Source organism: Sycon ciliatum, chromosome 3 (assembly GCF_964019385.1).
Source record: "Sycon ciliatum chromosome 3, ocSycCili1.1, whole genome shotgun sequence".
Lineage (NCBI taxonomy): Eukaryota > Metazoa > Porifera > Calcarea > Leucosolenida > Sycettidae > Sycon > Sycon ciliatum.
In genome coordinates, this window is record NC_088645.1 from 13,594,051 (window position 1) to 13,647,277 (window position 53,227).

General features: G+C 46.6%; 1 protein-coding gene and 2 long non-coding RNA genes across 3 annotated transcripts; 2 read left to right on the plus strand and 1 right to left on the minus strand.

The window, feature by feature from the left end:
• Positions 1–833: 833 nt before the first annotated feature.
• Positions 834–17,680, minus strand: LOC135811483 (cytochrome P450 20A1-like). Its single transcript, XM_065324723.1, has 12 exons — positions 17,366–17,680; positions 15,855–15,928; positions 14,417–14,589; positions 13,885–14,030; positions 13,196–13,372; positions 12,736–12,808; positions 12,154–12,275; positions 11,694–11,748; positions 10,985–11,108; positions 3,752–3,863; positions 2,165–2,229; positions 834–1,850 (listed from the first exon to the last, which is right to left on the minus strand). The coding sequence occupies exons 1-12, from the start codon at positions 17,456–17,458 to the stop codon at positions 1,604–1,606; spliced, it is 1,461 nt and encodes a 486-aa protein (XP_065180795.1). The 5' UTR covers positions 17,459–17,680; the 3' UTR covers positions 834–1,603.
• A 1,679-nt stretch (positions 17,681–19,359) lies between these two features.
• Positions 19,360–25,064, plus strand: LOC135811484 (uncharacterized). The gene is made up of 2 exons (XR_010552607.1): positions 19,360–19,758; positions 24,222–25,064. It is a non-coding gene; the product is annotated as an uncharacterized LOC135811484 (long non-coding RNA).
• Positions 25,065–36,341: 11,277 nt separating this feature from the next.
• Positions 36,342–36,758, plus strand: LOC135812488 (uncharacterized). Its single transcript, XR_010552818.1, has 2 exons — positions 36,342–36,498; positions 36,581–36,758. It is a non-coding gene; the product is annotated as an uncharacterized LOC135812488 (long non-coding RNA).
• Positions 36,759–53,227: the final 16,469 nt, after the last annotated feature.

Below are 53,227 nucleotides of genomic sequence, written 5' to 3' on the forward strand. Positions count from 1 at the left end.
GAACTGTTCGTGCTGTGATCTACAAGCGTCGTATGGTCTCGTCGGGTCAAAATGAAAAACCTACTACTACTGTATTTGACGGACCTATTGAAGATGGCACAAAGAATTATTGTTATTTTGAGTGCTTTGTATATGTGACTCCTTTTTAGGCTGTCCCCGGGGAAAATTGCGATTCCGCGGCCGCGTTTTTTTCCGCGTTTTTTGCGATTTTTTAAAAGACCGCGTTTTCCGCGATTTTCCCGCGTTTTTTGAACTTTTTGTTGCACTACACGTACACACAGTGCACTTTTCGGTCAGCAACGTCTCATCGTGGCGGCTTTTTACTCAAATAATGGGTGCTTTATACACCAGAGACTTGTAACTGATTGATTTCACTACATACTCACTGAAAATTGCCGCATTCACCGCATATTTACCGCATATTTACCGCAAATTCACCGCAAATTATGCCGCGTTTTTCCCCGCGTTTTTTGCGATTTTTTTCCGCAATTTTCCCCGGGGACAGTTTAGGGATTGAATGTCATGCTTTGGCTAGTCGTGATAAATCCAATATTGACTTCGCACTAGGTCAATATAGAAAATAAAACTTCGTAAAAGACCCCGCAAGCTCGGCCTTTCCTCGGCTCTTATTTCCTATATTGACATCGTACTCCGTCAATATTCACGATATGATGATATGATATTAGAATACATATCACTGGCTGCCCGAGATCGTGACTACAGTCGGTCTCCTGATAGTAGATCTACTGGGAGGCTGCACTACTGTGGCTACTGGTCACATGATAGTGCCCCCGGTGCAGGTACAGCATAATTAATAGTAATACGAAGCAAAGGAGAAGGCAGAGTAAAACTTACTTTGAAGCATCATGAAGAACGTTTAGAAAAATATCGAGTTGTAATAGGAAATAGAATAGAAGGGTGAGATCATAGCAGCTGCTTATAAAACTTCAACAAAATCAGTCAATTTTCATTAGTTCAAAAAAAAAAAAGAGTAAATTATCGTGTCCGTTCCCGAAGGGCCAAGGGAACCATTAGTTTGAGGGATGTGAAAAGGGAATTCATCTGCAGAAAACAATTGACTGTAATCGCATCACCGGGGGGGGGGGGGGGGCATCGTCAATTTTCAAATACAGGACATGTACCCTGCCTACCTTTCTAAGATACCCGGCTGATTATGATTGTACATGTACATGTTTTGTGTGTGTGTGTGTGTGTGTGTGCGCGCACGCACGCGCGCGCGTGTGTATGTGTGTGTGTGTGTGTGTGTGTGTGTATGTGTGTGTGTGCGCGTGTGTGTGTGTGTGTGTATGTGTGTGCGTGTGTGCGAGCATACTGAGTTTGTGATACTTGTACAATGTAATAGCACCAGTGCTTACACTGGGGGGAAAGAGTCAATATCGAGATGAGTAAATGGCACATAAGCCACCATACATATAGTCCAGGGCTTGAAAGATAGTATAACAGAGCAAGACAAACTCATCAGTTCAAATTCCAGACTATTCTAAGCCGCCGCAGAATGAACTGACGTGAATAGTGGGTGTGAATGAACTGCGGTCTTGGAGCAGTTTGACGGCATCTTGGCGTACAGCTCTTTTGAAATGACTTAGCGAGGTGTAAGGGTAATCTCAATATCTCTGCTTGGATGAGTGACCAGACCATATTCTTTCTGAATATCATCAACACCTGCTAGCTGGAACCTGAAGCGTCGACACAGCATGCTAATCACAATCTGAACTTCGGCAATGGCAAACTGATAGCCAGGGCACCTACGGCCAGACAGGCCGAACGGCTCAAACGATCGGGCAGGTCGTGCGGCAACATTCTCTGGAGTGAAGCGGTCAGGGTCAAACCTTTGCAAACACAACAGAAGACCACAACACAGCACTCTAAATCACACCATATCTTATGGTTTGTAGAGTTAAAACGAACAAACAAGCTTGATGGAGAAATGCCAGTAATACAGAACATGACATGATCGTATGAGCAAGAAGTGAGGGGAGATAAGCACCGTCAACATGTCCATCAACACCCAATACTCTCAGGCCCAGAGCCAGCTGCTCATGACAGTACGTGAAGTGCAACACTTACAAGATGTCCTCTCCGGGACGGGAAATGATAAATTAGAATATGTAGTGACTTGAGCCTGAGGAGACTGACAACTCACCTGTCAGGGTCGGGCCAGATTGTAGGATCATTCAGGACAACTCCCAGTGCAATCACAATCGAAGACTGGACCGGGAAATTCAGAACAACAACAAATGACAGGCTCAAATGACACAGGTTCAAGGGACGTGCAGAAAAGCAACCTCTCCATCAAATAGTATAGTTTTATTTAGTTGGATTGGTCGGCATACAACACATATGTTTCCTTCCAAGCTTGCATGTGTAGTTGCTGAACAGGCATTCATGACCCCCAATTGATTGTTTCCCCAAGGTAAGCGGCTGTACGTGTATCTATGCGTGCATGTGTGTATGTGTCCATGTGTGTATGTGTCCATGTGTGTATATTATACGTGTGTGTGTGTGTGTGTGTGTGTGTGTGTGTGTGTGTGTGTGTGTAGTGTGTGTGTGTGTGTGTGTGTGTGTGTGTGTGTGTGTGTGTGTGTGTGTGTGTGTGTGTGTGTGAGAGAGAGAGAGAGAGAGAGAGAGAGAGTGAGTGAGTGAGTGAGTGAGTGAGTTCCGGGTTTTGTAGTGGTGTTGAGTTCGAAACAGGACGACTGACGACACATTATCCAGACATTACAACGGGAACAGGTAGGTTGGGGGAACGACATTTATTAGAGACGACGAGACAAGAGACCAAGACGAACGAAACGACTACATTGTAGAGTGAGAAAGAGATCAAGTCTGAACGGCAAAAATAAAGGGCCTGGGTAGCTATGGCAAATATGGGCGCGCAAGTAGCTACCCAGGCCAACGGAACAAAAGGAGACAAACGGTGAGTACGCAAGTGCATGCAGGCCAGCTAGAAAAGGTACGGGAGGAGGTACCTAACAGTGGAGTAGCTCACTCTCCCAGTAGCGTTCCTACTGGACAATCTGACAGTGTCCACATTCAAGACTGACAGTAGCCTCACTACCTCTCCCTCTTCCCTCACTGGATATCCAGTCACTGAGTGCTTTCTTGAGTTACTAGTGCAAGCTATGCTATCAGAAGTATGCAGAGGAATGTACCTCCGCCCCGTGCTATTAATGGAGACGTTCCTTTATTGGAGACTGTTCCCTTATTATTTCAACCTCATTTCAGAGGCGTTGCCATGCCAAATTCATGTCAGACACACACATTTCAGGGGTTTTTCGCCGGTACAGATCATGAATTTACACAGTGTGCTTATAATGGAGATTGAGCACTTTATTTTTTGAATGCCGCCCCAAGGTGTTCTATTATTGGAGACATGCTATTATTAGAGACTGTGCTTATATTAGAGATAATACGGTAATCGACTGTGCACTGCATGCAACGACTTACGTTCTATAGGCGCCGAGGGCGCCGGCCCCGGTCAATCGACTGGATTTCCATGTCCGCGACAGTACATTGTATTGCATTCGGTATTATTTTACTTGGGCATTCCCAACAGACCCTCTAAGACGTCTTCTTACAGGGTGCCCAAGATGAATGAGTGTGTTTTAAAGTTCCTGGTGAAATGAAATGGGGATATGATTAGTGCGGAAGGATTCGGGAAGGGCATTAAAAAGCGGTCAGCACCAAGGGATGAAATAGATTTGTACGTGACTGTACACAAAATACTTACTCCGGCAGGGATAGTGTAGCCGTTAAGTTCAATGTCTTCATCGAAGACGCGCGCAGCCCAAGGCGCCAGAACTGAACACCGCAGCGATTCATCGACAACCCGACGCGAGACCCTACATTGGAGCAGATCATATTCATTGCATGTGATAATGTCACGCTTCTGGATAGGCTGGGGTGGCACATATAATTGCATGAAACTGGAAGGAAAAACACCAGACAGACCCGTGCCTGTCCTATATACTCCAACAGTCGAACAGCATCTAAAACTCAACCTCTACAACCGTGCACAGTACTGCCGCCGTCAGCCTGGAAGATAATGACCTTCGGACGGCGAAAAGTGTTGTGTTTTGCAAGTTGTTGTTATTTGTGCTGTTGAAAGTATGCAATGAAAATTAATGGTCACCAGTTCCGAAGACAGTTTCCTTATATTCATGAATTATTCCGAGGGTGTCATTCGCGAGGTTGATTGCACTACTGTAACTCTGCTGCACCACAAATAGACAGCTTACACCCCAAGGCTAGACTGGGTGGAGCAACATCAGAGTACAGCTTACACCCCAAGACTAGACTGGGTGGAAGGTGTGACTAGGACCCAGCCAATACATGTGTCATGGCCGCGCTTGGCGGGTTTGTGACTTGGCTTAGATCAGTCTAGTGGCTACCCAGGTAGACGACCAATATAGTCGCCATCCAAGTTGCTAGCTCACATAGAACGACAGGTTTCTAATTCCACTTGAACAGTGTTTATTTGAACCATTGCAGTACTAGATCGAAAGATCAAGTGTGTAGAGTCAAAAGACCAAAGCAGGAGAGAGTCGGAGTGACTCTCTCAGAATCGAGAGGAGTAGTGAGCTCCCCGAGAATCGAGGATGAATGTTAGCAAAACAGCTCCTTATATATGCTACATTATGTGATCAAAAGTATACAGTGGCAAGAATGCGTAAGGATTATTTCTATATTACAAACAGTGGTGCAATATGTGCAATCAGCCAAACTAGAATATAGTACAAAGAATGATCAATCAATACGGGGAGCTCGCTCACCCACATTACATGAAAGGACTCTGAGGCTCTTCGTGCGACGGGGGCCTGGAGTATGCTGTCGGAAGTTGCTGCAGCTAGAGCACGCCGCCTCCGTACGCTGCCTTGGTCGTTGGTCACCCTTCATCTCCTGCCCGTAGGCTCTTCCCTCTCATTACCCCGTAGGGTGCTTCACGGTCAAGCCGTGACCTCTCCCAAAAAGGGGATAACGGAGTCCGCAGTGCGCGAAGCACTTGCAGGACCCTTTACGTCGTACGACGCGAGAAGAGGTGCCATGCTTGCTCGACTAACAAAGGTATCAGCTCCCTTGCAGGACTAAGCAGGGTCCCCTCAAGCTCAACAGTGTAGTGAGTACAATGCTGACGACTTGTACTGAAGGTGTAGCCGCCGTACAACAACACTTGTGACTCGAGGCCACGAGTTGTAAGCCATGATTGCTCAACTAACGAAAGTGCCAAATCCTTCGCGGGACTAATCATGGTTCTTACAGAACTCTAGAATATTTCGGAGCCCAGCTTTTGGCTGCTGAACTCAATGCATGGTCGCTTTCATGACGAGTCTGATCCGGGTCATGACAATTCCCCGGCCTCTCAAGAATCACGTCCCCGTGATCTCAACTAACATTAAAGTCAGCGAGTCGTGACGGTAACCGCCTAGCTCTCGTTGGCCAAGCCAACGGGTTCTGCACCGCAACAGGTACGGGCATAGAGTACGAAATGTGGCTCCACAGGAGGGACATTTCCATCAAAAAAATTTCCAACTTCAAATGAAACTGGTACTGCTCCACTATCGTAGAGATGAGCCTGGTGCTGATGATCAACACGCAGCTTGTCATGTACAACTAAATGCACGTTGCACATCTTCACGCAAGCGTATACGTATGACAGTTCGCCATTTCGTGTCATCTCAGATGAATGTAGACCATAGGCCATAACGTGTGGTCGACACACCCTTCTACCACGTTGGTATCCGGTTCAGTACAAAAACTGCTGCAGAGCTCCAGGAGCCATTTCATAGATTTGGTGGTATCCAACGAATCGGTTCCACCCATTACAAAAGACCTTGGCGACCTCGCCAAGACTTCCACGGTAGGTTCATTGCTGCCAGCAAGGACAGACACAATGGCATACGCCTAGTAGCCTGTGCAACAGGACCACGATCACGTGTCTCAATTTTGTAGTGTAGCACCGAAGTGCGATCAAACTCAGATGGGTTCAAAGCGAACGCATCTCGATACCGAAGCACTAAGGCTTGCAAGCAGTGGATCTCCTCGCAGGAGATACCAGATTGTCCCAGAGATGTCTCATTACCATCTCTTCCGACCCCCACTTCCGTGTGTTCCAGGTCCGAGTCCCAGCTCGTCCACACACCTAGGCTCCAGGATCGAGTCCAGCTCGTCCAACCTACAGGCTCCAGGGTCGAGTTCGTCCTCGCCCAACCTCAAAGGTTCCATGGATGAGTTCGTCCTCTTCCAACCTTTCCGGGGGTCCACAACCGGACATCTTGCGCCAATGCGCAACTGCTTCCAGACCCCGAGAGAGTCCTCCGTCTCAGCTATTTGAACTGATTCCTCTCCCTGGCCATCAGCCAGAGTGTCTTCGGTCACGATACTCACGACCTCAGATATTGGTTCTAACCGACCAATCTGCATTGCCCTCTCTAGAGCCACTGCCTCGTCAGAGTAATTCAACACCCGTACGGGAACACCATCCACCGTAGGGCTCACTAGCGCATGCGCCATCATGACATCATTCATTCCTTGAAAACACCCATCAGGTATCGTCAAGGCACAGGTCGGCAACCCTTCCGACGTGTCTAGCACGGCGTTAACCGTCACCTCCGACAGGGGAGTATCACTTCACGCCTCCGCAAGCGAAGAACGTGCTCTCGTTTGCCATCACCATCATGGCTCGGCGGAACGACATCAGCTTTAGAAGCTTTTAAAAATGCACTCCTCCATCACCCGAAGTGATCTCGCAAGGAATTGGGACAGCACATCGCGTCCAATGTCAGAACCAGTAACCAACATCATACTCAGTACGTGACGAAACACCACAGGGTGCGGACGTCGCGACATATCCGACACCAAACAGGCATCGTCCAACACAGAAATGCTGGTTTCAGGTGGGCATCAGCTCACTAGTGATTTCCATCACACTCCAATCAAAACATTCGAGATCCGCATCAACGAACTCAAATCAGCAGTTGTTCAAGCTCTCTGCAGAACTTGTTACTGTATCATCGTTTCAGCCAGCATCTCAACTGGTGCGCCCAGTTTCGAAATCTGGCTTCGTGACTCCGTCACACGACAAGGACATAGTCCTCTTGACTGTTTTTGAACCGTCAAAGTTCAAAAAGAACAGCAACACTCCTCAACTGCAGCTGAGGGCAACGTAGAAGCTAAGCTTCATGCAGTCATCGATCCTGCCACTGCAAGACGACTCAAAAAGCCTAAAAGCATTTCGCTTCTCGAGCAGTTTCTGTGCAAGCGCTGACAAAACAGCAGAGTTTCCTCATTGCACGTCCTTGCAAGAACCTCCGTGGGTTCGAACAATGCGCCGTCTACACCGCAAATCGAGTGCAGCTGACACATATCTCAGACCAACAAGTGGTGCGGGAGTCGAAACTCTCGTCAGCGGCATGACCGACTTTCGCCAGGTCTTCCGGAACAAGTTGGCACGCCAACTGGTAAAGGTAGCAACAGCTACAAAACAGAACGAGTTCACGTTCCATGTGCACGCACTCAGACAGAGTGTTCAACTGAACGGACCAAGGCCAGAACAGAACAAAACAGTTCGCTTCCGAATCCACTTGAGAACTGCATGCAGCCTCGTGAAATCGACATCAAATTCACACCTCTGCGTGCTCGAGTAAACAAGAGCTCAGAGTTCAGCATGGACCAGTGCACACCGAGTTACCATGGTTACGACTACTCTGCCGGAGCAACAGCAAGACGCAACTTGGATCCTGGTCACAGCACCAAATGTCATGGCCGCGCTTGGCGGGTTTGTGACTTGGCTTAGATCAGTCTAGTGGCTACCCAGGTAGACGACCAATATAGTCGCCATCCAAGTTGCTAGCTCACATAGAACGACAGGTTTCTTGAACAGTGTTTATTTGAACCATTGCAGTACTAGATCGAAAGATCAAGTGTGTAGGGTCAAAAGACCAAAGCAGGAGAGAGTCGGAGTGACTCTCTCAGAATCGAGAGGAGTAGTGAGCTCCCCGAGAATCGAGGATGAATGTTAGCAAAACAGCTCCTTATATATGCTACATTATGTGATCAAAAGTATACAGTGGCAAGAATGCGTAAGGATTATTTCTATATTACAAACAGTGGTGCAATATGTGCAATCAGCCAAACTAGAATATAGTACAAAGAATGATCAATCAATACGGGGAGCTCGCTCACCCACATTACATGAAAGGACTCCGAGGCTCTTCGTGCGACGGGGCCTGGAGTATGCTGTCGGAAGTTGCTGCAGCTAGAGCACGCCGCCTCCGTACGCTGCCTTGGTCGTTGGTCACCCTTCATCTCCTGCCCGTAGGCTCTTCCCTCTCATTACCCCGTAGGGTGCTTCACGGTCAAGCCGTGACCTCTCCCAAAAAGGGATAACGGAGTCCGCAGTGCGCGAAGCACTTGCAGGACCCTTTACGTCGTACGACGCGAGAAGAGGGGCCTTGCTTGCTCGACTAACAAAGGTATCAGCTCCCTTGCAGGACTAAGCAGGGTCCCCTCAAGCTCAACAGTGTAGTGAGTACAATGCTGACGACTTGTACTGAAGGTGTAGCCGCCGTACGACAACACTGTGACCATCTAGAGAGGGCAATGCAGATTGGTCGGTTGGAACCAATATCTGAAGTCATGAGTATCATGACCGAAGACACTATGGCCGATGGCCAGAGAGAGGAATCAGCTCAAATAGCTGAGACAGAGGACTCCCTCGGGGTCTGGAAGCAGTTGCGCATTGGCGCAGATTGTCCCGCTCTAACTCCCCGCTGTGGAAGGGACGAGCTGGTCTCAGTCCAGGTACCCACTGGTAGTGGAAGGGATGAGCTGGGCTTAGTCCAAGTGCCCACTGTTGGTGGAAGGGATGAGCTGGGCTCAGTCCAAGTACCCACTGTGGGTGGAAGGGATGAGCTGGGCTCAGTCCAAGTACCCACTGCTGGTGGAAGGGATGAGCTGGGCTTAGTCCAAGTACCCACTGCTGGTGGAAGGGATGAGCTGGGCTTAGTCCAAGTACCCACTGTTGGTGGAAGGGATGAGCTGGGCTTAGTCCAAGTGCCCACCACTGTTGGTGGAAGGGATGAGCCGGACTCAATCCAGCCCACAGCGGCGGGCGGAGGAAGAGATGGACAATCTGGTATCTCCTGCGAGGAGATCCACTGCTTGCAAGCCTTAGTGCTTCGGTATCGAGATGCGTTCGCTTTGAACCCATCTGAGCTTGGTCGCACTTCGGTGCTACACCACACAATTGAGACACGTGATCGTGGTCCTGTTGCACAGGCTACTAGGCGTATGCCATTGTGTCTGTCCTTGCTGGCAGCAATGAACCTACCGTGGAAGTCTTGGCGAGGTCGCCAAGGTCTTTTGTAATGGGTGGAGGGTGAGTGGAACCGATTCGTTGGATACCACCAAATCTATGAAATGGCTCCTGGAGCTCTGCAGCAGTTTTTGTACTGAACCGGATACCTACGTGGAAGAAGGGTGTGTCGACCACACGTTATGGCCTATGGTCTACATTCATCTGAGATGACACGAACTGGCGAACTGTCATACGTATACGCTTTGCGTGAAGATTTGCAACGTGCATTTAGTTGTGCATGACAAGCTGCGTGTTGATCATCAGCACCAGGCTCATCTCTACGATAGTGGAGCAGTACCAGTTTCAGTTTGAAGTTGGAAATTTTTGATGGAAATGTCCCGCCTGTGGAGCCACATTTCGTACTCTATGCCCGTACCTGTTACGGTGCAGAACCAGTTGGCTTGGCCAACGAGAGCTAGGCGGTTACCGTCACGACTCGCCGACTTCCAAGTTGGGTAACATCACGGGGACGTGATTCTTGAGAGGCCGGGGAATTGTCATGACCCGGACTCGACTCGTCGTGAAAGCGACCACGCAATGAGATTCAGCAGCCAAAAGCTGGGCTCCGAAATATTCTAGAGTTCTGTAAGAACCATGATTAGTCCCGCGAAGGATTTGGCACTTTCGTTAGTTGAGCAATCATGGCTTACAACTCGTGGCCTCGAGTCACAGTGTTGTCGTACGGCGGCTACACCTTCAGTACAAGTCGTCAGCATTGTACTCACTACACTGTTGAGCTTGAGGGGACCCTGCTTAGTCCTGCAAGGGAGCTGATACCTTTGTTAGTCGAGCAAGCAAGGCCCCTCTTCTCGCGTCGTACGACGTAAAGGGTCCTGCAAGTGCTTCGCGCACTGCGGACTCCGTTATCCCTTTTTGGGAGAGGTCACGGCTTGACCGTGAAGCACCCTACGGGGTAATGAGAGGGAAGAGCCTACGGGCAGGAGATGAAGGGTGACCAACGACCAAGGCAGCGTACGGAGGCGGCGTGCTCTAGCTGCAGCAACTTCCGACAGCATACTCCAGGCCCCGTCGCACGAAGAGCCTCGGAGTCCTTTCATGTAATGTGGGTGAGCGAGCTCCCCGTATTGATTGATCATTCTTTGTACTATATTCTAGTTTGGCTGATTGCACATATTGCACCACTGTTTGTAATATAGAAATAATCCTTACGCATTCTTGCCACTGTATACTTTTGATCACATAATGTAGCATATATAAGGAGCTGTTTTGCTAACATTCATCCTCGATTCTCGGGGAGCTCACTACTCCTCTCGATTCTGAGAGAGTCACTCCGACTCTCTCCTGCTTTGGTCTTTTGACCCTACACACTTGATCTTTCGATCTAGTACTGCAATGGTTCAAATAAACACTGTTCAAGAAACCTGTCGTTCTATGTGAGCTAGCAACTTGGATGGCGACTATATTGGTCGTCTACCTGGGTAGCCACTAGACTGATCTAAGCCAAGTCACAAACCCGCCAAGCGCGGCCATGACACATGCAGTGTACTTATCAAGCCACACAAGACAGCGAATCAGACACAAGGACACGCCGGGAATATGATATCAGCATTCGGAATTAGGATTAGAAATGGCGAGAGCGTGACTCACACAAGCGAGGAGATATTCTGTGGAGTAGGCACATGATCATCACCAAGAAACTCCTGAGCCTCCTCAGCAACTTGATCTTGTACAGCCATGTTGATCGAAAGGAAATAGATGGCCCAGGACAGAACTAGAACAAAGCACAGTGAAGCGTACAACACACAGAGAAGAAGCGGCCATCATAACCATGCATGCGTATGATCAGAACACAGCAACACAATCATACTACGGACTGTTTTCAGCCAGGGATATACTTACCACATACCCCAAGAAGATGGGTAGGATGGCGTTTTGACAAATGAGCATGCTGCATAGTTGACAGTGCCCGCATTTCCATAAAAAATTCTGTTGTGTACATGTACATGTATCACTATAAAAATAAGCAACGTGAAGAAAGTAAAAAAATAGGGCCTTTGATATTATTGCTACATGTATTTTAAAGTTATCACTATAGCCGATAATAATATAGTGTGTTACGCATGTGTTGATTCTTTGTTGCCATCATAATATCCGATATATCATTACATTCGATAATATTGGTTATAGTGATATTTTTACTGGATAAAATACGTTTTGCTTCACTGTAGCCGATATATTCTTATATCCGGTCACTCTATAGCCGATACAGACTGTACAGTCCTTTACTGGCAGTGAGTCGCCTGACCAAATGGCAGGCCTGATTCTACTGACATGTGAGTTCATGCGAGAGACTTACGATGACCAGTTGTATGAAAGCCACCAACTAGAAACGTCATTGCATCGCCATGAGTCTGCAGTCAGGCAAAGCGAAAATGAGTCCATTGATACAGCGTGTCACAGATTCATTACAAAAAAAAGGCACACATGACTATGATGAACTGCAGCCAGTACAATCTTGTTTGGGGCACACACACAAGTCAGCAAACGCTGCATCTGATGCTCTACGGGCAGTGAGAAACAGCCAGAGGTCCTTGAAAACGATGCAGGAAGGCAGCAACTCCAAACTTCCCGTAGCACCCTCGAAACAACTTCATTGTAAGGGCAAGCGGTGTGGCAACGTGATGTGGACGCTTGGGCCACCTGTGGTGGCAAGATGATTATGGTGAGCATGATAGACAGTCAAACTAGAATAACAGGAATATACAGGAATATAGGATGGAGGCTCTAGTCTTGGTGTGTGGTAAAGCGGCACTGACCTCTTCCTGTGAACGATCCATAGATAGAAGTCGGTCAATGAAGATGGTCTCGTCAACAGGGGTAGTGCCGTCCTGCCTCTCCTGAATGCAACGCTGCACTAGCGCATACATCGCATCACGACCTAGGAACACAACCAGATTAGACAACCCTGACTCACTACCAGACTTATCGGCATCGGTTGACACACCACCATGGATTATAGTACATCCCTCCACATCTTCTAAATCAACCCATTGATGACACTTTAAAAAAAGCGACAGGCACTCCCCCCCCCACCACCATCTTTTCTACTGGTAGTCTAACTAACATAACCGTGTAAAACTGACAAAATGACATCACACCTTTCTTGTCAACAATATGGGCAATGAGGTAATGCACACCACGCGCACTTTGAACACTCACAGTTCACCCAAAACAATGGGGGGGGGGGGGGGTGCGGCTTATACACCAGTGTGGCTTATACTCTGGAAAATGCAGTACCATTTTTGATTGGTTAACCAGTGCATGTACCGAACAAAGTAAACTGTATTTAGAATGAGTTCGTTGTGGTCAGTGTCCGCTGTGCCGAGCCTGTGACTTACATGTATTGAATCTTGCAATTCGTTCTTCTGATGGTGGCCTCATGTCCATACGCTGCTCCATCTCTGACCAGCACTAACAGATACCGGTGCATTCAAGAAGTCATTGCAAAAGAAGAACGTCAGCTACTGCATGGTTGCATAACTTATTTTTTATTTATTTTTGATATGCCAGAAGCGCATGCAAAGAATACCCATGAGACATCATAACAGCACAACACTGAGCATGAGTAGACAAATACATGTAGCATGAATGCCTACCAAATGCAAAGCTGTAGGCTGAATCCTGCGGCATGCATGGGTGTGCACGTCAGTATGAATATTATTTTTAAAGAAAAGAGAACTGGATCACGTAGCATGGCAAATGCGTGTACCTTGTGAACACCCAACTATTGCACCATCCTGGGCATAGTAGCTACTGAAGGACAAGTCACAGGTGTTAGCAGTACCGCGTAGCACTTACTGCATTGTAGTTTTCTCTCAGTTCGTCCAGCTCTCTTGCATTCGCAAAGAACTCGCCGAATGCACAGCGCGTGATGGACTTCATGGCAATGTGGAACATGTCCCGTGAAATGTTCACCCGCTCCCCGTGTCTACCATGTGCAACCTGTCCATAGGCATTCACATACTCTGATGCCACCTACAGTAAAAGAACCACATCATTATCAGCCATACAATGGTTACCAATAATAATGCAGGCATTACTCTAAAAGAATGATTCCCAGTTTCGAGTGAAGATCATGTCCACTCCAAGAAGACCCATTTCGGGCTGCGGGGTACTGTGCCTGACTGTTGCACTGGGGGAGGCAAGGGTGGCAAGCCGGGAGAGGAGATGAGCATCACCCTCCAGCACTACCAGTCTGTTTTAAAAGCCCAATCATAGGAACAGGAGGTCTCTAACATCTCCTACCCATACGGTCAGAATGTACAGTTTTATTCAAAGAATATCACAGGCTGGTAGCTAAACTAGTCAGGCGCAGCCAGCATCTGCCAATAAACAAGATGCAAGATATCCGAGCATACTGAATGGAGATGCCCAGAGTTTTACCATTACAGACCTAAGTACTGCAAGTTAAAAACTGACATACGTCAACAAATACACTATAAACAACTGACGTACAGCAACAAATACACTATAAACAACTAACGTACAGCAACAAATACTCCGTAGAGACATTGTAGAGTCCTATCCTGGAAAGGTGCCCGCAGAAGCTGGTGTCTGGACCTGCCCTCGCTGCCGTTTGCAAACTGGATGCTGTGTTCAGTGATCAGTGGTTCAAACAGTCTGAAGAGTTCCGCTGTAGCACACACACAAGCACACACACACGCACATGATATGTACGATCGTACACACACACACGCACACACACACACACACACGCACACGTACGCACACGCGCACACACACACACACACACACACACACACACACCTATGTGTGATAGTTGAAGCACCAGCAACCCGCGGGTTTCAGTCACACAGCGCAAAGCCAAGCGGGCCGCTATTCGCATCTTCCACATCACGATTTTAATAAAACATACACTGAGAAATCGGAATGACTTCTACATTGAACCAAGCACAAACTGAGCATAACGGTGGACAACAGTGGCTGGCTGAAGAGTGGCATACAAGCACAAACTGAGCATAACGGTGGACAACAGTGGCTGGCTGAAGAGCGGCATACCTGCACGGTTAAATGATCTGCTGAGCGTGCGAAACAGGTCAGGCGAGGCTACACTGAATACTCGCTGTGTGCCCAGGTGGAAGCGAACAAGAGGACTGCCAAGGTCAGTATGGAGCCTCTGCACGTATTGGTGCAGACTGCCTTCCGCATCGATGTCAGCTGCATTGCCAGTGCTGCAAAAGGGCACATAAATATTATTATTACCAAACTAGCTCGTTCACCCCCGTGCAACCACACATCAGAGCAACCTGAACAACCGTTATTGGTTACACGAGTCTGAGATTATCATTATAAATTGGGAGAGCAAAATATGAATTGCAAGTCGAAGCAGACCTCCATGACCAACAACTTCCTCTAAAGCCAAAAAGACCCACAGAAAATACAAGCTGGCATGCCTGCATGCATGCACGTATAAATTCATCATACAAGATGTACAACGCTAGCGTATACTACTCATATACAGCAACAGTCCGCAACAGACCAAGATTCAAAAGATGACGATTCAAAAGTCCGTCACTACGCAAATAAATTACTTGAACGAAGAGAACATCGATGAAGCGTAATTATTACTAAAACGGAAGTACTGCGAAGCAGTTGTACAGTTCAGAAATACAAAGAGGAATTAGACATGGAATCAACTGAGGAACATGTTGTCAAAATAAATAGTTCTTCGTCTTTAAAAAATAAAAGGAAAATACCACCTGTCTTGAAAATAGATAACACAGCACAGCACTGTATTCGCCTTCCGACGGCTGAATGGAATACTGTTGGATGCTAGGTAACACTCATTCTTATCGTCTTGGAGTACTGCCCTGTCAGTCACAGTGTCTTAGCACTATGTATACACATCTCATGCTTGAAAACACTAGTTATCCGCAATGCATCAGTCAGTGCAGGCTGCAGTAACTACAAGTTTGCATGCATTGAGATCGCACTCTGCCTCTACTAGCCGCTCTTGTTTGGCAACGTCTTGGCCTTTGACCTGCTGCACACGTGTCTTTGTGCAAGTTCCGCTTTTGCAGGAAATGTGTGCTTTTTGGCGTTTTCTGGACCCGTAGGTCTGTGCTTCCGGCAGCCTAATTCCCCCGCCAACATTTCAATCTTTGACCTCAGTTGTCCAGCATGCCAATATAGTGTTGGTGCATTTTCTGTGTGAGGATTGGTGGATAGTCATGAAACGCGAGATACAGCTTTTAATTCAGCCTAGTTCCATCGCTACCTTGTTTTTGGCACTTTCTGCAAGGGTATAGAACGTAAGCAACATATCGTAATGGTGGCACATACACCCAGCGGCAACAGAGCAGGCATGTCCAATGGAATACTGTATGGTCCCGGACAGTAGTACTGTTTGCTCCCCAAGTCCGGGTTGGCTCAGCCTGCTTGGCCCGATGATATGCACCACTGGGCCGTGGGATACGGGATAGGAAAAGTAGATTACCTGGGGTCGGATGGCTCAGCACCAGGGACTTCATCTGGACCACGTGTGGGTGGTGGTGAAACGGGCCGGCGTTGCTGGTGAAAACAAAGTACACAGTAATACAATGTACACAGTGTACACAGTGTATGTCATAATGAGCTTGCTGCTCTCCTACTCAGTCTTGTCATGAATCATACGGTGATGGCATGCAACATGGCCTAGGGCAAAGCTCATACGGAATGCAGGCATAAGACATGCCTACAATAACCCACAGCGAACATATGCCACACCGAGCGGGTTGCACCAAGACTCTCTGAGCACCTAAACCGGTTTATGTACTCTTGGTTGCACTCGTTAGTGCAGAGCATGTCTCCACCGGGATGACAGGGGACACTGAATAACGCCACCAGAGCTCTGGCACATCAGTGCAGGCTCATTAGGCAACCACATTATGACAACAGAGCTGTCTAAAGCAGGAATGCGACTCTAGAGTCGCCTAACTCATTCCCGGCATGATACTGGCATACTACCCCGTAGCGGTACCGCGGGCAGTGTCGCCATTGAGTAAACAACCAATGCTATCCACTGCTGTGCTCATCTGCATGCCTCCTGGTCAAATCTGGTTTGAAACACTCTCTGCACACTGTTCCACAAAATTATAGGTTAATCGTCACAATGCAGTGTTGTTCTATTCATTTCAAAGCCAGCTCCCAAGTAGCCAGAACATCTACATTTGTGTACAAGAGCTGTGAGCGAACACTTTCATTTTCAAAGCTGAACGTTCACATCCGTCACCACTATGCCGCGTGTCTACAAGTGCCGAAGCACTCCATAAGATTTAGTGCCACGCTTATGCATGTCCATGTGCAGTATTTATGCATACATGTATAAACGTTCGTACATACCCTGCTAGAAGTGCACACACCCTACTAGAAGTGCACACACGCCTCAAATGACACACACACACACACACACACACACCACACACACACACCATGTACCATGCATACGCCCATCGCAAGAGAAGCGCGCAAATCTGCAAATGCACTGGATGTACACCCTCAGATTTTTCTCTTATAGCAACGATAGCGGACAAGATCTGAATGAAACAGATCAAGACTAGCGCCAGATAACTGCCTAATCCACACAACTGGCGAAGCAATGCCGGTGGATCGCGCGCGCACGCACATATACACACACAAACACACGCATGCACGCACGCATGCACGGGCGCGTATATCTACACACTATGTTATCGGCCCAAATTTGCGGATCTCCACTACCGGTACATGTAGCTACTATGATATAACCTAACACTGGACGGTGGTGAACAATATGTAGCTACTATTATATAACCTATTAACACTGGTGAAGATATGTAGCTACTACAAACAGTACTTCAGTATAGTACCAAGCTAACACTCAACGTGAATTCTGGTCTACAATGTAATGAGTATTTTGCCGGACTACCGGTATTTTCTAGAATGAAGACTGAGTCCATGATCAACACCAAGAAAGGTATAGATACGTACCGGGTCGGCAATGGGTGGAGGATGGCGAGTCCGTACTATAAAGTAGGCGACCATGAGCACGATGGCCAATATCGTAAGGCCAATAATCAACATAGTGACTCGGTGCAAGTGAGGGCCAGTTTCTCCTGAGGACAGCTAGCACCAGTTGCAGTGCCACCACTGCTAACAGCGATAGAGAGTGGCGGAGGCGGACAAGGATCCCAGCAGCCCTACGAGTCGTACCAAGCCAGGCTGGAGCCCGAGTGACTTTTCTTCTTCTAGTTCGACTTGTCTTCGCTAACTAGTACTTAGTAGTTACTTCAATACAGTCAGTATCGCCTATAGCGTTGGTGTTTGATTTTGAGCATTTTATCACTATAAGCGATATATTACTATGACCGATACTGCATGCAATGTATGCGAGTGGGGTGTCAAACGACTCAGCGCGCTGTGCACATACGCACTACATACATGACAATGTCATGTAGCTGGCTGTAGCTCCTGACACAGAAAATCAGCATTTCCTCACGATGGAGGCATATTTTGGCAACTAACTTGTGCGAACAAAACTCACCAAACAACACTCACTGGACAAGTTCTTCACGAAGAAGTAACACCCTGTTCTCCTCTAACATCGCTTGCTTTTACATCAATCACTATAACCGATGCAAACATAATGATTGTAATAAAGGTCTTTTGAAATAAGAATTTGATCACTATAGGCGATATATTACTATAGACGATTATTACTATACGCGATAACTGTGTATACTTAGTTATAGCAAATGAAAATGAATTTGAGAAATTGATCACTATATCCGGTATATTACTATAGCCGCCAACCTTATACTAAGTTATAGGCGATACGGACTGTACTTGGGCATAGAGCATGTTCATAGAGTCCTTCCTGCAATCCTGGCCTGGGACTTCGCGTAAAATCTATACTACAGTACAGGCTACAGTAGTACAGCGTTGGTAGATCTACAACACAGTACCAGGTATATACAGAAGCCTTGCTTGGTAGTTAAAGGGGAAGTATACCCTAAAATCAAATTTTCACCAGTTGTAGTCTTCTGGGTGCTGAGTCGAATGGTCTTGGTCCGAGGAAGCTGCGACGCTCCCTTCCTACTTGAATCCCAATCGAACTCGCGCACTTCCACCGAAACTGGGTGACTGCGCCCTACTAGATGGGGATTTGTATGCAAAATGTCACTAAAAGCGCCATTTCGTTCTTATAAAAGCACGGATGACCGCGATTGGCCCATATGTTGTAGTCTTTTGGACGCTGAGTCGACTGGTTTTGGTCCGAAAAGGCTGCGATGCAGCGTTCCTCCTTTATTCCCAATCGAACATGGTTGAACAAGCGGTCACGTGCTCCTGGGTGCCCAAATCACCTGGTCACCGCGCCAGCAGGCGAGAACTTTCACACCAAGGTTCAACTCGAGTTCAACTCGAGTGACAGGACTGCACCCAAAAAAGGTCAAACAGGCTAGTAAGTTGTACCCTGCAGGCACGGTGACCAGGTGACTGGTGTACGCAGGAGCACGTGACCGCTTGTTCAACCATGTTCGATTGGGAATAAAGGAGGAACGCTGCATCGCAGCCTTTTCGGACCAAAACCAGTCGACTCAGCGTCCAAAAGACTACAACATATGGGCCAATCGCGGTCATCCGTGTTTTTATAAGAACGAAATGGCGCTTTTAGTGACATTTTGCATACAAATCCCCATCTAGTAGGGCGCAGTCACCCAGTTTCGGTGGAAGTGCGCGAGTTCGATTGGGATTCAAGTAGGAAGGGAGCGTCTCAGCTTCCTCGGACCAAGACCATTCGACTCAGCACCCCAAAGACTACAACTGGTGAAAATTTGATTTTAGGGTATACTTCCCCTTTAACATGTTTTTCGATTTTGACAGCATGTTGCAAGGCGAGGACGCGTAGTGCTCCTGACTACAACCATAAACCGGTTGGCAGAGTCCCGGTCTTGCTGTTGTGCGCGTTCTGTCGATTTGGAAAATCGATCGATTTTCTTGCGCGATCTGTCGATCGACAGATCGCGCAAGGATCGATCGATCGGAAAGCGGTGGCGAAACCATTCAAAACAAATCGATCGATTTGGAGCAGCTCCGAAACGTCGTACAGTGTATGTTTAGGACTTTGGTGAACAGCTTTTCAAATGAAAGAAACCAGTTACGGTACCTTTTCTGAGTGCAATCTTCTTCCCCAAATAATTCAAAAATCAGTTCCTTCCGAAAATTCCATCGTGCTGGACCTCGAAGCTGAACGTCATAAGCAAATAGTCAAGCCGTGTGTCGTCTGGATATGCAGTTGTTTGTCATAGCCACCATTCTTCTGGTCCGTTCGTCCTGCCATTTTCCTGACGATCGCAATGAATACGAGCAGCTCTCATGCTCAGGTTAGTGTTTATTGATCTGTCTCTGCACCCACTGCAAGGTATAATTTTTGTGATGCAGCCACTAGCCCATTGTGGAAGTAAGGGAATCACCCAGGTTCTTCGGATTCTCGTCCTGTCCGAAAAATCTCCACGTTTCAACTTCTCATCTTCCCCTCAGGCATGAGCTTGCATATTCATATTTTGTGTTTGCTTTGACAGTGCATTTCATAGGAATCGTTCAGACTTTTAGGGCCCTGTAAAATTGGTGTTTTCCTTCCCGACAGTGATAATAATCGCAATCTATAAAATACATGCGCAGTCATTCTATAGTGTGATAAAACACAAGTGTAACTGTAAGAAAAGAGAAAGAGAGAGGGTGAATAAAACAAACATATGTGCAAACTACAGTTACGGTGCTAAGGAAAGAATGTGGATGCCGTGACATGTTCTTTCTGAATGCATCGGTCTGGCTTACGCTTGTGAATGTAAACAGCATCTATGACTTTTAACTGATTGAAATTCTTTGCAAAACAAACAATACTACAATTGTAAACCGAGAATCATTATACGCCAAACGACACGGGTCACTGAACAATAAATGCTTAAACCCTGCCGTGTTCTTCTTCTCATCGCCAACCTCCCCTTCATCTTCATCCTACAGCGTAAAATGAGTGAGGTGTGGTTTGAGATATGGTTGTTTTTTTAGTTGCCGTGAGAGGGAGAGACAGAGAGAGAGAGAGAGACAGAGAGAGAGAGAGACAAAGACAAAGACAGACACACAGACAGAGACAGAGAGAGAGAGAGAGAGAGAGAGAGAGAGAGAGAGAGAGAGAGAGAGAGAGAGAGAGAGAGGGAGAGAGTGAGGCTCTGTCGTTCTGGAGATGTGTTGGCGGTTTTCTCTTTCACCTCTCTTTTCTCTTTATAGTTTTTCACTAATTCGTCATTCAACCCAGAGCTGTGTTTGTTGGCTGGTCGACCACAGGATTTTGTGTGGGGTTGTTCTGGAGTGTCGGACTTTTGTTGTAGTGTGACTGTTACAGTCCTGAAACACATGCAGTAGACACACTACTATAAATACACTAAAAATGTACAACATGCGCACATTTCCTGGATTGATCAGTGTGGATCGATGGCAATACAGTTGTAGTCTGTAAGCAAACAGCGCCATTTTGACTAGGGTGAAATGGTCAGATAGGTTAACCGGTTATGTAACCGTTAAGAATACACGAACAGTTAACCATATGCATATGGGTTAATCGGTTATTTTCTTTCAATGTCCGCTGTACATAATATACGTGACAGCATGTGCGTACCCTGTCAGTACTGTGCACAATGGATGTACGGCGTGTATCTCCCTCATCTCTGGGGTTGCTCCCCATATTAGTGATGCTTGCGTATGCTCATGATGAGGTTGAGTTGATTAAATGACAAGGTGATGGTGCAATCCGAAGCCCAATGGAGCATACAAAATATTAAAATATGTTGAACCTTTCGTTCAGAAAGTAGTGGACATTCACGCAACTGCATTGTAAATATAAAGGGGGGTTGTCAACTGGCAACCGCTCTATTTAGTTGTTATTCACTCTTTGTTGAACCTGCTCTGGAAAACTGAGCAAAATATAATATGCATCCACTATACATATTGTAAACAGTTTCGTCTGAGACAAAAATGCGATAATACTCATAATACTCATAAAGTATACTTGTGAAGACAAAAACTTTCAAGACGTTTGTAATGAGCCTGAAATGTGTCCTTTTATGAGTATTATACATATTGTAGTGATTGTTTTGGCAGTGCGTGAGGTCATGGTACCATGGATACATGGATTTACAGTCATGTACAGCAATGGTACATGAATACAGGCTACATGTACAGTTTATCTCTTATAGGTTGTAGCAAGAGTAGATAAACAAGAGTAGCCAGTGCAGGCTGTCGTAATAAAACGACTCATCCGTGTTCCATTCTCGCGCATGGTACATGCATGGTGCGACGGCACAATGACAGCTGTCGCAAATAACACTGAGTATTACGCGTGTTTTTTTGGTGATTCCTGGTTAGCTGCTAGCTTTTCCCTACTCGAAGATGTTGCCGCCGCGAAATCTGGGGGTTTGTGTTCGTCCTGGCGAAAACCGTGTTTCGATCCGTTGAGCGAGACGAGAGATACAGTGCGAAGACGTACGATCTGTCCGAGAATCGGCGAAGAAGAAAGCTTCGCAGGCGACCCGTAGTGGTTGGGAACAGAATGGAACATATACCAGTCGATGCCTGTCATGGTAGGGATGACTGCTACGAAGTTTTAGCCCCATGCTCCCCAGCGCTTTTTAGCGCCCGACGATAATTACCAAATTTCATCGATTTTCCATGTGGATCAAAGCATAGTCTCCCCAATCTTCTCCAGTCGAGCTGAGTCTGGACGCTACAATGTCGAGACGCGAAAAGAGAACATGCATGAACACACAGGAGCATCACATGCAGCTGCATTCTGCCTTGACGAAGCTGAGAACAACACCAGCAGTTGCACCACGCATTTGGAAGACATTTCGAAGAAGACGAAGAACTACATATCTGCGTTCAAAAAAGCCTCTGTACTGTGCAGTATGCATGCGTGCATGCGCGAAGCACGGGGTCCGCGGATCAACTTCGTTCAAAAATCATTGACATTGTGCCACACGGGTTGCATGATTTGTGTGCGATCATGGCCTTTCTTCTTGACAAACAAAACTGAAGTTTTTCGATCTTCAAATCGCCATAGCGTCCTTGTCATGACTCCAAATCAGCTGAAACTTTGCAGGAGGAATGAAAATGCCATGCTGAATCGATTGGTACCATTTTCGAAGGGTTTCCTTGAAAAATAAAATTTAGCCTGCACTGGCTAACAAGAGTGTGCAACTCTGGATCTCTTCTGCACAATCTGCACATACCCCTGCCCGTGGCAGCATTTTTTGTAGACGTCACCTTTTTTCAGAAAAACGCGCATTTTGACGCAGAACAGTGTGAGAGCACGTACTGGGCACCGACCTTGTAATGTAAAGCCCGGCCAAGTGCACGATGCAAACTTTCCAAAAGACCCGCAGCGCATGCGTCATAGAAAAGATTACGTCAACAAAAAATTCCGCCACGGGCCAACCCATCCCGGAGTTGCACACTCTTGTTTATCTACTCTTGGTTCTAGCCTATAACCTTTTGGTTAACCGCAGCCCTAACTTTGACATAATATGGTTTATATTATGTGCCCAACTCGCTATAACATGGACCTCTCTAAAGCATAACACTTGCCGTACCCCAGAGAATATATAGTGAGGTCTCGCCTGTAAGATGAAGTGTGATACCTAGTTATTGCATACATGTACATGTAGGTGTGAACATCATTATAATTGAATTCACGAATCAATTTCATTTCTTGGAGCTGACTGCTTTAATGTCCTCCTCGAATCCCTTCGCACTTTTCCAGTTCATTTCAAATGAAGTTGCAAGAACTCAATGAATACCTTGGGCACCATCTAAGGCTGCGTATACACGACAACGCTGGGGGTGAAAGCGCAACTAAATCCTTTCGGATGCATGGTTCATTTACACGGTACGCGGAGCAAAACGTAATAGTTGTACACCAAAGCGGAAGAGAACCAAAACGCTGGCCAAGGTGGAAGAATTTGAAAACGGAAATGTTCTGCCGGATAAATTTGGGTGTGTAAACAGTCGAAACGGTCTGCTGGCCTCGTTTCCGTCACGTTTGTTCCGTTTTCGGCCGTTCACACGGATCCGACAATAAAACTCTTTTTTTTACAATTTTCGTCATGTGACGAGTGCTGGTGTGTGGCCTGTTTTCGATTATTCCTTGAGTGTGATTGGTGCTTCCACGCCAACACTCGGCACATGACGAACTTTTGCGGATCCTTTGCTCCCGTGTAGACGCGAGAAAACGATACAAACCGAGACCACCTCGGATCAGCTTTGATCGTGTAAACGCACGAAAATGAAAAAAGAAATGCGGGACTGAAAACGGAAAATGGCCGTGCGTTGTCGTGTAAACGCAGCCTCAGAAGACATTAGGCCCAGTTGGGAATGTTCCTGTAAAATAAGAACATTACACTGTAATAGGAAGTGCAGGTGCCTTGAATGTACAGTCCTGCTCAATGAAATCCAGTCGTGTCACTCAAGTTTGCGCCTTGCACCATTTCGCAGCCCAGTGTTCGCAGGTCTAGGGCTGCGCAACGCCCGGTACTTGAGTGACGCGACTTGATTTCAGGATTTCATTGGGCAGCACTGTACGAAGGCAATTCTCCCATACAAACAGCATGGTGCTGCTGACAAGATGAGATTCACTAAAGTGGACTTTCTTTAGAGGATGGCTCAGCTTTTGTATACTTCTGTAGCGTCGTTCCCATGCCATGAATTTAATGATGAAATTCGTTCGCGAAACCAAGAGGCTTACATCACCTTACCATTATTGTACCTTCATTTTCTTTTACCTTTTTTCATGCAGGATTCTGAAAGCTAGAGGAATCCCACTAGCCCCAAGCACTGAGCTCACGGCTTCCAGCCACGAATCAGGCATGGTGTATCACGACATCTATATGTTTTGCATCCATTTGATTACTAGTACCGTAAAGTACCGCCAGAGCGCCCCACTATCTCGTCCTTTCGTGGTCGTATTGTGTAGGTGGTCTCCCGTCTGTAGGTCATACGACACGAACTTCGTACACATATTGCACGTTGTGCAGACAATCCGTACCTTCGAGCGGACACGAGCTCCACACAAAAACCTTCCTCTGACGTTAGTACACCATACACACTTCGTTGCATTCTGCCGTACGATTTTCCTTTCCCTGGACCCTGGCTGTAAAATCAAGGTGGGGCGCTCTCGCGAGACGGGGCGCTCTGGCGGTACTTTACGGTATACCATTCACACATAACATGATCTCGCTGTGCCCATGGTGCACTGTAGACTCAACATCCCGCTTTAAAGTAAGCTTCACAATCACACGTTAATGCTCCTAACATGTTATCTCGCACTTGATGGCATTACTCTATTTCTGCCTTTAGTATTAGACTCTACACTATCGCTCATCGCGTATTTGACTCTACTCTTTTTCACTGCTATTATTATGCTACGTTGATGCTCAATGTTAATATTGTGTGAGTCAAGTGTGCGCCCTGTGCCAGTTGACAGCCCAGTGTTCACAGCTGCACAACGTTCCGCACGGCATTCACTCGCTTCATTGGACTTCATTGAGCACCACTGTAGTATTCTGTGTTGGTTGATCAGCCCTTCTAGTGACGACTCCTGTCTGTCACTCTGTCTTGAAAGGGACTTTTCGGCTTTGTACTGCATGACCATTGTGTGTGGACTCACGAGTTACTTGGAGTACAATTCACTATAAACTTCACTATAGTAAAGCCTGCCCTGACAAGACGCCCTTAAAGTAAAAAAAAAAGTAAATTATCGTATCCGTTCCCGAAGGGAACTCACGACGGCCGCTAACACCCGATAAACCCTAGCGGCAGATGCAGCGCCTAACGGTGGGGGTGAGTGGGTAGGTCTCACAACCACTGGCACAAGTGCCGTTAGCGACCCCATTAGCTGCATCCATGTACCCCTTGTGCCTGGCCACAAGTTCCCAGTTGACTGTGGGTAGCAGCACGGCTGGAAAAACCGCTCCCAGGCAGGACTTGAACCAGGTACCTCTCGTATCTCAATCATGGTCTTTGACCAACCCACTGTGCCTGCCTGACGCCCTTGGTGCAGCGGAAACTGTCCTGATGTGACAGGACCCCGCTTGATCCAGGAATCTTTCGATCCACAGCACTTTGGTGCATGAAATTTTGTCCGGTAAATACAGGATTCCGCTTGGTACAGGGTCCGGCAAACACGGGTTTTACTGCAATCCAATTTCCCAATGCATACGTTTCATTGCATATGCTTCAATTGTATTTTGTGTGTACTTTGGGGGGGGGGGGGGGGGGGCTGGGAAAGTCTACGTTTTGTGAAGCCGCTGCGACCGGCAACAATTATGTACATGACATTGAGGAGATTATTTGAAAAATAATCCCCGCGGCGCGGACATATCCTGTTAGTCATATGCGGGCAGAAAAATTGGCAGAATTCAGTACTTTTTCTGGTAAGTTTCATGCATGTTTGGTATGTGGATAAAGAAATGGAGCAGAATTCGAGGAATTGCCCGCCATAAGGTTTGTATGGTTCTGCCAATTTCACAGCTTTTCGAGCAGAATCTCCCACCTTTTCGAGCATTATCCGCACACCCCTATATCCTGTTTAGACGACACTTTCGGGTGATCAGCATGAACCGATGTGAACGGAACACTGAACATGGATATTACCAAGAGGGGTTATGTACTCTTGATATTACGGTGAAGCCTAACAATTTGTGGCATTTAACATACAGAAAATGATGCTGATTTTCATACATGTATTATAACATTATGGGAATATCGCAGTGAATCTTCAAAGCACTAGGTGGTCTGCACTCTACAATGTGACCTGTGCGATTATATCGGTAAATAATGTCTGCCTGTTCCGAGCCACCAATCGCACCAAAGAACAAGGAGCAGCAAAATAGAAAACAGACTACATGTATGTCCAGTATTATACCCACATCATGGTAAATAGCCGTACCCGGAACATTGAGATAATTATAACGTTACCGTAAAAGCCCGTGTATAGGTCCCGGGTGTATATAATAGCAGACTCGATTTCCTGGGCGTATGCAAGGGCACGTGCGTTATTTTGGAACCGGGTGTATACTTTAATAGAATTAAAATATTGAAACTCTTCTCTTACTCAATGGCTGGATCCATTTCATCTTGTAGCTAAGCATGCACAGTATCCCTACTTCAATGAACCAGAAACAGTGTTCTCGTTCGGAAGAGCGATCCTATAAACCACATCCATCCATCAACATAACAGTAAGTACAGTCACCTTCGCTAATAACGACTGCGGATATAACGACAATTCGCGAATAACGACAGAATTTCCATGCCCAGAGCAAAGTCCCATCCCAGTGTAATACATATAATGAGACTTCGGGTATAACGACACTTCACGAATAAGGACACCTTTTTGATGCCCTGCCGAGTGTCGTTATAAGCGAAGTTGACTGTATTGAGTGTCGGTTCCTGTACTGGTCCATGCACCGAGCAGAATAATAAGTGATCCAGTGTTCATTATATAATTCCTTTGTTTGTTGAGGGAATGGAAAGGGGCCAGTCCGACGAAAAAAAATCAGGGCTGCAACGGGTAGGGGTTTGGTCGGGTAGCGGGCTCGGGTATTTTTGTCAAGTCGACGGAATAGCGCGAGCTCCAGTGTGGGGAGCAAACCCTTTCGTAATAATTATCGCCAAAGTCGCAACCATTATTTCTAGGGCTCAAACGGTTAGTCCGATTAACTGGTTGCAGACCGGTTACGAAGAATTAACGGATAACCGATAAAGATAACGGTTACGCAGTAACTTTTCAGTCAATTTTTCATGTATCAGGTCGTTGCAAAGTATGCACTTTCGCAGCCTGTCGCACGCGTACGCAATTTCTGGGCTGTCAACTCGGTCATATCTGGTCTCTTCGTGTGAGAGTATGTATGAATGAGCATGCAAGAGAATGTACATGTGTGCGTTGTACTGAATAGGGTACATTTTTTGAATGAGTATAGTCAAATAAACGGTTAAAAAAGAGTCCGCAGGATTGCCATGGCTTATAGGTTATAACCGTTAAACCGACCGTTAGCTTAGCAGTTAACCGTTCGGGGTAAAACCGTGACCGTTTGAGCCCTAATTATTTCGTACTACTATTATAGGTATTCAATAGAAACAGTTGCAAAATCCTTTAGATGAGCATGTCACAACAAAGCGTTCTGACATGCGCATCCTCAAAAATAGTCATGATCGGCTCCTCATCAAATGTCAAAATAAGCAATGATGAATGGCTGAAAGACGAAATTCACGAGCTAGGTAACGTGTCACAGAGCTCAGAAATGTATAAATTCAGGGGTATAGTACCAATCAATCTGCCAGAGCTGCGGTAGAAAGATGTGGGATAGGCCAAAAATTGACCAAAAGAGTCTATCCAATTCCAGCATACCTGCCTGCACATCATCACATCAAGAGCCATTTGGCTCGTAGGTGACCTCTTTTTGGCCTCCTTGATGATTACTGATCCTCTTCTTCAATCTTCTTCACTTCCTCTTTGACTTTTCCGTCACTTCCCTCAAGTTCCCAGCTCTTCCTGGTTGTATGTCAATGGTGTTGTGAGGTGCAGCGCAGAAACGCGATGCTATCTGGTTTCAATGTTCAGCCGGATTCTACATTTATTCTCCAAGAGCGTGTTCAATCATGAGCATTATAGGTGAAGCCAAGTCGGAAACCCAGCCTTCCCTGGTGGCCCACTCTCCAAGGATAGGGCAATAAACGTACTATCAGATGTATGATGCATATGCAGGGCGCAGTCATGTTGACTCCATCATACGTGACGATGATGCCACGCGGTTCAGTGCAGCACGGCCACGTCCGTACATTGCCTCGGGCTCAGGCCCGGCGTAGCGTTTCATATGTCTGCTACTGAAATGATCTTGGAAAACATGATCACAGGTTTAAGAGAATCACGTAGCCACCACAGGTCTTCGTATAAATAGGCCGTTGGACATTGACAACTGTGCAAAGCTTCAATAGCGGCCCGGGTGATGAATTCTGCCCATACTAATACAGGCCTGTTGATTTCCCATTTGCAAATGAATTTCTCAGACGTGAATGGACGTCTTCTCACCACACATAGTGAAATACCAAGGCAAATATCACGCTTGGCCTGGTCGCTGATTACGATGGGATGTGGACTGGTACAGCTGACAGCATGCTGATTCGATCACAAATTGCAGAAATTACTCATTATTTTACAAACGAAATCCAGTCATCTATATCTCCCACTCAATGTCTGACGCCGAAAAAAGAGAGAGAGAGACTGAGAGTACGTAGAACTAGTGTTGACATCACTTTAGTACTTACTCAAGTCACATCAAAATCCTTATCAGCGGGCTCCAGGCTGTGGAACGCCTCCAGTGGGTCTGAATGTTCGACAACGTCAACCATTACTTCTTCAAAGAATCGTCATCTACTGTTTACTGCAGTCGCCAAGTACTCGTACCAGTGCGAGTACTGATTACGATGATGCCGTTCACAAGGGAGTAGTAAAATACCTACTCCGCGCCCAGCTCACAATCGATCGATTTGGTTTCTTTTTTTTGTTGCGCGATCGATCGATTTTGCGCGATCGATCGATCGTTGCGCGATCTGTCGATCGGCAGATCGCGCAGCAAAATCGATCGATGTGGCAGATCCATAGATGGCGCACAGCAGAAACACAAGGCTATGATCATGATGATCGTTTGGTCGGACCCAGATCCAGATCCAAATCTCAGATCCGTCGGATCCGTCAGAATCAACCGAACACTTTTTTGCGGACCTTGGCTGTTGCCATGTTGACGAAGTAAAAAATGGCGCTGACAGGTCACCCAAAAAAGGCACAAGTCGTACTGATCGCCCGCGTCGTACGAAAAGTCAACAAAACTTCAAAAGTCCACTAGACGTACGACAATGAGTATAAAAATGATTTTTACCCACCATATACATGTACGCACAAAGGTCACATTTGGATCCGATGGATCCAGTCAACCCTGCTCCCGGGGCAGGGTTGCTCGGATCCAAATCCGAAGGATCTGGATCCGGATTCGACCAATCGATCATTGCAGATCCAGTGGATCCGATGGATCTGGATCTGGATCCGACCAAACGATCACGGCCTAAGGGCTTTGTTCGACTGAAAAATGCCCGCAAACAGAAAATACTTTTCGAATACTTTTCGAATGCTCCGAGCGTGCTCTGGTACACGGCGCACTACGAGTACTCATTCTTGCGCATGTAGCTAAAAATACTGGACTGCGCTACATGCTGAACCTCTTTTTCATTCGAATTTTCTCTCTGATTTTCTTTTTGCCATTCGAATAATAAAATCGAAAATTCGATTTGCTGATGCTCCGTATTGTGTATTAAAAATAAATTTTAGACTTTAGCCTTGGTATAATAAATGTACAAGTTATTATTATTTTTTTCGTATTTTAAAGAGTCGGCGTGGAGAAAGCAATTTTATTAGTGCAATTAGGAGTATAATCGATGCAGACATGGCCAGACAACAACGAGTGAGTTCATGGAATTTTTAAGGATTTTTATGTTATTCAAAATCGATTTTCGTGTTCCGCTCATCAGTGAATAGTATCGGAACTGAGGGTACTGTGTACAAAAATAGAACATTTTATAACAGCATAATTAACTAAAAGTGTGAACAACAAAGGAAGTGCTACAGCATTACATAATAGGTGTCAAACATAGTGCTAACGTATATAACTGAGTGCAGCCACAAAGCAAGAGGTGATACAGTGCAACATGACACAACATTTACATCTGATAACCAGCTACGAGAACAACTTTAGCGCGACTACGTGCTTCTTTTGTTTACAAAGAACAGGATTATGCACACGAATACATACAGCTTCCAGAACCTTCAACTGCTTAACATAACTTGCACGACACAAAACAGAAAAGTGAGAATCATCGTACACACTAAGACAATCTGGACGTGATAACAAGTGACAAAATACAGCTGACTTTTTGCTCACGTCGCTCTCTTCCGTCTCATCCCGCTCCTTTCCTTCGACCTCCTCCGCCCTATCCTCGTCCTCCGTCTCATCTTCATCATCATCGTCCTCATCACCACCATCATCATCATCAGTCACTTCCTCATCATCCGTTTGATGCTCAGTCTCACTGCACTCCTTATCATCCTTACCTCCTTACGTAGTCGCGCTAAAGTTGTTCTCGTAGCTGGTTATCAGATGTAAATGTTGTGTCATGTTGCACTGTATCACCTCTTGCTTTGTGGCTGCACTCAGTTATATACGTTAGCACTATGTTTGACACCTATTATGTAATGCTGTAGCACTTCCTTTGTTGTTCACACTTTTAGTTAATTATGCTGTTATAAAATGTTCTATTTTTGTACACAGTACCCTCAGTTCCGATACTATTCACTGATGAGCGGAACACGAAAATCGATTTTGAATAACATAAAAATCCTTAAAAATTCCATGAACTCACTCGTTGTTTTCGTATTTTGTTAGGGATTTCCCAACAGGCAATGTTGCCTTTTTACTGGGAACCCTAAATGAGACTTTGTGTGAGCGCGAAACAAAGCAGGCACAAGTAGAGCCGAAGAATTTATTGCAATTACATACCAGTATAAAAACCGAGGTCCCCCGAGGTTTTTATAACTGGTATGTAATTGCAATAAATCCTGAGGCTACTACATTTATTATACATATTATGTTGACCTTCACTTTCCCTAAAAAGGAGTATTATTATTATTATTGTAGAAGAGAAAAGGACATATGGATACGAGTTAAGAGTAACTCTCCATCACTGTAACATGATACTTTATACAGTCAGAAAGTGCAATAACTAGGCACAAAACTGACAGAGTACTGAAACATTCGACGTCCTGACCACCTAGCTTCAACACATCTCCGTAGCGCTAACCGACAGCCTTCCAACTTGGAAGGTTCAAGGTTATGGAAAGACCAAAGAGGGGAAGGCAAGCGCAACGAAAACGAGCAAAAGCTACAGTCCCAACGAAACAAAGAATGTCGATTGTTACTGGACGATGACGAGACCAGTACGATATTTGACAAAGCGGTCTAACTACAATTCGAAGCATGAGCAAAGCAGCACACCACCCAACTTGGGTGGGTCATAAATATCAAAGATAAGTAAAGAAAGGGAAGCTTTGCGAAAACGAATTGTACAAGCCGAAAGCCAAACTCCTACAGTACTCCTCATGCATGACATTGTGATGGACTAGTTGACTACAAAACAAGTCGTTTCACACGACGTACGTTTCGCCGTATGGTTCGTGACGGCTCATCAGGTGTGCAATATGAAACTCGGATGTTGAGCCATAAATAAATGTAGAAGAGAAAAGGACATATGGATGGATACGAGTTAAGTTAATTATTATTATTATTTAAAAATTCGACGAGGAGACAATAATTTTAATATGGCAATAAGTAGGACGAGCTGAAGCGACATGTGGACTACTTTATTAACAATGTAAGCGATGGAGACGATGCAAGAAACAATCTAAAGGGTAAGGAAAATACATGTAAGAAGAAAAAAGGCAATGGAAAAAAAGATGATTCGAACAAGTTTTCGTACAACACTCTTCAGGAATCACCATTGTACTAAAGAACAAAATGAGAACAAAGGAAATAATATAGCAATCAAGGTAGGGTGACACGATACAATGACAGCACTGGAATATCGAGGTGCAATTTCTCACAAAGGCGTGCATAACACAAGGGTATACAAGTAAGAACTAAGCGTGACAAGTGTGTATCAGCAACAAAAACAAAAAAGTGAGAACGAATGATAATAATAACAATAATAAACAAGAAGGTGACAAAACACATTTAGGCACAAGTGGCAACAACGTTGCCACACTACACAAAAGAACATTATTTGAACAATTTTAGGGTAATAACACTATCTTTCTGGGCACACAAATTCGGCTTCGAATCATCTTTTTTTTCCATTGCCCTTTTTCTTCTTACATGTATTTTCCTTACCCTTTAGATTGTTTCTTGCATCGTATCCATCGCTTACATTGTTAATAAAGTAGTCCACATGTCGCTTCAGCTCGTCCTACTTATTGCCATATTAAAATTATTATTATTATTAAATTTTTTGATAGGGCAATCCCCACAGGCCTAAGGCCTTCTTACAGGGTACCCTAAATGTGCCAATACAAGAGTATTTTATAAACAGTATTTATTGGTCTTAGTGGTAAAAAATAAATATAAATACTGTTTATAAAATACCACTAAGGCCAATAAAATTAATACTGTTTATAAAGTACTCCTTTTTAGGGAAAAGTGCAGTGCTGCATGGAAAAGTACAGTGGTATTTATTGAGTCGAGCAAATTTATTTGAATTTGATACTGTTACATGTTGATGGTGTGGTCACTAATGAGTGTGGGTATTTATCAAAGGTCAATATATTATTTATCAACACGGGAGAATGAACTACAGTTAAGTAGTTGATAGGCTCCGGCGGATTATTCTCGCGAAATCAAGGAATTTTGCTTTCATGGATTCTTGCATTATGGTCGTAAAATCCTCATATTATGCTTTAGCACCCGGGGATATACATGTGCATTCACTTTGTTGTACTTAAGGAGCCTCAAAGTTCAGGAAATTGTGCCTTTTTCGTACTTGCAAGTTGCAAGTGGCCATAAGTACGACAAATAACATGTACATGAGTATCCCCATACCAAGGTATCCATGCATGTAAGAGCCTAAGCGGTCAACAAGGAAAAGAGAAAACAATACTTCCTCTATTCATTACTTGATTTCTTTTGTACTTCAGTAAAAATATTATTTCATTGCCAAATTAGTTTGAGTTACCTTGGAAAATAGTAGTAGGGACCGAGCCGGACCTGGCGAAGAGTTGAACCCACTTGACCTTATGAATGGGTACTTGAACTTTGCGGTTGTTAATTAAGTGGCCACTTGACCTTTTAATTGGATAAGTGATAATGAAGTGGCCACTTGAGATCTGAAGTGGGCCAGGTGTCATATTTAATTGGATTAATGACTAAGTGGTGTTTGAAGTGCCTCTCGGCGTCATAATTGCTTTTAAAGTGGTGGGTGTGGTTGTTGACAAGAGTCACTGTCTGGGAATGTGTTCTGGAAACTTCTAGGTATTCCCAGGCTTATTAGAACTAGCTCTACGGTATGATGTCATAGGGGGGTATTTTAGGAGGTGTGACTCATTTATAAATTGATATATGATGCAGCGTTTACTGGAAAATGTGATCAGTTAGCATAATGGATATTGAAGAGCAATTTGAAATACTGCGTGCGTACAAGGAGCGTCAACGCGCCGTCGTTGAGCATGACGATGACCCTTGTCCTGATGCCCCTCCTCCTAGTCCAAACATTGACAAATGTTTTCATAATCATCAAGTTGTGAACGAGGGGCACTTTGTGTGTACTATATGCGGACTTGTTCTTGATAGCGTGCTGTTGCCGGAGGTGAATTTTACAGAGAGATGCATTCTCCCACGGCTATATGCGGCTCGGGAGCGATTGACTGCCGTCGACAGACATCTGGTACGCTTCATGCAGAAGACCGGTGTCCTGCTGAACCTTCACGGTGTGCTGGAACCGTTGCAGTACATGAAGAAGGAGAGTGGCTACAAGAGCCTGAACTATGCCATAGCTCTGACATGCATCTGTGCTGAGCACGACGAGATTTGCCAGAAGCTTCAGCCATATCTTCCAAAGAGCCATGTGGCGTGGGCACGATCCAGCAAGCTAATGAGTTGCAAACCGCAGCAATTTTCGAAAGCCTGGTTCCGCCAACTTCTAATCCGTACAAAACCTCTTACCCCTTTTCAGCTGAAGAAGTTTAAGCAGAATATCCGAGAGTTTAATTCTGAGGAGAAGGAACTGATGCAAAGACTAATCCAATCTTACGGGTGCTGTGAACCTCGTGTGGAATTAATTCCTGCGGAGATGAAATGTGCGCTGTACCGTTTCTCAAGTGCCATGTGTAGGGCGAGGAAGATGATGATGAAGGGTACCGTTGCCGCTGTATAAAACCCCTGACATCTTAATTTTCCATCATTTCGCAAAGCATCCTTGCCAAGTCACAAGTAATTGTTGTTGTTGTCTTCATCCTTGCTATTACTTTGGTGAAGAAGAAGAAGAAGAAGAAGAAGAAGAAGAAGAAGAAGAACAACAACAACAACAACAACAACAACAACAACAACAACAACAACAACAACAACAACAACAACAACAACAAGAAGATCATGAACATGTGGTCTATTTTGAAAGATCATGGTGAGGACGGCCATTGTACAATGGGTGCGCTGATGCGTTGTGCTGCGCGGTTAGGAATCGCAACCTCGCTGACAAACCTGGTGGAACCTTTCAATGGAGACCATGGATATGATCAAGCAGTTGTTGAAAGTCACCCCATAACCAACTTGATCTGGATTGCTGCCAAGGACATGGCTTGCTGCGGGCGGAAAGAACTACTTGATGTAGTGAAGCTGCTGTTTCCAGTTGATCCAACCCCTGATGGAAGTACGCCTAGTACTGCTACTGGCAAGTCGGACATTGCTCAACGCCACCTCATGAAGAACCTATCCTGCGTGTTCAAGAAGGTGAAGAGCACCCCTTCCAGTAACAACATTAGTATGATCATCGTGTTGGTTGCAATGCTCATTCTCTTGTGTGAAGAAGTGTCGCTGAGAGGATACGATCATGAGCTGCACTGCACTCTAGTTGAGTTCTTCGATCAAGAACTGCATGCTATTGACGTGGTGCACTACAAGCGTTGTCAGCAAACTCAGTCAACATTCACGAATTGTGGAATTCCACAAATGCTCACATTGATTACTATTATGTCTATCCTTGCCTCCCTCACTTTGAGCTATATTATTTGACATGTAGACACACACACACACACACACACACACACACACACACACACACACACACACACACACACACACACACACACTCAAATCATCATCATCATAATACATGACGTTATTCATTAAAAATGTTTTATTATAATTTATCAATACACTTGGTAAAGAAAACGGAATGAATCATAAATGTTGTAGTTTCTGTACACGCCTGTGATGGTATCGTCCATTCTCAGTACGGCTTGATTGGCATGGAGTGGGTTGGAAGTGAATGACAGCGTGCACTTGTTCTTCCTGGGTGTTTGACAGTGTGACATCCAGTAGCGTATCTCCTTTGTCCCGCGCTCTGCAGCATCTGCAGGGTATCCAACTAGAATGTATAACCCAAGTGGCACATGGTACCGGCATCCACATTTTTCCAAATGGGAATTCAGTGAGCACCAGTTCTGTGTTTGCTTGAGTCTCCGGGAGTGTTCCGCTAACAGTGTGTTCTTCTAAAGCGAAAGTTTGTCGTATCAGTGTTCTTCTTAACGAGGTTTCACTGTACATAGATGCAAAAAGACACACATAGGTGGTCTTTATATTACATTGTCTATTCCTTGATACATTGACACGTCTGTGTATTGCTCCCCGTTCTGATAGGTGTATGTTTTTGTTGTAATCGCCGTCACGTGAACGGTGTTGTCAGCCCTCACCTCTCTTCTTTTTACCATACATTCCTTGTAGACTTGTAGGGTTTCATTCTGTTGATGTTGTTGTTGTCCGTCTTGTTGTCGTGGAGGTGGTGGAGGTGGGCTAATTAAGTGGCCACTTGAAATGTGAAGTGGTGTTTGAAGTGCCTATCGGCGACATAAGTATTTCTTTTCAAGTGGTGGGTGTGGTGTTAGTAAGATTGACTGTCTGGGATGTTTTTTTGAAATTGAATTATGATATTCTGGAATATTCTAGGTATTGCCAGACTACCCTTCAACCAACGAGCACCAAACAACTGGATGGGGATAAAAGTGATTGGAGCCGCCTTGATGAGTCCCATTCAACTCCAGCCTGAAGATCGTCTTCTTCTTCTTCTTCAAAACAAAGATGCAATTCAGCTGTGACTTATGTCTTAAGACTACGACCGGCCTCCAGCCGTTCGTTGACCACGCCAAATCAAAAGGACATCGGAAGAACCTGGAGGCTGGTCGTCAGCCGGTTTATAAATGTAGCTGGTAAGTGATCTGTTATACAATTATCTTTATTTGAAATACAGGAGATCTTATACATCTTGTTTTATCTTTTTCCCCCATGCAGCGATGACGAGTGGATTGATCTTGGGGCAATGAAGGATCACGTTACAACGTCCCGACACATCAACAACTACCTTCAGAGGCTTATCAACTTCTACGGGGTGTTGCCCATTAACAGCGTGACGAAGATGGCGCAAGCCCAGGCGGAGCTCCTGTGTTTATAATAAAAAGTTTAAAACCAACATATCTGTGTTAAATGTTTGTGTGAAAGGGGTCGAGTTCTCATTCAATTGCATGTTCCGAGTTGATGGGTTTGGAACGTTGAAGTTCGATGTGATCGACGTATTGGGTAGCTGCAAGTTCGTTGAACAGAGCGGTGGCAAAACATGTGACAGTTGTTTTTTGGCACGTTGTAAAAGCCCTTGACGAGATTCGAGTCGTAGAGGAAATCTACCATATTCTGCAGATTTAGATTCGATTGGTCAGTAATAATCTCCTCTATTGCCGTATTGGAGTTTTTCGATAGGCACTCGTCAGCTCCGCATTATAGTCTATAGACGGATGTAGACGACGCACAGACGCCATTTCCTGAACAGCATGGACCTGTGTGATCAATTCGACGCGCTCATCAATTACGTTCGACAGCCAAAGGGCTCTCCTGCAGGTGATGATTGTTGCAATCACGTGACCGAGGCCGTGATAAATGGACGCACCGGAGCATGATTTTCAAAACAAAGCGATGCATGTCAGAAAAAAGATGCTATCAATCTCGACAGCGTCTCCTAGGCGTCGACAGACATCTAATTAGTTTTTCTGAAGAAAACAAACATTGGTGACTTCCTCTCAGCTCACTTCAACCTTCACCCCCCTGCAAGAAACGCTACATTCTCTGAAGAAATCCTGTTTTGTACAAAAGCCTCAACTATGCTATTGCACTATCGTGCCTCCTATTCGATAGTAGCCTGTCGTCACATCGATATCAATGATGTCAGTGACGCCTCAAAAAAGCCATTTTGAAACCCTGGCCAAAGCGAAGTGGATGTAACAACGTCTGCTTCACCATCTCAAGTGGAAGAGGGGAGATCACGTTTTCCCACGTTCAGCGCGTACGAGCAACGTGCATCTCCTGTGAAACCATCTCTTCAACTGGAAATGGACGTCTTAATTCCAAACACAGTGGAGTTTCTGCTGGAAGTACACATGAAACATGGGAGCAACCTGATGCGTTAGACATGTCGGTTAAACTCAGGGGTGACTACCATGATCTCTACCTAAAGACCGATGTGCACCTTCTTGCAGATGTTTTTGAGAAATTCAGATGCACTGCAATGCTCACGTACGATTTAGATCCGACACACTACTACACACTGCCTGGATTCGCGTGGGCTCTTCTAAAGCATACAGAGATTTCACTCGCTCTGCTTCTTGAGCTTCGGAAGAAGGCCGTCAACGAGTTTGACAAGGACTTCTTCAAACTTATGAACAATATGAACAATGTGTCTGGGAAGACAATGGAGAATATAAGAAGAAGGATCTCCGTTAAACTACTCCGTGCAGAGGAAGAGGAAGATGTCATCAGAGCTGTGCACCATTCCACAGTAAGCGGTACATCTTAGCCGACGGTGTCAGCACACTTGCGCATGGACACCACCGCATCACACTGCCGGATGACTGAACAGTGATGTGATGTAATGGTGGTGGTGGTGGTTGACAATCACAATTATTCACACCCTGCACCATGTCAATTTATTTCTAATGAGTTATTGATGTTGATGTTATTGTTTTCTACATACCACAGAATAATCTTCTTCTTTTTTTTGTCTAGTTTCCCATAACTAGACTTTTATTTCTAATATACCTAAATATAATTGCTGGAAATACAATCACAGTTGATGATGATGATGATGAAGATGATGATGATGATGATGATGATGATGATGATGGTTGACTGTTGCCCCGCGGTGGCAAGATGGAACCATCCTGAAGAAATCCGACTTCCGTGATGCCCTGTGCATCCGCTATGGGCGGAGGTTGAGTGGGCTACCCGATTCATGTGTTTGTGGTGTGCCTCTCAGCCCCGCTCATGCACTTACCTGTGCCACTGGCGGCTATACCATTGCCCGTCACAATGAGGTGCGGGACTTGGTTGCTGGACTACTGAGGGAGGCTGGAGTGGTGGACGTAGAGACGGAGCCCCGGCTATTGCCCTGCAGCAGTGAGCATTTGCCTGGTGGTCGTTCCCTCAACCGATGCGCAGAAGCTCGTCTGGATGTGCGGGCTCGCGGCTTTTGGTCGTGGCAACAGGACGCTTACTTTGATGTGCGGATCACTCATCCCGCAGCGTCTGTGTTGTCTCGATCACAAGCCCTGAGTCAGCTGAAGTCTCACGAGCGAAACAAGAAAAATCAATACGCCAGCCGTGTGGTTAACGTGGAGCGCGGCTCCTTCACGCCACTTGTGTTCTCGACGTACGGCTTTAGTGGCCCAGAAACTACTCAATTCCTGAAATCATTGGCCTCCCTGTTTGTTGAGCGCCATACTGAACTGAAGTACCCACTAGTAATGGGCATACTACGCACCCGTTTGTCTTTCTGCTTGCTGCGATGGGCAGTCACCTGCTTCCGCGGTTGCCGCGGTTCGTACGGCAAGAGGCGACAGCCGAACTCATTTCTGGCCCAGTGCCGCCAGGCGGAGTAGGGTGCTGCCTTTGGCCTCAACTTAATATAATGCTATTTGGTTTTTCCCCTTTTATTACTCTGTGTTCATTGCTTGTTTTTGTATTGATTTACTTCCTTGACTGCCTTTGTGTTTCATCATTTTCCGGTTGGTTTTGTGTTGATTTCCCCTGTTCACTTTACATATTGTAATGATATACATTTGCTTTGCCCGTAAAAGAGGCTTTTCTCATGATGATGATGATGATGATGATGATGATGATGATGATGATGATGATGCATATTTGTAGTTCTATTGTTGACATCTTTTGTCTTTTCTTTGGGTTAAAAGGTTAACTTCATCCTCGTTTTCTTATTGCCTTGTATTGGAATTTGCCCATAAAAGTGGCTACGGTGTGATAATGCATTTTAATATTTCGTGTTTTAACATTATTTTCAGAAAATTGCTCTTACAATACCTTGCGTTTTATATTCATAATATTGTTGCCCGTAAAAGCGGCTTGGTCTCATGATGCATGATGATGATGATGGTCCTGATGATGATGATGATGATGATGATGATGATGTGGCAGTCGAGCCTGTACTTGCTCCGATCACAGGCGAGGTGTTTTTATCGGCATCAACAAACACCGCGAACGACGCCCGGGCTGATGTCCGAGCTCGTGGGTTCTGGACCCGGGCTCAGAATGCGTTCTTCGATGTCCGGGTCTTCCACCCGGATGCAGCATCATACAAGAGCAAGCCCGTCAGTGATCTTCTGAAGCAACATGAGCGCCGCAAGAAGAGTGAGTATGCCGAGCGTATCAACAATGTCGACCGTGGTTCATTTACCCCTCTAGTCTTTACCACGGCGGGTTGTTGTGCTCCGGAGTGTACTGCATTCATTAAGCGGTTGTGTGCATTGCTGGCAACTGCCGATCGACCGTATGCCCAGCTAATGGCCTATGTGCGGTGTCGCTTGTCCTTCGCTTTGCTCAGGGCAGCCATAATGTGCATTCGCGGTGCACGTTCGGCCTACCATCGTCCAGTTAATGCGATGAGGGAGTTGGCCATTGTGGAGAGCGGCCTCTAACTAAATCTACGCATGTGATTGAGTGGTCTCTGCATATTGATCGGGTAGCGGAGTTCCATCACTGACGCAGTGTGCGGGTATTGCATTATGAATTGGTTGAGTAGATAGTTCCGGAATTAATTCCGTGTTCGATATTGTTTATTTTTTACATATTGTTTATTTTATTTTATTCGTGTTCGATATTGAATTTTAATTTTAATTTTAATTTATTTATTTTTTACAAATATTGTTTTTATTCCATTTCACATTTTTCATTCGTGTTGGGTTTAACTACTCACTGTACTGATACATGGTGATGATTGTGCTTTGCTTTGCCCGTAAAAGAGGCCTTACCTAATGATGATGATGATGATGATGATGATGATGATGATGATTTTTTTTTTTTTTTTTTTTCCAACGCAAAGATCGTTTTTCCATGAAATACAACAATTGAACACAATTACATGCTTAAAGGCATGAAAGCAACAAAACAGCAACAAAAGGGTAAGCGCCATACCAATCCCGCATGCACAGTCAGGACACAGCACGATACTTAACAAACTAGACCTGACTCGGCCAGGGCAATCGAGACATCATGAAAACATCTCGCCGGATGGTGGTACCGTGACCGAGCCCCACGTATGCACGTATGATGATGATGATGATGATGATGATGATGATGATGATTTTTTTTTTTTTTTTTTTTTTTTTTTTTGATGATGATGAAGCCACTTCTTTGGGCAAACGAAACACAATTTCCCAAGATGAAGGAGTGGAACCCTACACAAATAATATTTTAAATGAATCCAACACAAAGATCGTTTTTCCATGAAATACAACAATTGAACACAATTACATGCTTAAAGGCATGAAAGCAACAAAACAGCAACAAAAGGGTAAGCGCCATACCAATCCCGCACGCACAGTCAGGACACAGCACGATACTTAACAAACTAGACCTGACTCGGCCACGGCAATCGAGACATCATGAAAACATCTCGCCGGATGGTGGTACCGTGACCGAGCCCCACGTATGCACAACACAGCAGCACGCAGCAAAGCAAAAGACAGCCGACAGCGGAGTAAACCAATGACCTGGGAATAGTGAGATCCCGATGACTCGGCCTGCATCTGGCACAGTCTCTTGAGGAACACATTGCACAGCCTCCCACAACCACCATGCACAGAGAACACGAGAGGTGTGAAAGCGGCTCTTTCTACATTTGTGACTCTTGGCCCATATTCGTTCCACTTACGCCGCTCGTGCTGCTGGTACAATGCAGGAAGGGTTCTGGACCCGTAGGAAGGAGCATCTGGGCAAAATACCCTTACATCAAAAAAAGCTTCCTCCCCACGGGTCCAAAACCCTCGAGCGGCTATGTCCAGGCGCGCATCCTCTCGGCGGTTCGTTGACCGAAGAGGAAACCTCTCACCAGAAAGAGGTTGCAGCGCTGGTTCTGTCGAAACGGCAGTGCGGACTTCAGTCAATTCCCTCGCCAGCAGGTCACGTATCTCGTTATGACGAAGTGTCGGGAAGCCGCCCCTGGCGCAACATAGCTGATGCTCAACTGAGAACAGCTCACCACACACACAGGTTGCTGGTGTATTGGCTAGCGGCCATGCATATCTCAATGCCAGAGCATCCCGGAAGTCACGCTTGGTGAGACGAAAGCCATGCTCCACCAGGGGCAGCACGCTCAGCCATGAGGATGATCCTTTCTCCGTGTGTTCTTCTATTCGTCGCTTCGTCATCTCATCGCTCGTGTCCACTATTTTGTTCCTGGCTGCCTTTGCGCGCTCCCGGTTTTCGGTGTGGACGACACGCTTTTTGTGACGCATTTCATCGATCATCCTCTGAAAGGGGGTACCAGCACCAGCAACATCAGCAGCCACATCCGGTCCAGGGTTTGAGTTGCCAGCGACCTCCCGCGGCTGCACCTCCGTTGCCGTCATCGTGGGAGTGGGAGACGCTCCACCACGGTCAGCAGTATCTGCAGAAGCCGGCACATCTCCAGCGAGAGAAATTGGATCGCTATCCTTAGCGAAATCGCCCAGAACCTCCTTCACCATAGGTCCGGACACTTGCTTGGAGCCCTGGTGCTCAAACCGTGGTCGAGTCGTGAGGTCCGGAAGGGCCATCCCTCCATCCCGTGTCGGGAGCTTTAGAATATCCACTGCCTCAGCCTTTTCCGAAGCAAAGGCAGCCGTCATTGAGTGCACCATAGCCTCCACCCCAGCCGGGATGCCCGTGCAGGCCTGAACTGGTCCGCAGGCTTGCATAATGTCGGGTTTCATCAGAAACAATGCCGCCTTGGAGCACAGTCTACGAAACACTTCACATACCCCTATTGGCCGAACGCCAGGGTTCTTGTTGAGGGCAATGAGTCTGCAAGCTGTGTACGGTGTGAGTGAGCCGGAGGGGACTGAGTCGGTACAGATCAAGCGTGTGAAGCACGCCACTGCCTCACGCAGATCAGTAGATGCACCTTTGTAACATGTGCATAGTCGCCGCCAAGCATCCGCGTCCAGGCCGGAAGGACCCGCAGAACCATGCAGAGAAAGGGCAGTGCGTTTGATCAACTCACCATTGACGCTGGCGAAGTAGATACTGCTGACATTGCCCGCCTCCTCCTGAAGCAGGATGTCCGGTGCTGCCGGTGCCGACCCCGGATGCTTCCCGACGAGAATTTCACGGACTGACTGGGATTGATGAGAATCAGAAATGATGATGATGATGATGATGATTTTTTTTTTTTTTTTTTTTTTTTTTTTTTTGATGTTTTTAAGCCACTTCTTTGGGCAAACAAAACACAATTTCCCAAGATGAAGGAGTGGAACCCTACACAAATAATAGTTTAAATGAATCCGACGCAAAGATCGTTTTTCCATGAAATACAACAATTGAACACAATTACATGCTTAAAGGCATGAAAGCAACAAAACAGCAACAAAAGGGTAAGCGCCATACCAATCCCGCATGCACAGTCAGGACACAGCACGATACTTAACAAACTAGACCTGACTCGGCCACGGCAATCGAGACATCATGAAAACATCTCGCCGGATGGTGGTACCGTGACCGAGCCCCACGTATGCACAACACAGCAGCACGCAGCAAAGCAAAAGACAGCCGACAGCGGAGTAAACCAATGACCTGGGAATAGTGAGATCCCGATGACTCGGCCTGCATCTGGCACAGTCTCTTGAGGAACACATTGCACAGCCTCCCACAACCACCATGCACAGAGAACACGAGAGGTGTGAAAGCGGCTCTTTCTACAATGATGATGATGATGATGATGATGATGATGATGATGATGATTTTTTTTTTTTTTTTGATTTTTAAGCCACTTCTTTGGGCAAACAAAACACAATTTCCCAAGATGAAGGAGTGGAACCCTAACCAAATAATAGTTTAAATGAATCCAACGCAAAGATGATGATGATGATGATGATGATGATTGAGCTGCGCTGGTGGAGGTCGGTTGGTGATTCTGGAGCTCTGGAGGTGGCTGGATTTGCTTGCAGACTGGGGAAGCTGGAGAAGAAGCCTTGGATGCGACTGCTACTCTGCTGCTGTTTTCCTGTGTTGTGTTGGGTTTTGTTGCTTTTTTCTCCTATTTTCTGTTCACTTTTTGAGTTAGCAGAGTTAGCATCTCGCCATTGTCTTGAACAGTACCCGCCTGATCAATCTCGCCAGAGCATCGTTCATCAACATCATTGCCACCTACCAGCAGTGGGCCTGCAGGGGCTGCCAGCCTCGCACCTCCAGCCGTTGGAATACTTTATGCCGTGCTGCCAGTGTCAATCAAGTCGAAAGTGTGTGAGATGCAGCTGTGTTCGGCATGGGAGGAAGTGTATTGATTGCTACCCAGGAAGGTCGCTACCTAGCACGTGCAACAATTCGTTATCTGCCTCACAGCCTTCTGGTGCTAGCAATGTCACTCGAACTGTCAACGCGCACCCTGCCAGCCAGCCACTTGCGGTTGGGTTTGCACCTCGCGGTGTTGATTGCGCTGGAGATAGATCGCAAGCTAGCGACAGTGACAGTGATTCACTGCATATAAATTCGACACTTCCGAGGAACTTGGTATGCGCAGATCATGCACGCGCTGGTTCTTCCCCTGCAAGTGATGTAATAACTGATCCATCCTCTCAGATTCAAGGTGATGGCCTTGGCACCTCACGGGCTGGAGCGTCAACATCCAACATTCATCCCACAGGTTCTCAGGTGGAGCTCCTGGCTACCCTAGATGCTTCGGGTCCTGAGTCCTCTGGACAAGCGGCAGACAGCGGTGATGCCGGCACCTCGTCATTACCGGCCGGCGATTTCGGAGGCGCGGTTGGTCGGCCGGCTCATCGCATTGGTGGGCGGAGCGGGGTGGATCCTGCGCCCTCCCTGTTGCCAGGAGCTGCTGCTGTGGGGCAGGGCTCGGCCCAGCCTGCTGCTGCTGCTTCTCCGGCTGCCGCGGTCGCTCGGCAGACTTCTACATCACAGGTCTCTCCTGCGGGTGCCAGAGTTAATACTATGAGCAGTGATGATTCCCTATCTTCGAACACCTCCCTCAACAACGACATATCCCGAGCGTATGAGAAGGTGGTGACCTGGCGGAGAAACTTATTCAACGTTCCATTGGGCTCGGCTGGTGGTGATTTTGTTGACGTGCTCACTGGGCTCATCAAGGGTTTCACCAATGGCTCCTCATTACGACCAGTTGCATGGAAGGCCGTCGGTGTTGCCTGCCACCTGCTTCTCCAGCGTCCGCATGATTCTAAGATGATGTCAAACTATAGCGACCATTTACGGCGTCGACTCACTCTATGGAAATCTGGCCGAATAGATGATCTGACTACTGAAGGAGAGTCCCTTCAGGATCGTCTCAAGCCCCGGTACTCTACCTCGTCTGGTGGAGGAGAGAAGAGTGATATCACATTCAGCAACCTGGTATTTTCGGGAAAAATTAAGTCTGCCATTCGCTACCTGTCCAGTGATTCTTCCAATGATGTGCTGGGTGTGACAGATGTAGTGGACGAAGAAACTGGAACTACCGTGAAGGAGGCACTGTTGCAAAAACATCCACCTGCTGCCGAGCCCCCGGTTTCGATACTTCTCGCCGGCGACCCGGAGCCAATCAACAGTATAGTGTTCCAGAAAATCACACCGGAGCTCATCCGACGTCTGGGCCGACAGATGAAGGGGTCCTCGGGCCCATCTGGTGTGGACTCTGACGCGTGGTGCCGGATGCTAACCTGTTATCGCAAATCGTCGGATGGTCTCTGTACTGCTCTTGCCAGCTTTGCCCAATGCCTGTGCTCGGAGGACTTGGATCCGGAACACCTATCCGAATTTACCGCCGCTAGACTTATTCCATTGGACAAACACCCAGGTGTGCGGCCGATTGCGGTGGGTGAAGTGTTCCGCCGGCTTGTGTGTCGTGCCGTTATGCGGGTGCTTGAGTCCGATGTACTGCGTGCTACTGCTCCCATGCAATTGTGCATTGGGGTGCCGTCTGCCTGTGAGGCAGGGGTTCATGCAATGCAGGAGTTGTTCGCACGAGAGGACACGGAAGGCATCTTGTTTGTAGATGCTACGAATGCGTTCAATTCATTGAATAGAAACGCGGCCCTCCATAACGTGCCCTATGTATGCCCCGCTATGGCAAAGGTGTTCCAGAACACGTACAGTTCTTCAATTCGTCTCTTCGTCTCCGGCGGCGGGGAGATTGAGTCACTGGAGGGTACTTGCCAGGGCGATCCGCTGGCCATGGCTCTGTATGGTATCGCTACAGTCCCGATGATTCGGCGCCTCCAGGAATCCAATCCATCTGTGGCTCAGGTTTGGTACGCGGACGACGATTCTGCAGGTGGCCGCGTTTCTTCATTGTCCACATACTGGGGAGACATAAGCCAACTGGGCCCTGACTATGGATACTTTCCAAACCCACAGAAATCAGTGTTGCTGGTCAAGCCGGAGCATGAGGAAGAGGCCCAGCGCCTCTTCTCCGCCACTGGAGTTACCATCAAGACCAGCGGCAACCGTCACCTCGGCGGAGCGATTGGCAGTGAGGAGTTCTGCTCTGCCTTCATGGCCAAGAAGGTGGATAAATGGAAGCAGGTTCTGGATTCCCTGACGGGGATGGCTGTCACTCAGCCTCAGGCCGCATACACCGTTTTTACGAAGGGTCTGTCATCCACATGGACATACCACTTGCGTTGCTCACCTTGTTCGGCTGAGATACTGGCCGAGCTTGATGAGAGGATCAATGATTGCCTGATACCTGCCCTTCTGGGGGATGGCGTTCGTCCTGGTAGCCCTGAGAGAGAGCTGATGTCATTTCCAGTGCGTCTTGGTGGTTTGGCCCTCCCTCTGTTGCAGGATAGTGCACCAGCAGAGCTCGCAGCATCCTTGAGCATCACAAAGCCTCTTGTTCAGCTACTGTTGACTGGCACATATGCGAACCCTCCAAGCGTGCCTGGTGATATGGCAAGGAGCGATTTGTCGGATACTGCCCAGTCAGAGGGCTCCGGTGATACAACCCAGGAGGTTGCCGACCGAGTGAGGCTCTCCAATCATGATCCCGTCCGCGATGCTGTTGGGGACACCCGCCAGCTGGCACGCTCGACTCGGACAAGCAAAATGCGGAGCCTATGCAGCCGGCAACAAGACATTAAGGCGGACTTGAGCTCGGAGCAACAATTTCTTGTTGAAATCGCGTCCGAAAAGGGAGTATCGTCATGGTTGACTGTTGCCCCGCGGTGGCAAGATGGAACCATCCTGAAGAAATCCGACTTCCGTGATGCCCTGTGCATCCGCTATGGGCGGAGGTTGAGTGGGCTACCCGATTCATGTGTTTGTGGTGTGCCTCTCAGCCCCGCTCATGCACTTACCTGTGCCACTGGCGGCTATACCATTGCCCGTCACAATGAGGTGCGGGACTTGGTTGCTGGACTACTGAGGGAGGCTGGAGTGGTGGACGTAGAGACGGAGCCCCGGCTATTGCCCTGCAGCAGTGAGCATTTGCCTGGTGGTCGTTCCCTCAACCGATGCGCAGAAGCTCGTCTGGATGTGCGGGCTCGCGGCTTTTGGTCGTGGCAACAGGACGCTTACTTTGATGTGCGGATCACTCATCCCGCAGCGTCTGTGTTGTCTCGATCACAAGCCCTGAGTCAGCTGAAGTCTCACGAGCGAAACAAGAAAAATCAATACGCCAGCCGTGTGGTTAACGTGGAGCGCGGCTCCTTCACGCCACTTGTGTTCTCGACGTACGGCTTTAGTGGCCCAGAAACTACTCAATTCCTGAAATCATTGGCCTCCCTGTTTGTTGAGCGCCATACTGAACTGAAGTACCCACTAGTAATGGGCATACTACGCACCCGTTTGTCTTTCTGCTTGCTGCGATGGGCAGTCACCTGCTTCCGCGGTTGCCGCGGTTCGTACGGCAAGAGGCGACAGCCGAACTCATTTCTGGCCCAGTGCCGCCAGGCGGAGTAGGGTGCTGCCTTTGGCCTCAACTTAATATAATGCTATTTGGTTTTTCCCCTTTTATTACTCTGTGTTCATTGCTTGTTTTTGTATTGATTTACTTCCTTGACTGCTTTTGTGTTTCATCATTTTCCGGTTGGTTTTGTGTTGATTTCCCCTGTTCACTTTACATATTGTAATGATATACATTTGCTTTGCCCGTAAAAGAGGCTTTTCTCATGATGATGATGATGATGATGATGATGATGATGATGATGATGATTTTGATGACAATGTTGATGTTTTCATTTTTTCGTGTTGTGTTCTAATCATTCGCCATGCCACTGTCAATTGTATTCTGTTTGCCCGTAAAAGAGGCCCATTCCACAATGCTGATGTTCATGATGATAATGATGATAATAATACTTGAAAGATTGCTCTTGTCGGCAGCTAGAGCTTGCTCAATTGTCCGTTGTCAATCCAGGAGTTGAACTTGTCCGGGTAGCCTTTCCACTTGACCAGAGACTGTCCGGGGCGTTTGCGCAGGACTTTCTCCACGCGGAACTTGGTTTTCCTTGGTTTTCTGCAGTCGATGTTCGTAGAAACTGCCCTGAATAGGCTCGTTCATGAGATCTCGAATGTTGTAGGTGGGTGGTTGGGTGGGTAGAACTCTATTCACGACGAACACCTCTTCAGTCCAATTGGGTGTGTAGCCCTTTTTCGAAATGAGCTTTGCTCACAGCAATTCTCACTTCATCGTTCACAGCATAGCGTCGCCGCCCTGTGCGTGCATCTGGACTTTTGCTGGGGTGATCCTGTACAAACGGAGCATTACACTCCTCGGACGCCTCGGCAGGTTTCATACCAATACTGCGGTACGGTGCTTGCTGGTGTTGTAGTCATGTACAAGTTTGGACTTTGGGTAGCACTTTGAGGTAGACATTTGTTGATTTTGCTGTAAAGTGTTTGAGCGTTCTGTTGAATCGCTCTGCAACCACGCCCCTTGCCGTCGTTATGAGTGCTGTACATGCTAATACCGTTGTCAGCAAGCCACTGCTTGACTGTTGCGTTGTAGAACTCTTTACCCTCATCGACCCACAGCTTGCGAGGTGAGCGCTTGCTGCTGGTCACGATGCTGCGAAACGCATCTCTGACAAGTGCGCCCGTCTTGTTCTGGAGCGGTACAACCCACCATGCATAGGGACCGAAAAGATCGATGACGGTCAGGAAATGTCGAGTGCCATTGTCATTTTTTTTTTTGCAAACGCCTGCATGTCCACCAGATCTTCACTCCATCATGATAATTATGTCATCCAACTCGTGCACTATCACACGTCTGCGGGGCAGTTGCACTGCTGTCACTCCCAACACCGCCAGTCCCACCACCTGCGGTGCCGTTTGTGATTGAATCACTGTCAACGTCCAGGATCACGGGATCCTTGTGCAACCTATTGTCAGTGAAGTCACAGTTAGTGGCGTGCAAGTACTCGCACAGTACCTTCAATTATAGCCTAGTACCCAGCTCCGAGAACAGTCTCCCTACGAGAACTGCATACCGACCACACACGGCAGTGCATGATAAAATTAAAAATAATAATAATAAAAATATTGACTGGTTATAAAAATGTTATTGAATAAAGTCATGTATTATGATGATGATGATGATGGCCTGTGTGTGTGTGTGTATGTGTGTGTGTGTGTGTGTGTGTTTGTGTGTGTGTGTGGGTGTGTGTGTATTTGTGTGTGTGTGTACATCTCCAATAATATACATGTAGCTCAAAGTGAGACAGGCGAGGATAGACATAATAGTTATCAATGAGAGCATTTGTGGAATTCCAAAATTCGTGAATGTCGACTTTTGCTGACAACGCTTGTAGTGCACCACGTCAATAGCATGCAGTTCTTGATCAAAGAACTCAACTAGAGTGCAGTGCAGTTCATGACCGTATCCTCTCAGCGACACTTCTTCGCACAAGAGAATGAGCATTGCAACCAACACGATGATCATACTAATGTTGTTACTGGAAGGGGTGCTCTTCACCTTCTTGAACACGCAGGATAGGTTCTTCATGAGGTAGCGTTGAGCAATGTCAGACTTGTCAGTAGCAGTACTAGGGGCTGTCCCATCAGGGGTTGGATCAATTGGAAACAACAGCTTCACTACATCAAGTAGTTCGTTCCGCCCGCAGGAAGCCATGTCCTTGGCAGCAATCCAGATCAAGTTGGTTATGGGGTGACTTTCAACAACTGCTTGGTCATATCCAGGTCTCCATTGAAAGGTTCCACCATGTTCGTCAGCGAGGTTGCGATTCCTAACCGCGCAGCACACCGCATCAGCGCACAATCGCTCCCGAGCGGCATATAACTGAAATACCGCCGCTAAAAGGTACTTTCAACCATATCAGCTCACAGGTCTGGACAATTGGTAAAATGCATTGTTTTTCAGTTGTACCTCCACTACATAACATTACAATTGAAATTGAAGTTAACGTTCGAGAACCTTCGACGGTACGGGTAATTCATTTCTAAGTCTGCTGCAGTGGTGGCGGGGTTGCTATACCCTAATGGTTTCAAAACATCCCAGACAGTCAATCTTATTAACACCACACCCACCACTTTTAAAGCACTTATGTCGCCAATAGGCACTTCAAAACCACTAAGTCATTAACCCAATTAAATGTGACACCTAGGCCACTTAAAAACCACTTCACGTTTCAAGTGGTCACTTAATTACCGCTTATCCAATTATAAGATCAAGGGGGCTAATTAACAACCGACTCCGTCGACGGAGTCGACTCCGAGCACCCCTTCCAGTAACAACATTAGTATGATCATCGTGTTGGTTGCAATGCTCATTCTCTTGTGCGAAGAAGTGTCGCTGAGAGGATACGGTCATGAACTGCACTGCACTCTAGTTGAGTTCTTTGATCAAGAACTGCATGCTATTGACGTGGTGCACTACAAGCGTTGTCAGCAAAAGTCGACATTCACGAATTTTGGAATTCCACAAATGCTCTCATTGATAACTATTATGTCTATCCTCGCCTGTCTCACTTTGAGCTACATGTATATTATTGGAGATGTACACACACACACAAATACACACACACCCACACACACACACAAACACACACACACACACACACACATACACACACACACACAGGCCATCATCATCATCATCATAATACATGACTTTATTCAATAACATTTTTATAACCAGTCAATATTTTTATTATTATTATTTTTAATTTTATCATGCACTGCCGTGTGTGGTCGGTATGCAGTTCTCGTAGGGAGACTGTTCTCGGAGCTGGGTACTAGGCTATAATTGAAGGTACTGTGCGAGTACTTGCACGCCACTAACTGTGACTTCACTGACAATAGGTTGCACAAGGATCCCGTGATCCTGGACGTTGACAGTGATTCAATCACAAACGGCACCGCAGGTGGTGGGACTGGCGGTGTTGGGAGTGACAGCAGTGCAACTGCCCCGCAGACGTGTGATAGTGCACGAGTTGGATGACATAATTATCATGATGGAGTGAAGATCTGGTGGACATGCAGGCGTTTGCAAAAAAAAAAATGACAATGGCACTCGACATTTCCTGACCGTCATCGATCTTTTCGGTCCCTATGCATGGTGGGTTGTACCGCTCCAGAACAAGACGGGCGCACTTGTCAGAGATGCGTTTCGCAGCATCGTGACCAGCAGCAAGCGCTCACCTCGCAAGCTGTGGGTCGATGAGGGTAAAGAGTTCTACAACGCAACAGTCAAGCAGTGGCTTGCTGACAACGGTATTAGCATGTACAGCACTCATAACGACGGCAAGGGGCGTGGTTGCAGAGCGATTCAACAGAACGCTCAAACACTTTACAGCAAAATCAACAAATGTCTACCTCAAAGTGCTACCCAAAGTCCAAACTTGTACATGACTACAACACCAGCAAGCACCGTACCGCAGTATTGGTATGAAACCTGCCGAGGCGTCCGAGGAGTGTAATGCTCCGTTTGTACAGGATCACCCCAGCAAAAGTCCAGATGCACGCACAGGGCGGCGACGCTATGCTGTGAACGATGAAGTGAGAATTGCTGTGAGCAAAGCTCATTTCGAAAAAGGGCTACACACCCAATTGGACTGAAGAGGTGTTCGTCGTGAATAGAGTTCTACCCACCCAACCACCCACCTACAACATTCGAGATCTCATGAACGAGCCTATTCAGGGCAGTTTCTACGAACATCGACTGCAGAAAACCAAGGAAAACCAAGTTCCGCGTGGAGAAAGTCCTGCGCAAACGCCCCGGACAGTCTCTGGTCAAGTGGAAAGGCTACCCGGACAAGTTCAACTCCTGGATTGACAACGGACAATTGAGCAAGCTCTAGCTGCCGACAAGAGCAATCTTTCAAGTATTATTATCATCATTATCATCATGAACATCAGCATTGTGGAATGGGCCTCTTTTACGGGCAAACAGAATACAATTGACAGTGGCATGGCGAATGATTAGAACACAACACGAAAAAATGAAAACATCAACATTGTCATCAAAATCATCATCATCATCATCATTGGAAACGGCCTCTTGTACGGGCTTGAAACGGTGATAACCGAGATTATGTGCAAAAGTCGTGATAGATATTCAGGTAAAAATATGACATTTAACAGTTGAATGATTAGTACCAAGTAGATATTCAAATGCTGATTATTTTACCAGATAGATATTGAATGACAGATCATCATCATCATCATCATCATCATGAGAAAAGCCTCTTTTACGGGCAAAGCAAATGTATATCATTACAATATGTAAAGTGAACAGGGGAAATCAACACAAAACCAACCGGAAAATGATGAAACACAAAAGCAGTCAAGGAAGTAAATCAATACAAAAACAAGCAATGAACACAGAGTAATAAAAGGGGAAAAACCAAATAGCATTATATTAAGTTGAGGCCAAAGGCAGCACCCTACTCCGCCTGGCGGCACTGGGCCAGAAATGAGTTCGGCTGTCGCCTCTTGCCGTACGAACCGCGGCAACCGCGGAAGCAGGTGACTGCCCATCGCAGCAAGCAGAAAGACAAACGGGTGCGTAGTATGCCCATTACTAGTGGGTACTTCAGTTCAGTATGGCGCTCAACAAACAGGGAGGCCAATGATTTCAGGAATTGAGTAGTTTCTGGGCCACTAAAGCCGTACGTCGAGAACACAAGTGGCGTGAAGGAGCCGCGCTCCACGTTAACCACACGGCTGGCGTATTGATTTTTCTTGTTTCGCTCGTGAGACTTCAGCTGACTCAGGGCTTGTGATCGAGACAACACAGACGCTGCGGGATGAGTGATCCGCACATCAAAGTAAGCGTCCTGTTGCCACGACCAAAAGCCGCGAGCCCGCACATCCAGACGAGCTTCTGCGCATCGGTTGAGGGAACGACCACCAGGCACATGCTCACTGCTGCAGGGCAATAGCCGGGGCTCCGTCATCATCATCATCATCATCATCATCATCATCATCATCATCTTT

Coding starts and splice junctions, on each gene's coding strand:
- LOC135811483 (XM_065324723.1), bottom strand. CDS start 17,458: ATGTTGATTATTGGCCTTACGATATTGGCCATCGTGCTCATGGTCGCC. Junction 11,749..12,153: donor TGGATCGTTCACAGGAAGAG/GTCAGTGCCGCT, acceptor GCCTGACTGCAG/ACTCATGGCGATGCAATGAC. Junction 11,109..11,693: donor CTTTCATACAACTGGTCATC/GTAAGTCTCTCG, acceptor GCTTTGTTCTAG/TTCTGTCCTGGGCCATCTAT.